We start from the raw sequence: 72,089 nt of genomic DNA, 5'->3' as shown, positions 1-72,089 counted from the left end.
CTCACATGAAAAAGCAAGAAAACCAGCTAATCTCCCAAATTAACAGTCAGTAAAAAATTGAAAGAGTACTGACTGTCAAAGAATCACAAATACAAAATAATCTTGGAAATTCCAATGTTAAGCAGTATCCTTTTCTCAGAAGTCTAGTTGTTGCAAGATTGACATTGTACAACGCACATCGTGAGCAAAAAGCAAGATGAATGTTCCTTTTCCGATGGTGGATTGACCATGTGGCCAACATGGAGCACGTGTTCAGTCACAGGTGGTGGAGGCATATCTCAGTGAACATGTGACTGAACTAATCCTCTGCTATCACCTTATGGCTGATATTGCACAGGACCGAACAATGAAGTTTTGACTTGTAATACACAATACTGCACAAAACAGCTAGAGTTAGGCACACATGACTGCACTTATCGTCTACCATCTCCTTATGGCCGATATTGCACAGGACCGAACATGAAGTGTTGACTTGTTATTTAGAATACTGCCCAAAACATGTAGAACAAGTAAGTTCGTTGAATTGATATCCCCCGCCAATATGCTTCTGGACACTAATACCAAGTTTCAATGCAATCAGCCAAAGAAATTCCAAGATATGGCATGGGACACACAAACAAGCATTTTGTCAAGATACAAAGAGCCATAACTCTGATATTAACAGATGGTGTTAAATGCCATTTGGCATGCATCATCCTATTATCCATATATATACTCATACCAAGTTTTAATGAAATCCGCCAAAGCACTTCTAAGATATGGCTCCGGACAAACGGACAGAAGGAAAGATGGACCGACAACGCCAAAACAATATCCCTCCGCCTATGGCACAGGATAATTAGGCACACATGACTGCACTAATCCTCTACCATCTCCTTATGGCCGATATTGCACAGGACTTAACAATGAAGTTTCCACTTCTAATACACAATACTGCCCCAAACAGCTAGAATTAGACACACATGACTGCACTAATCCTCTGCTATCACGGTATGGCTGATATTGCACAGAACCTAACAATAAAGTTTTGACTTGTAACCCACAATAACGCCCCAAAACAGGCAGAAATAGGGACACATTTTTTTAATTTAAATACAATAACTGCCCCTAATTTAAACTGCAATTTTAACTGCTTTTACAGATACTGTTGACTGAGACAAAGGTAGATCTGAGACATATTCAGCGTTTAACTAAACTACAGTTCACAAGCATCAGCAACTCCAGCAATGTAAAAACAGTTTTCATGCAAAATAAATGTTGCTTTTCAGATGGAGGATGGACCATGTGGCCAACATGGAGCACGTGTTCAGTCACATGTGGTGGAGGCATATATCAGTGAACATGTTACTGCACTAATCCTCTGCTATCACCTTATGGCTGATATTGCACAGGACCGAACAATGAAGTTTTGACTTGTAATACACAATACTGCCCAAAACAGCCAGAGTTAGGCACACATGACTGCACTTATCGCAGGGGACAAAAATATCACTCGTCCGCTCGTATTGACGAGTGAAATCTTGACAGGACGAGTGGATTTTCCTGAAGCTCTCGTCCTACAGGACGAGTGAAAATTAGCTGATAATAAAATATGTATTTACTGACAAGTAAGACTCGTTTTCATTAAATAAAATCATTGTCTTAAAGCATATCTATTCCGAAAGTAGAACGCGAATGAACCGGAAATTGCAATTGTAAATTTCATACAGCAGGTGCTCGTTGTTATGCAAAACTGTGTCCCGAGTAAATATTGACTTTTTGGTGTAAACTTTGCGCGTCCATGTTGACAGGGAACCATGCGACTGCATTCACTGTAAGTATTGATTTTTAAAGAATTATTTAACCCCGAAGAACGGCTTTAAACCAGTCTGAATATCGTCAGAAAAGGACTGACAAACGAGCGTTCTTTAAAGTTGGCGGGAGCGATGTTCAAACGTCCGAAACGGAAAGCACACGAGCATTAGAAAAAAGGAAAACACAAAATTTTCTTCATTTATTAATTAGTGTTTCTCATAAATAAAGTAACTTATTTCACTGCTTTTGCGATCAGCTGGCATGAATAACTGAGTAAGCAGCATTTTAGCAGTGATATAAGAAACTTTATTAGTCATATCAGCCTTTGCAATCTTTATTTCACACATATTTGAAGGACAAGATCATGTGTTTGCAGGACGAGTGAAAATTTTAATGCACTTGTCCTGCAGGACGAGTGCAGTTTAGAAATATTTTTGTCCCCTGTATCGTCTACCATCTCCTTATGGCCGATATTGCACAGGACCAAACAATGAAGTTTCGACTTGTAACGCACAATTTAATGCCCAAAACACGCAAAATTAGGGACACATTTTTTGTATTTCTCTCAAAACAATAATACCGGTTATCGTTAATCGATAACCGATCGTTATTAGAGTCTGTCCTGTTCTGTTTTGCTCTGTAAGAAAATAGTGATATTTTGATTGCAGTTGTTTAACACTACCTTATAGATAGTAGGGATAAATTGATCGGGATGATATTGGGTTTACACTTGGCACTTCCTCTTTTTTGGATCAGGCGAAAATTGAAAGGTTCGTAAAAAATTTCTTTAACAATTTTGGAAAAAAACAAAATCATTGTTTAATAAGTTCAGAGTTTAAGCATAATTACTTAAGGAGTGCTGTAGGTGATGTATTTAATTTGATGACATTTATTTAAGCTCTATTTTATTGTTTAAAAAGGTTGTTATTGTAGTTGTCATGGGTGTCATCTCGTATTATGTTATTGGTGTGAGCAGTGTCAAAAGAAAAAATGATTATGCACCAGCAAGTTGCAGTGTTAAATGGAATTTTCATTTATTTATTTATTTTATTGTTCATGTTTCTTAACGATCAAGTCCAAGTCACAAGGCCGAAGGCTAAAGCAAAAAGTAAGCGGGCCACGGATTCCAAGATGGAACTTACAGAAACCATATCAAAGCATAGGGGACAGGGGAAATCGGTCACTGACCTTCGGTCATCTGGTGCAGGGCCTGGCCCTTGGCCATCAAGCACAGAGGCAGTCCCTGGTACAAGTACGCATGCTACAGAGTCAGCCCCTGGGTCATGTATGAGTTGATCCCCGACTCAACATCTCCAAAGGTGCCAGTTGGCTTGAAGGCATGTGGTGGAGGGATACATCAAAGAACACGTTTCTGCACTAATCCTCTTCCATCTCCTTATGGCCGATATTGCACAGGACTGAACAATGAAGTGTTGACTAGTAATGCACAATACTGCCCAAAAACAGCTACAGTTAGGCACACATGACTGCATTAATCCTCTGCCATCTCCTTGTGGCCGAGATTGCACAGGACTGAACAATGAAGTTTATTTGTAATACAAAATACTGCCAAAGAAAACAGGTAGAATTAGGCACACATGACTGCACTAATTCTCTTCTATCTCCTTTTGGCCGATATTGCACAGGACCGAACAACGACGTTTCTACTTGTAATGGACAATACTGCCCAAAAACAGGTAGAATTAGGCACACATGACTGCACTAATCCGGGCAGAAAGCGGCAACAGCAGCTATTTGTTCTTAGAAGCAGACACCAGAAGATGACCACTGAGAATATTATTTCAATTACATCATTTTGTACAATTGTATACCGTATTTTACCATGCATAGCGCGCAGTTTTTTACCTTCAAATTTCAAAATAAAAATTCAGTGCGCGTAATACATTGACACAACGCTTTCCTGGTTGCTAAATTGCAAAAAATCCATTTCGTAATCGTAAATCTTCACAATTGCCGCCATTTTTGTTATTGCAAAAAAACTACACCCTATAATGTTATAGACTGAAGGGGCCGTTGTCGAAACAACAAATAGCGGGAAAGGTTAGGAATGAACGGGGTAGTAATAGTTTTGACAAAAATTAAAAGATGAAAAAAATGTCTTTGTTGGTGTTTTCACACTTCTTCATTGATTGTTCATTAAAAAAAAATCGAGGTATATCGATCCCCGTGCGCCGCGGTATTGTTTGTTAAAGTTTTCGTTGTCATGAAAACTCGTTGATTTACAACCCAAAACGTCTTATTTGAACTGAGGCTAATTATTTCAATAAGTATTTCTCAACTTCGCTTTTGCTTTATTTTGATAATTTAATCCAAAGTTTAATGTTAGCATTTCCGAAAATTTGCACTCTATGTGAATTGACAGTTTGACGTCATCAAAGGAAAGCCGCTTCCTGTCTGAAGCAATAAAGCGACAAGTTTCTCGCCAACAAAATTGGCTTCCTTTGTCTAGCAATCAACATGCCGAACCAATCGTGTGTTTGTTCCTCAATGGCAATCGTCCAATTCAAGAGAATAATCTTAAAAATTGTCAAAAATATAGTGCTTTGCAACCCATGCTCCTGATCATATAAACGCTCCCTACTTAAAACAAAAAATTAAGCGCCCGAAAAACTCAGATTAAATGATTGCGCAATATAAGAATGGCGGCCATTTTCGGCCAAATTTTCAGGTTTTTGGTCTTGAATTCTTTTTTTTCTCCATTTTGGCTTTAAAAAATCGCATGCGCGTTATACATGGTAGCGCGCTATACATGGTAAAATACGGTAATTTAAAATTTAAAACATTTTTTTTTAACTTTCTGAGGATGGAAACGAAAGGGTTTATCTTGTAAAAACCGTGAACTAGGAGATTAGTCCGATTATACTTGTTCGAGTTGGGACACCTCTAGAAAGTGCCGGGAGCGGTGGACAAACAGCTATCCCAGGAAAGCCAGCTCGGGTCAACACCAGGTCAGATTTGTTTATTCTCATTCTCATTGGGTTTCTGACTTGATTTCAAACAAACATTTGTATTAAAACATGACTACCAGTCAACAACAGTCAACACCTTTTTATGTATTGGCTGAAATTTGATTAACTAACCAGATACTCTGTAAAAAATACAGCATTGGCACAATTACCTAGTTTTTTCAGGATAATCATCAGCATTCCATGACTGGACTTTGGAATTAACAGATTTTTCATTATACATAATTGCGACGAATCTAGAAAAAATAAAACGGTGTTTTAATGGGCTGCTGGTTCTTTGTGAATTTGTAAAGAGTTTTTTAACTACAAATCCTGATGTAAAATACAATGAATAAAAATCTGAACCTTAAATGCGTTATGCTGAGATAACATACCCCCATTATTTTTTGAAATTATTATAAAATGTAGAGCAACATCCAGAGGAAAATGTTGCGAACTATGGAGAATGTCTGTTAATGTTGGCTCGTGAGGCATGTGAGGGTGAACCTGACGAAAGGGACCCCATGCAACCATTTTGGTAGGACAATTTATTGAGGGATTACATGATGTCGCCATTAGTATGAAATTGATAAGTAATCCAACTAACTTCACAGAATCCAATGAACAAACCAAGATTAAATAACAGTTGTGTACGTCAGACACGGTGATTCCTTTTTTAAACAGCATGCATGATATTGCATTAACATTAAAAGAAAACGACTGTATTAGATTAGGTATTAAAACGATTTGGGACCACCATTGATTTCAGGCAAAATAGAAAGCATGTGATGTGGAACAACATTCTTATAAACAATTTCAAGGGACGTCGATGTCAAGCTATTCACAATCGAAGGTGTAAATACTCAAGAGCATATGGAGAAAGAGGCAAAGATTGGTTCTTTTAAAGGAATTTAATGCTAGATTGCACTTAAATAAGGTTAATAACTCAAAGAACAACAGTAGAAGAAGTGTTGAACTCTTCAAAAGCTGATAAACAAGCCTTTTCAAGGACAAATAATGTTAAGAAATCGGAAGCAAGCTGACACTTGCTGAGAAAGTAGCTGATATGATCCAATCCCAGTGTGACAACTAGTTAGATGAGCTAAATCATAGTGCATTACAGTCTTCATCTACTGGTGTTAACACTCCTTACAAATCTAAGTTCCAAACAGGAAGGAAGGGGACTTCCCTACAGTAAAGGTCAGTAAGGGACTTCATGTCATTCCCTAAAGTGAAACTCAGGGACATCCAGAGCTTCTAACTGCACAGTAGCAACAGGGCGGAAGATGCTGAGAAAATGCAATGCTTAGGACAATGCATATTGTTCCGCTCACTGACCCATCCTTAGTGATTGTTGCTTTGCTTCACACTCTAAATCCAAAATGGCGTCCACTGATGCTGAAGCATCTGATACTCTTGTAAATATTTCTGACAATATTTCAGTTAAATTCCAACCCAATTATGAGATACTAGCAAATAGAATTTTAAATAGAGGTCTTAATTATTACACACAAGGATACATTCATGATATAAAGATTTCTAATGAAGAAAACAGTGTGCGTGTCCTCACTGAGTTATACAAGTTTAACCAAGGTTAAAGTTTTGTGACACACACATACAATGACTGACTGACACAATGACAGACAGGCCAAAAACAATATACCCCCGATCTTTTGATCCGAGGGCATAAACACTAATTGAAAACTAATTATTAAACAAGAGATGTGTTTGTTTATTGCTATGTTTGTTGTTCTAATAGTTTCATCTTTCATCCAGTTTTTTAGACAAGGTAAATACCATGTCAGGATTGCTTTCTTGTACATTGTTGTATTTTAAAGCAAACAAAGTATCATGTCAAGAGTGATATGCTATAAGTATATTTCTGTCAGTATTTTATATGTCACTATGTGAAAGATACTTTTTTACCTTGCCTTTTTTTTAACAAATATCATTCAACCTCTTTATTTCAAATTGTTAGACATTAAAGGTCATTGATTTTATAGTTAAATTTAAGTCAACTTCTTTTTCTTTCTCACATTTTATACTTTGCAATATCATTATTTTCATAACCAAATTTAATAAGGAAAGATTGATGAACAGAAGACTACAGGATACCCAAACAAAGTGTGCAGCTGGAATATTGGGCTATCTTTTTGCAAATAATGTTATAGATGGAAATTTCAGGAAAATGCATCTGTAGAGATATGCACTGCGATGAATTCTCTTGGCTATGGGCCTAACATCAGACAGGCACGGAAAGAAGCCTACAGGAAGAATGATAGGCTGTTTACTGCACAACATCGACATATGCTTCAACCAAATGTTTTTCAAAAGAGCCTTTGTTACTTCGGTAGGATTTAAATGGAGTGAATATAAACCCCAGTAGGATTTAAAGGCAGTGAATACAGGCATAAAGAGTGGAGTATTTGCTTTAATACGGGAGAATATGAGCTAATGAGCATTCTTTATAACAACCATTGTGATTGAGAAAGTGGAGCATGCGTACAGGGAAATAACCACTACTTGTAGGGTCATCAGTATAGTTTTTAAAAAAAGATCGAGAAGGATGTATTAAAACCATCAAAAAAAGAATTTGTATAATACATTGTGAAAAACATAGTCATATGGCTTGCGGAAATCAATATGCAAACATTGTTCAATGAAAAGACTTTGATATATGAAGAACTTGGATAACTGCTATACATAAGGATCAACTTCCCTATTATATGATTCCAGAGAGAAACCCAAGGGGAGCATGTTGACTGGATGAGTAACCACAGCCCACTTGAGCGTCTTCAATTACAGATATGATGAAGGAAGGTCCAAAGGTACTACTAAGATAACCCAAAGTTACATTAAATATCTACACCTCAAGGTAGTCAAGTGTTATAGTGGCAAAGATTGCACAACACTACAAGCACATAACTGACTGTCAACGCACGTATCCTCCAGTCAACAGTATCATTGTTTGAAATGCTGTTTCTTCTCATACAATCAATCCCAAGCAAAATCACATGGCCGGACACAGGGAGATTTCCATGTCTGTACAACTGTGGAGGTTATCAATGCATAATATCGATATCCCTTGGCTAAAACCATCTTAAATTCCTTAAATGTTGTATATAATTGGTGCTTTAATTCTAGGATGTTCCAAATCAATTCTATTTTACTGTTATGTAAAAAAACACTGTTACATGGTAAAATATTTTTATCATAGAACAGTTCTCAAGTCCATTTCTTGTTTATGTTATGTTTTTTAGACAGACAAAGTACCATTGGGAGAATATCAGAGTTGATGGCCGATACCATCTGGAAATTGAACATTTCTCAATTCAACTAATGATTTTCCTGGTGTTTTTAGACAGAGGAAGTTCCATGTGACTTAGTGCTCCAGCTGTACCTGATACAGATGGTAGGTCAATTACAAATGCACATGCCGGAAAGTCTCTTATTTATGTGACCACTACGTGTCAAGGTCAAGTTAAAAGAATTCACTCATTGCTGTTAGACGGGAACATACATTGACAGCATCAAGTCTAAGTTAGTCTCTGACAATAGGATGACAAAATCAAGTAAAGGTACTTTACTGACAGATGCTGATAGCAAAAAGCCAAGGTAAGTTTAAATGGCTCTAAATAAAAGAATGGAAGTTAACCGACTCTAGATGAAAACATTGAATGTAGGAAAGTTTGAGAAGGTGTGTTTAAACACTATGAGCGTAATACCTTAATAAAAAGTAAAACTTATAACACAAGAAGAGTTTGAATTTCAAGATATTCATATGTTTTTAAAAAAGGTGAAACAAAGTAGAAACATTTCAGCCAAAATGACTGGTCAGTTTTAAAAAGCGGCTATCAATGGACAAAACAGGATCACAAAAGCTCAACATTAACATGTTGTGCACATGTAAGGAACAATCACACAATGAACCTTAATATCCCTGGGAATATTTGTAAGAAAAAGCAATTAAGATAGTGACTCACAAAATTCCCTTAGTATCATTCCTAGATCTGCCAATCAAAAACAAGAGGGCCATGATGACGCTGAATCGCTCACCTGAGTTTTCATAAAGATAAACATTCTGACCAAATTTCATAAAGATTGGATGAAAACTGTGACCTCTATTGTCTACACAAGGTTTTTCTAATATTTGACCTATTGACCTAGTTTTTGACCACAAGTGACCCAAATACAATCCAAACCCAGATTTGATCAAGACAAACATTCTGACCAAATTTTATGAAGATTGGATGAAAACTGTGACCTCTATTGTCTACACAAGGTTTTTCTATTATTTGACCTAGTGACCTTGTTTTTGACCCAAGATTACCCAAATACAATCCCAACCCAGATTTCATCAAGATAAATATTCTGATCAAATTTTATAAAGATTGGATAAAAACTGCGACCTCTTTTGTCTATACAAGGTTTTTCTATTATTTCACCTAGTGACCTAGTTTTTGACCCCAGATGACCCAAATACAATCCCAACCCAGATTTCATCAAGATAAACATTCTGACTAAATTTCATAAAGATTGGATGAAAACTGTGACCTCTACTGTCTACACAAACAAATTGTTGACGATTTTCTATTATTTGACCTAGTGACCTAGTTTTTGACCTCAGATGACCCAAATACAATCCCAACCCAGATTTCATCAAGATAAACATTCTGACTAAATTTCATAAAGATTGGATGAAAACTGCAACCTCTATTGTCTACTCAAGGTTTTTCTATTATTTGACCAAGTTTTGACCTAGTGACCAAGTTTTTTACCCCAGATGACCCAAATACATTCCCAAGCCAGATTTCATCAAGATAAACATTCTGACTAAATTTCATAAAGATTGGATGAAAACTGCGACCTCTATTGTCTACACAAGGTTTTTCTATTATTTGACCTAGTTTTTGACCTAGTGACCTAGTTTTTGACCCCAGATGACACAAATACAATCCCAACCCAGATTTCATCAAAATAAACATTCTGACAAAATTTCATAAACATTGGGTGAAACATATGACCTCTACTGTCTACACAAACAAATTGTTGATGATTTTTCAATTCTTTGACCTAGTGACCTAGTTTTTTACCCCAGATGACCCAAATACAATCCCAACCCAGATTTCATCAAGATAAACATTCTGACCAAATTTCATAAAGATTGGATGAAAACTGCGACCTCTATTGTCTACATAGGTTTTTCTATTATTTGACCTATTATGTGACCTAGTTTTTGACCTAGTGACCTAGTTTTTGACCCCAGATGACCCAAAAACAATCCCAACCTAGATTTCATCAAGATAAACATTCTGACCAAATTTCATAAAGATTGGATGAAAACTGTGACCTCTACTGTCTACACAAACAAATTGTTGACGGATGCACGCACACACGCACGCACGCAGACACAACAGACGCCGGACATCACACGGTCACATAAGCTCACCATGTCACTTCGTAACAGGTGAGCTAAAAATGATTCGTTGACAAAAAAGTAATATTTGTTTCAATCGTCATTTAAAAAGCATTAACATTTGAAATTCTGTTTGTACTTACAAACATAACACATTTCTTATTTCTCGACAAGTACTTGTAAACAAAATTTATTACTTTGGACAATGCCAATTTAAAATCTGAATAAATAAATTATCAAAAATACTTTATGACCAATTGATGTATTAAAAACATACAGATCAACAACATAAAATTTAAATTCAGATGGTTGATCAAATTTGACTCCATAAACAATATCAACCTTTAACAATTAGCTGGAAAGTAAGAAAACATCCTATAGATCCTCGGACAACTTGATGTTTGTGAAGAACGCATGGCCTGGTCCCTATCCATTCATGTGAAAGATAAGCCATTCAATATGCAGGCACACACTTACAGATGATGAAGGAGATGCAGAAAGAGCAATCAAACATCAAGTTGCCGGTTTTGTTGGAGTGTTTTTCTTTTACAAAGAGCATTGTGAAGTAGAACCACCACAATAGTGTCCATCATTATTATCTGCATCAGATGAAAATGGGTATTTAATGTTTATTACTTGTGTTTATTCCTTGCAAAATGTGGGTAAACAATGTATAAGACTGCATGTATAATTCAGATAACAAATAAGTGCAATTAAGTCAAAATCATGCAAATCCATTCCATACAGCAGCTGTTCCTTCCTAGCCTAGCACACAGGAACTCCACAACCAACCCTCATTGTTTCTGAAGCTTCCTCATCGTCATGATAACTGAGTGGCTCACAGGACAAAACAGCCCCCAGTCTTCACTGGGCACTCACTGTCCAGCCACAAATAGGGGCACATTAATGATACCTAATGTAAAGTGGGCTTCAAAACACCCCATTTTTAAGAAAATGTCAGAAGGACAGGGTCCAAACAGTGTCCAATCATGATTGACAATGCATGCCCTGACATACTCCCATTTTAGTCAAGGCAATCCTTGGTGCAGGCTTGTCCACAAGCACCATTTATTTATATTTGAACATAAGACCTGAAGCCCATTTAAAGCTGACTATGGACATTGTGGCATTATATTTAAAAAGAACAAAATATGAAAATCAACAAGGAGAGCAAAAGATAATTTAGACAAGAGGTGTCTTAAGAGAGTGCATCAACTATTTGTCCACTTTGATAATATAATGTATATTTTCTTCGAATCCCATAATATAATGACCACAAGTTCGATATCTAAAGTTTCATTTGGGTATCTGTAGAAGTCACACAAGATATGTACTTGTTGCATTCAAACTTCATCCTGAATTTCAAAATGCGTGAACAAAAGGGCCAGAATTCTGCTAATTTGCATGCCAGATTTATGGAACTTGATTATTGTCCTCACACAAAGACCCTGACCTAACAAAGTTTTTAAGTTTCAATAATATTAAGTTTTAGAAATTGTGAGACAGAGAATTTGCAGAAATTGCTTTATCAAAGCATTACACACAAGCTGACAAAGGGGTGAGTAGCTTGAACCTATTTAATGAATAGTCGAGCTAAAATGACAATGTAAAAAGCATGCTTTACAAAAAATTTCAAAGAAGGTTTACTGTTGTATAAACAACACTAAGTTGTTGTCTTTATGATGCTTTTCACATAAACATATGGTGTAAGCAAAACTTTCAAGCTATAATATAATTGAAATAACATTAACAATGAAATAAGTTCATTTATAAAAATAATTGTTTATTTTTGGAATGCCAATTTAACTTTTTCAGTATCAGTGCACAAAAATTAGCATATGCTTTTACTGAGCATAAATATGAATGAAAAGAGAATGTAAAATCATATATAGATTATGTAAACCAGTTAATTTCTTTCAAAAAGTATCCAGAATATTAAAAATATCTGAATGCTGAGTCACTTTCATATATGCAAATATTTGAATGTTGTTTTTTTTCCTAACAAAATATTCTTAACACAAGGCGCTCACCTGAGACATAAAGGAACAAAACTTGTCTCAGCAGGTAGGGTTCCCATGCATTATCTTTCACTGTTTTAAAGAAAACTACATCATCCCCAAATGAATTTTGCAAGATACAAAAATGTAAAAGTCCACCAGTTATTTTAGATTTTGCCTGGGCTGTTGCTTGAAAGTATAATGTTTCCTCAAATCACACACAACTTGAGGTTCTTTTCTATAAGACAAACAATAATTTCAAACTCAACCTGAAAGAAGAATGTGCAGAATGAATATGGAACGTCCTTTGGATAGAGACCGCAAAATCCAAATTCGTAAAGATTAGAAAGAACATCCCTATTCCAAGGCCCAAAGAAGGGATCAAGAACGTCCTTATCCCAAGGAGGTCACCAAAATTGGAAAGGGCACGTCCATTAACCAGGGATCGGGCACCGGATAGGACCTCAGAAAGGTCCATTACAGCTAGCCATTCTCTGAAAAGGGACATTACGTCCCTACTCCATTCCCAGTAAGTCAACTGAGGAAAACGATTATCCAGCGAGACCAATTATAACAGGAAGAAGGTTGCCACCTCTGAGTGTAACTGTTAGGGAAGACGAAGAGTTACAACCTCCTCTAAAGGGACGGAAGCTCGATACTCACGTGCTTACTAGGAACCAGAGAAGAAAGGTCGTCAAATGTAATGTTCCTGGATGTTCTGTAGAAATCAAGAAACATGTGTATAATAACCATATTCCTGGGATCTTAACGAAGTCTTCCAGAAGGTGATACTGATATAATTCGATGCCGTATCAAGGGGTTGGAAATGGTATTCTCCTGGCCTCAACGTCATCAGAATGCGAAGAGAACTCAATGGCTTTCAAATTAATATTTAGTTTGGTATATTAATTTGTGTATTCTGGCGCTAAACAAAGGGCTTATATACTAAATTCAAACAAGCAAATTCGTTGAATTAATTCGATATCCCCCGCCAATATACTTCTGGACACAAAAGTTTTCTGGACAGATGGACAACGCCAACATGCATCATCCTCTTATCCATATATATACTCATACCAAGTTTCAATGAACTCCGTCAAAGCACTTCCAAGATATGGCTCCGGACACACAAAAAAGCATTTTTTCAAGATACAAAGGGATATAACTCCGTTATTATCAGATGGTGTACAATGCCATTTGGCATGCATCATCCTCTTATCCATATATATACTTATACCAAGTTTCATTGAAATCAGTCAAAGCACTTCCAAGATATGGCTCCGGACACAAAAAAGCATTTTTTCAAGATACAAAGGGCCATAACTCCGTTATTAACAGATGGTGTACAATGCCATTTAGGGTGCATCATCCTCTAATCCATATATATACTCATACCAAGTTTCAATGAAATCCGCCAAAGCACTTCCAAGATATGGCTCCTGAAACAAAAAAGCATTTTTTCAAGATACAAACGGCCATAACTCCGTTATTATCAGATGGTGTACAATGCCATTTAGGTTGCATCATCCTTTTATCCATATATATACTCATACCAAGTTTCAATGAAATCCGCCAAAGCACTTCCAAGATATGGCTCCGGACACAAAAGTGCCGGACGTACGGACAACGCCAAAACAATATCACTCCGCCTATGGCGGGGGATAACAAGATCTGTGTATGTGAAACACAATGCCCCCTACTGCGCAGCTTTGAAGCCATATATTTGACCTTTGACCTTGAAGGATGACCTTGACCTTTCACCACCATTCATGCAAATTATCAAGTTGCTATCTTCAATATTGCAAAAGTTATGAACAAGGTTAAGTTTTTAGACAGACACAAACATACAATAACTGACAGACAGGCCAAATACAATATACCCCCAATCATTCGATCCGGGGGGCATAAAAATGGTGTATTCATTTGGCAAACTCTCACACACATCACCAGAAAGCTATTACATTTATAACAGATTCTATGAATTGAACAAAAACAAATCTTCTTATCCAGAACTAGCTAAATATCTGACAAAGTGGAGGTGTATGCTATCTCCCTCATTTAAATTTCACTCTCGCCATTATATAGCATTATGCCTGTGTTAAATATCATTGACAATATATACAGTTCTACTTAAAAATGTCAACTGTAATTATGTTTGAAGCGGAAGGTTGAGTCAAAATCTGAATGCACGTTTTACATGGATTAAATCTTATTTTAAACAACTTCTCACGACAACATTCAATAGCATATTGTTGGTGCTACAGACATCTACATGAAGTGCATGCTATGGTGCAGCTATAATTGAAATCTTTACAACTTCATAAGTTTTCTTTTGTTGTTTCAGCTGAACTGTTGACACAGTCACACTTACTGACAAATAAACAGTTAACGTTTAAAATTTACCAGGTAAGTCTGAAGTCATTCTGTAAGGAACTTGCAGACATTATTGCAAAGTGTGTGTAACAGGAAGTTCGATAGATCCTCCAGTTGCAAAGTAGTGAGATGCTACGTAGAATATTTTCTCTAGGGTATGATAATAAATATATGTGTTTTTGTTTTCGTTTTTTATTATTGCATCATTTAATTGTTTTATGTGCAAGGAAAATCAATCTGATGATAATCCTATATTGAAAGAACTAATGGGATTCGAGAGAGAATTTGTTCATTTTTTAAATATAGCGCAGGCGCAATTGAGGTTTTTATTTGTTGAATGGGTTTATATGTTATGTTTTTCTTAAACATTAAAGGGATCTTTTCACGCTTTGGTAAATTGACAAAATTGAAAAAAGTTGTTTCAGATTCGCAAATTTTCGTTTTAGTTATGATATTTGTGAGGAAACAGTAATACTGAACATTTACCATGGTTTAATATAGCCATTATATGCATCTTTTGACGATTTTAAAACCTAAAAATTATAAAGCGTTGCAACGCGAAACGATTGAATAATTTGGAGAGTTCTGTTTTTGTCGTTAAATTTTGTGAAACTACGAAGATTGCTTATATAACGTATAAAATACTTCTAGAATATGTAATCGGCGGAATAGCTCAGTAGGCTATAGCGTTTTTACTTCAGGACTCTGGCAGGACTCCAGGGGTCACTAGTTCGAAACCTGGTCCGGGCAATGTTCTTTTCCTTTTTTTAATTTTATTCTTGATTTTTTACTGGAGCTTTTACGATCCAATGTTTACATTTATCGATATAAAGCATTTAATGAATAATTTAAAAAATGCCAAAATCTGTGAAAAGGCCCCTTTAATTCACCAATCACTTTAAGATCGATCTTTTAACATTGTGTGATTTAAAAACAAGTGTGTTGATGCTAGCTGCTTTTCTTGCGACCAATTTTTTTTTAGTAAGGGGTGTGATGGATCAAAATCTGATGAGCAAGATCTCATATATTACTATAAGACACTAATTACATGTGACACATAACCTTTACAAACACACCCCCAACACATATCAGATGTGATTTATTATACTTGCTGTATATAGTCGTTATAGTGCAGCTATAGTAAGAATCTAAACAACTTCATGGGTTTCCTTTTGTTGTTTCAGCAGAACTGATGACACAGTCACACTAACTGACACATGGACAGTAACCGTTTTAAATTTACCAGGTAAGTCTGATAAGTCATTCTGTAAGAAACTTGCAGACATTATTGCAAAGCGTGTGCAACAGGAAGATAATAGATCGTCCAGTTGTGAAGAAGTGACATATTATGTAGAATATTTCTTCTATATATATATATATAGGTTATGATAATTAATAGGTGTAATTGTTTTCAGTTTCAAATATTTTTCAATTGTTTTTTTGTGCAAGGAAACTTGATCTGATGATAACCCAATATATTGAAAGGACTGTTAATGTTGTCTCCCTTGTTTACCCGGTATATGGTTGTTTTTAAACTTTGTCTCTTTCTTGTATAAATCGGTTTGAGTTAAATGTTGGTTATCTGCCTTTGGATTAAGTTTGCCACCTTACTCAGTTGGCAGCAGGATTTCCTCATGACAAGATGTCGGTTATGACACTGACAGTTTATTGAATTGTGTGGGTTCATTTATAAGGTTTGTATTATTGTATTATCAGTAGCAATAACCACTGATTTTGAAAATTGACATAAACCCAGTAAAATTATACATTTTCTGATAGGTATTAGTAAACCATTTCCAAATATGTATGGTTTGTCCATCTTACATTGTCTAAAGTAATGTTAGTGAATGTGGAAACATTGAAAAATCCCTTGTGTAAAAGTTGCCATTTTTCATTTTTTCAAAATAGTCAACCTGGGTGTATAATTTGTTTAAAATAATGATTAAAGAACACTTTTTTTATCCAAACTTTTAATAATTCATTACAGATACATTTCAGCTATGTTAGATGTCCTTGCAATTGGATGGTCCAGCAGGATTCTGGTCTGAAACACATTACCCCCCACCAACGCAGGACCCCAAAATTCCTGAAATAGACAATAAAAAGTTGATTTTTCTAAATTGCAAATTTGCATGTGATTTAATATCACAGTTGAAATAATGTACAACAAAACAAGAATAAATGTTGTAAAAACAAACACTTATTTGGTTAGTATTTAAAAAAAAAAAACATTATCCAAAACATGTACAACTGCCCCACCCACCCAATACAAATGTGATACAACCTGGTATTTAAGAAAATTGTGAAAGTAATATAATTTCTCTTAAACAAAATTTTATTTATGAACTAGCAGTTAAATTGAACAGGAAAAACACTTACGGTTGAATATGCAGCCAGTAATCTGAATTCTTATCCAGAATTCTGATATGTCGATTGATTAGGAATGGCAGCACCAGGAATTCTGAAAGATCGAGAATGCATTGCTATATTAAATCTTATATTCTTTTGTAAGATGAAACAGAAACACTATTTGTTAGAATAGTTTAACACACACCTATTCAAAAAAAGATAAACATATAATAAATAATTAAAAAAATATTATAATAATTACTGTAAGAAGTTTCGAACTCATAATATGCGAATGTATGTAACAGCTCAATATCTTTAAACAACTTCTTGGATTAAGTAAATAATTGTCGAAACATTAATTAAGAGCTTGTTTTCTTCATGAAAGGAACTCCCAAGATGCTGAAATATAACAGTGCACTGCATGCAAATATTAATTAAGTGATACTGACAAACTGAAAGAACAGAACATTTAACCGAAAATGTTTTCTACAAGCTTTTACTGATTCAATGTTTCTTTTTTTCAAAGTTTGCTAAAAAATCATGCTGAGATCAAAATTAGCCAATTGTAAGGGCATTTAATATTTCATCCATTTAAGTAATCTTTTTAATGTAGCGCCATATGATGAAATAACTGGAATTCCTTTGCCAAATGAAGTAACTTTCAATTTAATTTTAATAGTAATATTAAAATTAATAATAAGATGCAGTCACACATACTGTTTGTAAAAAAGGCTATTGAACAACTGATCTTTCACTGGAATATTCCTGTCAACCAAAAGGTGAAGGTGGTCGTGTCTCGTCAGAGTCCGATATCTATGCAAATGAACAGACATAAACATATTTTTGTCATCATACTTACAAATTACATTTCCCACAATAATATTATTTCTTACAGTAGGGGCATATGTGTATATTCTGTATTAATAAATAAGTAAGTTTAAATTCAGGATATAATTATTAACCATCAAATTCAATGTCTTCAACATGCAACTGCTTAAAATGTTACTTACCACAATGTAACTGTGCTCATGTATTTGTGAAATCCCATCATAATCACTGTCAAATAGATCTTTGTCAGTCATGTTCTCTATAAAATAAAAAGTAAATAATAAAAAAAAATCAATACCGGTATGCACAAAACCTGCGACACAATAACCGAGTCTAAGCATTGCATTCTCAATTTTGCAAAGGTTAATTCTAGAACATAACATTAATATATAATAATATCCATTTATTTTTTGTATATTAATCACGTCAATGAAATAAGAACTGAAATTAATTATAGCAGTTTTAAGACGTTAACAAAACTAATAATGAGATGGTGTGTGAATTATAATGCTCCCTAAATGTATAATCAACTTAAAACTAATAACGTAACGTAGCTTTTAAGTTTATGATTATGATCAATCACAGAAGTTTCATTTTACATTTGTTACAAATGAAGACAAGTCCGGTACGACATGGCGCGGGTACGATCTGGAACAGATTTTCTTTGACATAATTAACACAGTAATTTAGGTGATTTAAGTGAATTTATACCTGCATCGATACCTGATGAGACGATTTCTCTTCCTGCCAAACAAATACTGTGTTTATCGTACCGATATCCGTAAAACTGCTCAAAAGATCGCTCCCGCATTCACCGTAACAACAATGTAATAATTCCGCGGAAAGGGGAGTAACTCTACTGCACAGGTATAGTGGTGTTGGAAATAAATAAATAAATATTATTTCACGTGCATATACATGATCCAAATGGTTAGGATTTATTAAAAAACACAATAATTGATTTATTATAAGCTAAATTTCAAGTGAATCTGCCTTCTTTCTGCAAAATATTGGCCTTCGAATTTTTCACTTTCACTTTTGAGCAATGATTTTTTCTTTTCCGGTCATGGCAAGGTCAGATACCGCTTATTTGGACATATCTCCTCCCACATATGCAAATTTTTCATTTGGATTACTTCTTTGATGCTCGTAGTGAAGCGTTAAAAACACCCCACATTTTTCGGTCAACTTTTTGCCTGAACACCGATTGCGCAATAATTTGCATAGCAGGTGCGTGGTTATTGCTATTATCAGAATGCATTGTTCAAATGAGTCCTGTGTATTTATTTGCCATTGTTGTGCATGTGAAATTTGGATTGTTTTGAGATTCTTTAAAGTAAATAATTTACTTTGGAAATGGCCAGGCAGACATATTTAAACACATGCACTTAATTTGCAATCCTAACCGTCACAACAGGAGAGAGTGATTGAGAGGATGTATTAAAGCATAAAAGATACATACATATGTATTATTGTTGTGGCATTGTTTTGTGTTTTATATTATTTTAAACATTTGTTTAGGCTTCATTCATATGATGTTAAACCACTGGATGATGTCTAAATATTCTAATTTTGATATAAATTCAATAATGTATGTTAATATGTCTTATATTCATATACTATGTCTTTTCATGTATTCATCAATAGCAACATAGTCTATATTTCATATAATGTGGTAATTTAATATTTGTGTTGTTTATTTATCTTTTAGGTTGTATCCTTGATATCTATTCTTGATATCTTGTGATATTTTTGCACAACCTACAGAATAAATTACTCCTAGAACAGTTATCTACTTCGTTTTACTTCTACGAACCCCAACCTACCTTTTTAACATTATTATTATTAACAAAAAGTGAAGGGTTACATGCTTACCTCTATGGGTACTGCATTCTGTTTTGTAAATAAATAGTATTATTCTATCTGGCTTTGCAGGTAAGACACTGATTAAACTACATTATATTTGATAAAAAAAATAATTGTTGGCTTGTATATTTGACACGCACCGACAGACTTGCATATTTCGCTGACACTTTATTGACGACTTTATATATCTGACACGCAATTTACGACTTGTATCTTTCTTATTATTTTTATTATAACATTACATCATGACTTTAATTATGTTGATGATAATGTTGTGGATGAGTGTTACAAACAGTTCTTGCTATGAACTTCGAGACGTGTGTGTTGTTGAGGGGGAAACACATTTGGACTGCCCATACGAGGGCAATGGTATCTACACTTCAAACAGAGTCGAATGAGTAGAAAGAATAAGCTGTAACAGATGGACTGATGATGCTACAATAGATGTAACAAAAATGAAGTATTTGACAACAATAGACGCCGCAGAGGGGGACATTAGGTGTAATCAACTGGTCATGTCTATATCGGTTATCTTGAGGAGTCAATTTAGAAGAATTGTCTGTTATGCTAGTAACACCACCATCACCGCCACAACTATGATTGAGGAAGAGTTGTATGCTACAACGACACAACAAGTTCTTACAGATATTCTACAGATCGTGAAATTGGTAATTTTTGGCTTCATTTTTTGGCTTCTTCCATCTTTTTCGATTCAACAATTAATTACTATTCATCACAATTTAGTAAGATTTTTTAGAAGATTTCAACAACAGCAACAACAACATCTCCACCCTATGAGAAGAAGACAAAGACCAGATAGACTGATGTACTATTAATTCTACAAATGCTGATGTATTACAAATAAGTAACTAACCTTATGCTGTCTGTAGGTTAACTTATAGAAAGCAGAACAACTATGAAGGCATAATTTTATCATTCTTACTTGATACAGATTAATGGTTGTTATAGTTTTGTCTTTTAGCTATTGTCAGGGTATTGGTACAACATTCCTTGCCAATCAACAAACAGTTGGATTATGGCATATTTATTACTTGTCAAGCAAAATGCTAGTATTATTGGTTTTATGTCGCCATCAAAGGTTTGCTATATTTCTTGATTTACCTGCATAGTAACGCCACTTATCCTAGGTAACACCTAACTGGTATAAAAACGAAATGCTTACCTCTGTGGGTATTGCATTCTGTTTTGTGAATAAATAGTGTTATTCTATTTGGCGTTGCAGGTAAGAAGTGTTTATGATTGAAGGTAACTATGTCTACCATTTTCTATTTTCTGTATTTATTTTAAATCTGGAGGAGTGCAGCTTTAATATACATATTAATATATAAATTTAACTTTCCAATAATTGTCTTGCAGGCTACACAGATCACCAAAGGATAGTTGGGTTGCATCAGGATGAAGTAAAAATTAAGAGTGACCTTGTTTATGATAGACATACTGGTGAACTTGTATGTGAATCTTGGCTTAATCAATAACAATTTGAACGAACTACAAAATTAATGTGACAGTTAAGCGAAAGATGTGTTGGACGTGATGATATGTGGTATTTCATCAAATTTGAAATTTCCACTTGCTCATTTTTCAACTAACGGAGTAACTACCAATAAGTTATTTTGCATGCTATGGGAAGCAGTTGAGGTATGTGAAGTGCATGTTGGTCTGAATGTGCTCTTTATGACAAGTGATGGGGCATCACCAAACAGGCGTTTTATTCATCTTCGTGAAGGCAGAAATGGCACTGAGTACAAAAGCAATAATGTATTTTCTCATGACCCTACAGATATATTCTTTATCGGTGATGTACCCCACCTCAATAAAAATACCAGAAATTACTTTTCAAATTCGTATTCTCATCGCAATAGTCGTAAAATAAGGAAAGACAATCATGAATTGATTGTATCATGGATGCATATTGTAAACCTATATAAGGACCATTGTTGTGGCCTTTACAGACTTTTTCCAAAACTCACAAAAGAACATATCAATACGACTTCATTTGGTGCAATGAAAGTGAAACTAGCTACTCAAGTCCTTTCATCTACTGTTTGTTGCCCATGCTTTTGAGCTGATTAATGATGATTGTATGACAGAAACTGTCAAATTCATTTGACATATGGATAGATTTTTTGATTGTCTGAATACCAGGCATCTTGGTGAAGCCATTCGGAATGGAAATGAAAATTTGAAAGAGTACAGATGTGAATGATATTAGATTTCTATATTTAAAACAAGAGTTCCTAGGACACTTTGCAGAATGAAAAAAAAGTATGGAAAATAGACGGGGTACATTTACTAAAGGCCAGATAAATGGAATGATGCTAAGCTACCAAACATTAGACAGGTTTTACATCACTGTAAATTCTGTGATAGATTGTTTCAAGTTTTGTTTAAACCAAGGAATGGAAATTGTTTTGACTGAAAAATTTAACCAAGACCCAATCGAACAACACTTTGGAATCCATCGAGCTAGTTTGGGAAGCAATACGAATCCGCAGTTGTATGACTTAAAAAATTCCATGGTTAAAATCCGTACTGCAAGTAGCCAAGTAATAGCACCTTTCATGAAATACAAAGAATAGAACTTGCCCCATTAGATGACTCGCGACTACGCGCTACAATCAATTACTGATGACAGTTTTTTGATAATCAAATGTGTTGCATACCTAGATAACTTGGGCAATTGTGTCTTTGTTAGATGTAGTTTGGTGGGTTCAACAGCATTTTAAAAACTGTTGAAAGTGGGTTAAATTAACATTTGTAAGAAATATTTAGCAAGAAACTGCCAATTTTCTGACAAACTATGTCAATATTTCAATAAAACACATAAAAAAGAATAGCAAATTAGGAACTCAACATTAATATCAATAAACTTCTGACTAGAAGATTGTGTTGACTACACAAAAATACAATAAATAAATAAATAATAATAAGGCTGGCGACTTGAGTAGTTGCACTGGTGCTACCTTCTGCTAAATCAACGTTATGTTTGCGTTTGACATGTTGCATTAGATTAGTGGTTGAGCCGGACTTAGGGTACGCCACGTCCGTGAAGCACAGTATACACGTAGCTTTATTGGGAGGGCTACCATCCCGAAACCCAAAATACTGTCACACTTTTGATTTTAGCTTATACGCGTAGCTTTATCGGGAGGGCTACCATCCTGAAACCCAAAATACTGCCACACTGTTGATGTTAGTTTTTAGGTGCATCTGATAATTTCAATTTGTCGGCCCCAACTTTTTCAGCCATTTTGACACTTTTTCTGAAAGTAGACTGCAACGCGCTTATTGATTGGATTACTTAAGTAATAAGTAACCAATCGCGCACGTAGATATAACAGGTAAAGAGTACAGCGCGCTTTACGTATCTATGTCTATATGTTAAAGAATCAAATTGAATTTGGTAGGGTTGGTATCGTAATTGAATCGACGCATTTAAAACCGATTTTAGATGCATCAGATCGAATCGATGCAGCTCTATGTATGACATCACCAATGGGCAGAATGTTGGACGGATTCCACTTGGTCTTAATAGAGTCATACGTAATGCCATCACAGAAAGAAGATTGGCACTTTCATCTGTTTTTAGCATGGGAACCTTGTTTTTCGATAAGTTTTTAAAATATCATATTATTTACCAATCATGAGTCTTGATACTGTTTATTGTCCAGCATTCTAGATAAACTGCGTATCAGCGTAATATACGCATTAGAAATATCAAGATACACTCAATTTATCATATCCGTGCGTACGTTTAAGCAAGCCAATCTGGACTTACGCAAAGGATGTAAATTCTCTGCGTACAACGTAAACAAAAAATATAAACAGCCGATTGTCTTTCGCCAAAATGAGACTGGTTATCATAAAAATAAGAGCTAATTTGTGCGCTGGATTGTAGAAATAGTTTGCCAGTCGGTATGTATACTCTGTATTCAGGGCTTTCCACAGGCCATTTAACAATCTCGCTGGGGGCTTGAATTTCGAAATCAGGGTCCCCGGGGCATGTGAAATTTTTCGCTCAGTGTATTTTTCAGTAAAAGAAAGTTGAGATTGTCAAAAAAAATCAAGGTTTCTCTATCAGTGTATCAATATTCCCTGTATCAGTGTATCAATATTCCCCTGTTTTAAAAGAGCACTCGGTACATACTTTCACAAGTAATCGCCATAAACACCACATGGGGTTAATGGATAATCCACTGACAAGAGAATAGCATGATGCGCGTATCGATTATTCTAGCCACATTACACAGTCATTTAAATGCTGACAAGGATGTATCAGGTAACTTTCCAGTCGTCAAACTGTGTTGTTCATCGTCCAATCGGTTAAGCGAATGCTTATGAGGGCGGGGTTGTCTATCGACAATTATTTTTGATTGAAGTCGGGCATGAAGTAAGAGTTTATCGCAGCTTGATTGGCAAGAAGTAGTACCATTTACGTAATATAAAACCAGTAACTAGAACAGTACATTAAAGACGGTTTCGGGCATCATCATCACACCTTTTTACTGTAAACAACTGTTACCTATGACTCATAATTATTATGAGAAATTAATTGCAAGTGGTAAACAATTAATTACTTATAGCGAGACCGTTGTGCAAAAAACACCCGGTTACAATTATGCGATAACAATATAATTCCAGTACATGTATATTTCATCATGTCCATTTATAGAACTGATTCACCTCGTTTTTCTGACATTTATTCGACACGTAATGTGCTTTAACAAATTTTCGTTCAATTAATTACGCACACTTGTAAATGTTTCGTCCGATAATCGATACTTAGAAGACTGATAATGGCAACCAGCCGTAATCCTCATGGACAACGTGAATTTCATGCATAATTCCATCAAAATATTTTTTTCGACTCGTAAAGTGTTTAAACAAATAATTGTTGAATTCTTAACGCAAATGTTAATATTTGTTGAAATCTCAAATGGGAATTATTCAATTTGTAATCCGAAACCCATTCCCGTAAGTCGATGTTAACGCGTTTTTTATCCGAAACACACTTCTGAATGTAAATGTTACCGCAACGTTAAAATATTCTTGCTTCAAGTTAGCAGTGCAAATTTATTTTGTGTCAAATCTTTTTCTCAATTAAAAAGAGGGCAAAAATTATGCATAATGTACAACGTCGCGTCATTTGCATAGAAAGCATGTGTGTATCGTTTTAACAAGCACACAATACGCCAGGGGATTGACGCATGTTCAGAGGCAATATTTCATCAAATCTATAAATAGTGACTTAAAATTTATTTGATCTATAAAAAAAATGGCAAGCTTTGGGTTAAAGAAATAATTGAGAGCTTTTATCGTAAATGTTTACCAGAAAGTGATTTATAAAAAGGAATAAACAGGATTATCAGGTAATAAATAGAAATTTGAATAGTAGTAAGTATACAGTAATAGAGTCGAGTTGAAAAGGATGTATTGGGGAATCGTTCGAGTCGGGATTTTACTATCTGTACAGGAAAGTTTTAAAACAATTAAACAAAAAAAAATTATGTATATTTTTAATGACTGGGGGATTTTCTTGAAGAGTCATAGCGCACCAAATTACGTCTTTTGACGCTGTTTTTCTTTGAGTTATAGCGAACCACCGAATGTGAATCAACACGTTAAATTAAAAAGAAAAATCAACGTTGGGAGGGGACACCACTCCCGAATCACCCCTATCAGCCCCGGGGCATTTGACAAAAATCCTGTGGAAAGCAGTGCTGTATCATCTAGACACATGGTAAATTTAGTATTGATTTTTATGTGTTTATTTACATGAAGAGGTAAGCATGGCTTCTTTGAAGTCAAATCAAATTACTTCTCAAAGTAAAATTGATTCTTTTAATACGGCAAAAGTTGTATCGAGTAAACATATTGTACTGCCAATACTGAATTATTTAATTTCCTCTGTTTTCAAATCAAAAAGGACACACTTAGACGCTCATAAAACAACTGTTGAAAATTGGCAAAAAAGTTTTCCGTGGCTCACGGGCCTATAAACCAAGGACAGTTAAAAAAACAAAAAAACACTTTAAGAAACCTACTATGAAGGAATACACATATTTAATGGTTTATTGTGTTTAACATGATTAAAGTAGTGTGTCTGTACCCCGGCTATATTCTTGTTTTACTTTTCGCAAATTACCTTCACGCAAGGCAAAATTTGACCATTGACCCAATGCTTTGAAAAATGAGGGTATTTAACCCCATGGGTCAAAAATTATCTATAACGTTGATTGTCTCTATTACAAAAAAAATCAACACGAAACAAAGCTAATCAATACTCAGTATGTGCACTACAAGCAGCTGTTAAAGAAGTACAAAAAGGGAAAATGCTGGTCCAAATATGCAAGTAATGAAAATCCAGTTTATTGCTTTTACACTACCAGGCAAATTACAACCAGGTTCTATTTAAACACTTAAACACATGCAATCCTAGAACAAAATATACTCCCCCACAGATTCAGAACGAGTTGATATCCATCTGCATAAAATCATAACTGATGACCTGGTTGCTGAGCGCTATGATGCAGGTGTGTTTGGATTTATGGCTGACGAAGCTACAGACACCGTGGCCATGGAACAGATGTCGCTGTGTGTTCCCTTCGTGGACAAGACAACGTCAGCTTTCTGGAGGAAATTTTTGGGTTTTCCAGCATGAATATGTTTCTCTCTAAGGTTCAATTTGTGTATAATTATTTGCATGGGGTTATTTCTATTTGGACAACACACCAATTGCATACAAAGAAAATATTGGTGAATGATGATTATGTGTAAAGGGTTTTCTATAGGGTCATATTCCCAATGCAAAAAAAGTTCTAGTATCTATTTTCCCACATAAAGTCCAATATTTCAACGATTGCTTCAGCTTCAAATGTTTAAACAAGGGACAAAATTGTCACAAAACCAGGTTTTCATTGTGAAAAAAAATCTGATAAAGGGAGAAAACTCAAACTGAACTTTTGAAATGAACAAACAAAATTAACCCCCTTTGTAAGTTTGTTTTTAAAAAAAATCTTTTTTTAGTCGTGGCGACCTTGACATTGGAGATATTGACGTGATTCTTTCGTGCGACACACCGTCCCAATGATGGTGAACAAATGTGCCAAATGATTTTAAAATCTCACAATGAATGACATAGTTATGGCCAGGACAAGCTCATTTATGGCCATTTTTGACCTTTGAACTCAAAGTGTGACCTTGACCTTGGAGATATCGACAAAATTATTTCGCGCGACACACCGTCCAATGATGGTGAACAAATGTGCCAAATGTTTTTAAAAATCTGACAATGAACGGCATAGTTATGGCCCGGACAAGCTTGTTCCGCCCGCCTGCCAGCCCGCCCGCATTCGCCAATCTAATAACCAGTTTTTTCCTTCGGAAAACCTGGTTAAAAAGGCACAGTTTAACTGTAGAAACATTAACCTATTATATCCTTTTAACAAACAAGTATCATGTTAAGGAAAAAGTTTCTAGAAAACTGTTATTTAAAAAAGAGTTATTTATCAGAAAAACAATGCCCCATATTGCGCCGCTTTGAAATAACATTTCAATAAATAATTTGCAGGTTTAGAAATTATCACCCTTTTAAAGCTTATTACTTCCCTAGGATTGTATTTTTTTATTTTTGACCTTGAAGGGTGACCTTGACCTTTCACCACTCAAAATGTTCAGCTCCATGAGATAAACATGCACGCCAAATATCAAGTTGCTATCTTCAATATTGCAAAAGATATGGCCAATGTTAAGGCCTAAAAAAAATAGGTTTGTTTCTGGTTACATGCCCCAAACAATGTGGATCGGTAGGCAGGCTTTTTTTTTACCAAAACACTTATTTGTTCAATTTTATAACTGCATTGCTAGTTGTTGATTCGTACTCGTTCGTATATTGTTGTGATTTGCTTCTTGAGAAGATGACTCACCTGGCCCTGCGGGAATATACAGTCATAATGCTGTCAGAGCAACAGGATGTGTTGGAGAAATTCGTACAAGCCACCATGACATTGACCAGAATTTTCGTTGACGAGAGGCATTTATGCAGCCAGCCACTCTGGGGGCAGATTGTGGAACTGTGTAGATCTGCGGCAGCCATTGAATCCCGTGCTGAGAAAAAATTTGGCTCTGTGAATAGACTAGATGATGGGATAGAATCCCGCAGGGCAGAAATGCACTTCACCCCTGGACCATTAATTCTGATGAACAAGAGTGGAGCTGGGGCTGCCATGTTTGCACCTGACGTTGATGATGAGGCGTCAACCCCGCCAGGAAGTTCCACCACACAAGGAGAGCGAATTGTCCTGGAGCCCCACCAGACCCTCAGACGTTCGCCCAGGATTAGCTTGCAAGGGCCACCCGTGTACCGTGGACTAGACTGGCCTGCTCCCAAGAGAAAAAGAACAAGCAAAAGAAAATCTAGAGACGAGGAAAGTATGTATACAATAACAATATGTAATATTCACATTGTTTAGATTCACACAAAACAACGAGTTAAGTTCTCATGATGATGAAGTTATGAACTCCCCGCCAGGAGCCCCACCCATCAGTTCCCCAGTCAGGGCAACCCCTGCCAGCCCACTAACTACCCAGACGGTGGACCAACGATTTGGGGACAAAATGGAGGCCTTCAGGTGGAAGGAACGTGCTCATCACATGGAGCAGCTGCTACATGTTACGCTGCAGGAGCTGGGGACATGTGTCGCCCAATTAAGAGGGGGGATGGCGGAGGAGGAGGCAGCAGAACAACTCCACCTCCTTTGGCAAAATATGCACAGTAAACTCAACATACCTATGGATAACTAATACTGCCCCTAACTACTGCCACTGCTACACCCAACCAAGAGATATCCACCGCTACACCCAACCACCAGAGCCACCATGCCAGTCATTAATAGCCTCCACACCACCATAGTTTATAAGTATTATATAAAAATTGAGAAACTGTTATATGTTATTTAGCCTCTACACTCAAATATTATGACACTGAGTTATAGCGAACCACAGAATGTGAATAGACACGTTAAATTTAAAAAAAAAATCAACGTTGGGAGGGGGCACCACTCCCGAACCACCCCTATCAGCCCCGGGGCGTTTGACAAAAATCCTGTGGAAAGCAGTGCTGTATCATCTAGACGCATGGTAAATTTAGTATTGATTTTTATGTGTTTATTTACATGAAGAGGTAAGCATGGCTTCTTTGAAGTCAAATCAAATTACTTCTCAAAGTAAAATTGATTCTTTTAATATGGCAAAAGTTGTATCAAGAAAACATATTGTACTGCCAATACTGAATTATTTAATTTCCTTCTGTTTTTAAATCAAAAAGGACACACTTAAACGCTCATAAAACAACTGTTGAAAATTGGCAAAAAAGTTTTCCGTGGCTCACGGGCCTATAAACCAAGGACAGTTAAAAAAAAAAAAAAAACACTTTAAGAATCCTACTATGAAGGAATACACATATTTAATGGTTTATTGTGTTTAACATGATTAAAGTAGTGTGTCTGTACCCCGGCTATATTCTTGTTTTACTTTTCGCAAATTACCTTCACGCAAGGCAAAATTTGACCATTTACCCAATGCTTTGAAAAATGGGGGTATTTAACCCCATGGGTCAAAAATTATCTATAACGCTGATTGTCTCTATTACAAAAAAAAAACACGAAACAAAGCTAATCAATACTCAGTATGTGCACTACAAGCAGCTGTTAAAGAAGTACAAAAAGGGAAAATGCTGGTCCAAATATGCAAGTAATGAAAATCCAGCTTATTGCTTTTACACTACCAGGCAAATTACAACCAGGTTCTATTTAAACACTTAAACACATGCAATCCTAGAACAAAATATACTCCCCCACAGATTCAGAACGAGTTGATATCCATCTGCATAAAATCATAACTGATGACCTGGTTGCTGAGCGCTATGATGCAGGTGTGTTTGGATTTATGGCTGACGAAGCTACAGACACCGTGGCCATGGAACAGATGTCGCTGTGTGTTCCCTTCCTGGACAAGACAACGTCTACCGTTCTGGAGGAAATTTTTGAGTTTTCCAGCATGAATATAATGTTTTTCTCTAAGGTTCAATTTGTGTATAATTATTTGCGTGGGGTTATTTCTATTGGGACAACACACCAATTGCATACAAAGAAAATATTGGTGAATGATGATTATGTGTAAAGGGTTTTCTATAGGGTCATATTCCCAATGCAAAAAAGTTCTAGTATTTATTTTCCAACATAAAGTCCAATATTTCAACAATTGCTTCAGCTTCAAATGTTATAAAAAGGCACAGTTTAACTGTAGAAACATCATCCTATTATATCCTTTTAACAAACAAGTTCATGTTAAGGAAAAAGTTTCCAGAAAACTGTTATTTAAAAAAAAAATATTTATCAGAAACACAATGCCCTTTATTGCACCGCTTAGAAATAACATTTCAATAAATGATTTGGCAGGTTTAGAAATTATCACCCTTTTAAAGCTTATTACTTCCCTAGGATTGTATTTTTTTATTTTTGACCTTGAAGGGTGACCTTGACCTTTCACCACTCAAAATGTTCAGCTCCATGAGATACACATGCATGCCAAATATCAAGTTGCTATCTTCAATATTGCAAAAGATATGGCCAATGTTAAGGCCTAAAAAAAATAGGTTTGTTTCTGGTTACATGCCCCAAACAATGTGGGTCGGAAGGTAGGCTTTTTTTTTACCAAAACACTTATTTGTTCAAATTCATAACTGCATTGCTAGTTGTTGATTCGTACTCGTTCGTCTATTGTTGTGATTTGCTTCTTGAGAAGATGACTCACGTGGGAAGGTCTCCCCTGGGGGAAGATACAGTCATAATGCTGTCAGAGCAACAGGATGTGTTGGAGAAATTCGTACAAGCCACCATGACATTGACCAGAATTTTCGTCGACGAGAGGCATCTGTGCAGCCAGCCACTCTGGGGGCAGATTGTGGAACTGTGTAGATCTGCAGCAGCAATTGAATCTCGTGCTGAGAAAAAATTTGGCTCTGTGAATAGACTAGATGATGGGATAGAATCCAACAGGGCAGAAGTGCACTTCACCCCTGGACCATTGATTCTGATGAACAAGAGTGGAGCTGAGGCTGCCACGTTTGCACCTGACGTTGATGATGATTGAGGCGTCAACCCCGCCAGGAAGTTCCGTCCCCCAAGGAGAGCAAATTGTCCTAGAGCCCCCCCAGCCCCTCTGACATTCGCCCAGGATTAGCCCGCAAGGGCCACCTGTGTACCGTGGGCTAGACGGGCCTGCTCCCAAGAGAAAAAGAACAAGCAAAAGAAAATCTAGAGACAAGGAAAGTTCTCATGATGATGTAGTTATGAACTCCCCACCAGGAGCCCCACCCATCAGTTCCCCAGTCAGGGCAACCCCCGCCAGCCCACTAACTACCCAGACGGTGGACCGACGATTTGGGGACAAAATGGAGGCCTTCAGGTGGAAGGAACGTGCTCATCACATGAAGCAGCTGCTGCATGTTACGCTGCAGGAGCTGGGGACATGTGTCGCCCAATTAAGAGGGGGGATGGCGGAGGAGGAGGCAGCAGAACAACTCCACCTTCTTTGGCAAAATATGCACAATAAACTCAACATACCTATGGATTACTAATACTGCCCCTAACTACTGACACTACTACAACCAAGAGATATCCACCGCTACACCCAACCACCAGAGCCACCATGCCAGTCATTAATAGCCTGCACACCACCATAGTTCATAAGTATTATATAAAAATTGAGAAACTGTTATATGTTATTTTGCCTCTACACTCAAATATTATGACACTGATAAATTTATTTAAACAGACCCTCGAATCTCAATGAACTATCAAGGAATAAGCTTGCTATCGTGTGTTAGTAAATTGTATACGTCGTTTATGAACATGAGACTGACATCATACCTTGAACTAAATGACATGCTTGCTGATGAGCAAAACAGCTTCCGTAAAAAACGGTCGTGTGAAGATCATGTGTTTACGTTGAACAGTATAATATAGAACAATAAACAAGTGTTCACAGCCTATATAGATCTCCGCCGTTGTTTTGATTACATAGATCGGGATATGTTACTTTATAAACTTCTTTTGAATAAAATCGACGGAAAGCTATACAACTCTATAAAGAATATATACTCAAGCACCGTATCAACCGTATCAACTATACGCATCAACAATAAACTTACTGACTGGTTTGATTGTGCAACTGGCGTAAAACAAGGCTGCAACCTGTCGCCGACCTTGTTTGCAATTTTCCCGACCGACCTTGTGAAAGAGGTAAATGATCTTGACATTGGTATGAATATTGAAGAACTTAAACTGTCAATTCTGATGTATGCAGATGATATAGTGCTGATTAGCGACTCATAAGAAAAACTTCAAACTATGCTTGACGCAGTGCATAATTGGTGTAAGCGTTGGAGAGTGTTATTTAATAAACAGCAACAAATCCAAATGCATGCATTTTCGTCAAGGTAGAACACAAAGAACTACGTTTACCTTCAAAATATAAGACACTATTCTTGAAACAGTCGACAAATACAGATACCTTGGTATACTGTTTCACAAGAAAAATGAATATACCCATAATTGTGACACCCTAGGTAAAGCAGCTGGACACGCATTAGGTGGCATTATTAATAAAGTGCACCATCTAAAGGACTTGGGTTTCAAAACATTTGATAAACTATACAGCTCTTGTGTCATACCGATTATTGATTACTGCTCTTCAGTTTGGGGATATAAACAGTATCAACCAATTGACAACGTCCAACACAGAGCCATGCGGTATTTTCTCGGCGTTCACCGGTTCACGCCAGTTCTCGGAATGATCGGAGACACCGGATGGATTCCAAGTGTATACCGACGCTGGCTTTCCATGCTACGGTACTGGAACAAGCTCATACAGATGGACGATCACAGAATCACCAAGAAAGTGTTTATTGCTGACTATAATAGTCACACAGAAAAAAACAACTGGACACAAGATTTGAAAAAGATCCTCGGTACGATCGATCTGGCAAACAATTTTGAAAATAAAACAGTGGTAAATCTTTCACAAGCCAAAGATCAGATTCATCTTTATTATGCCAATAAATGGAGCCAGGATATTCAGCATGTTCCTAAATTAAGGACTTACCGACTTTTTAAGAGTACATTCAAGACAGAGGAATACATTGAACTTAACCTAAAAAAGAATGAACGATCAATGTTGTGCCAATTAAGAATGGGTATACTGCCATTACGAGTTGAAACTGGGCGATTTGTAGGAGAACCTTAAGAACAGAGGACGTGTAGATTGTGCCATGCTGATAGTATAGAAGATGAAGTACACTTTATGTTTGAATGTGATACTTACAATGATTTACGGCACATACACTTGGCGGATATATCACCTGAGCTGACAAACCACAATTCTATTAGTAAACTTAATATACTTATGTCTTTATGTCCGCAAAAACTGGCTAAACTTATTGTAAAAGCATATTTAAAACGACGAACTGTTATCTATGCATAGTCCTTAATGAGTATACCATGGACATTAATTCCTGTACACAATTTTTCGTTTATATTCATATTCGTTAAATATTATCCATATGCACCAGTGTATGTGGTGCTATTGTACATATTTTGAAATATTCTTACTTACTATTCTGTTTTCTGATAACTTCTGTTTTGGTGACTTATAGACCCATCAGGTCGGATGCAAAGCATATTTGTATATATATTAATATGATGTTTTGTTACATTGCACATGTCACGATAATAAACAACTTACTTACTTTATTTGAATATTTAACTCAATGAGAATGTCATTATTTTCAGGTATCAGCAGTGTGAAATGCATGTCGACATAGTCAGGGGTTTTTTTTACTAAGAAAGTGACACCGATATCCGGCGTCTTCCCCTTCCAGAATTTTTCCCCTAAAAATACATTTTCCCCTCCAAAAATATAATTTTTCACCAAAATATAATATTTTACCCTCAAAGAATGGGTTTTTTTTATCTTTTGGGAAGTCGACACTTATCCGATTTGTAACATGTACAACGATCTCGCTCTCTCTCTCTCTCCCGACGAACACTCAAATCTGGGAATACCAGTGATTCTAAATATAGCTCTTAAATTGCGTCATGAAAACCTGGCAACTAATCGTATTAATTAGGGGACTATTTTACTGGATTCCGGTCTTGCGTGAGAATGGCGTTTCGTCAATAAATACCGGAAACCAGTCGAATTTTCATCCGGGTTATGTGAAAGCCAAGATATAAACGTTAAAACAGAAAAAAGTCTCACAATTGGCGTTCATACACGAACAAAATAAAACGTTCGGTATCGGAAAATATTAGTTGCGTCGACGCATTTTTTAAGAATGAATCATCAAAAACCGCTGAAACCCAGCAGAATTTGGAGGTACATGTAATAAACATCGAACATTGTGAAAGTGAAAGTACACAATCGGCAGCTGCCGCACCTTTCCCTTCCAATACTGTAGCAGATCTAAATCATCTACCCATTCATCATGAAATTGAAATCATAATATTGACATCGTCCCCAGGCCCCAGTTGAAAATATTTCCCATTATTAGATCTATCCCTGCAACTTTATTTAGGACTTTGACTTTAATATCATACTTTTTTATGTGTTTGAGAACAAAAAGGTCAGAGACATGCCTCTTGTTCTAAAAAAAAACCCTGAAGTCTGAAGATGAGTTATAGACATTGAAATGAACAGTTTTTATTTTTTCCCCAAATATTTCTCTTTCGCGCTCTATTTTCCCCTTTTACCCAGCGTCCAGCGTCTTCCCCTTTTTCTAAAAAAAAACCCTGATAGTACTAAGTTTCACATATCTTAACCAGAAGATGTTTGTGTAGCGTAATTATGTATTGTTCGTGGAGAACACACAGTAACAATCAAAGTTCATTTCTGATTTCATCGAGATTTATTTGTGTTGAATCTATACTAACACAACGCTTGCCAATGTTCACGAAATACAATTTTACTGCGCGGCAGCCAACATGGCCGTCACGTCAAGAAAACGTGACAACTCTTACCGCAGACCTCACTACTAACTAAAACACTGCATTTTATCCCCAGGTTAATTTAAATAAAATTTCAAATTTTGCTGTGATATTAGACACTTTGGTGGAATGAATATTATTGTTTCATGGGCGATTTCTTGCAAATGTTCAACCACGGTCTCGTATACTTGTTGGCATAAAGCATGTTTATCAAGCACTTAATGTAGCAGCTTACATTCAGTATTTCTAGGAAAGGCCAATTACTGACTCATTAATACAACAATTGTTTTTTGAGCTGTGACCACTAACATGCCATCAACACTGTACTACTGCACTTACCTTGTGTATACCATGTAGTAGCATCATTTTGCCAAAGCACTGCATAGCTTTGATATGTTGACCTCGTTGTTGTGGCACTTTAGAACTTACCTTAAATCTTGTAGCGCAGTTATGATAAATACCAATGCCAGTATCGCCTTGTTATAGAAAAGCGCCAACGAACAGTATACTTCATGGCACGCAATCATGTCTGAAATTAACAAAGAATTGTGAAAATTATTATCAGTTTATTTGAATTTTCATCCATTCTCAAAAATGTGTGTTCTAAACAATGTTTTAGGGTTGAGTTTGTATTAGATCTTTAATAGTGAACATAATACTTGTCTGGGGCCTGGTTCTTGCAATCAACCTCCATTCTAATCATTCTTATCATGTCTGCCAAACTATTTGAAAATCCATCCAAAGTTACACTAATGATATAGCTGATCTTTTAGCCTCCCTGTCTGACCACTGTTGGGCCCAAGAAAACGCAAACATGTCACTGGGTGGTCTATCTTGCATACTCAGAACTATAGAGAAAATGCATGGCAGCTTTTTATTTTGAAAATGTAAATGGTGGAAATCTAAAAGACTGAAGTAAAATATGAATTTGTGAAGCTTTTTCATAAGTGTGTAAATTAAAATATATTTTTTACATCATCAATGCTCATAACCTTGTGATATTTTTTTTATTTCTGTGATTACTTACTTTAAACAGAAAATTGTGTTTGTCATGAAATTAATCTAGAGCTATGTAACAAATGAGACTCAGACCAACATATCTTGGTTACAGGCATGGATAGTTTGAGCCGATAATAATTCAGGAATAAATTGATACCTGTGAGGGTCAATGAGGTGTTGCAAATGTACACTTCATGCTAATGAAATATTTAAAGATTCCATTTAATCAGTAGAGAATTGTGCAAGTTGTTTGCTCTACAATCTTTCAACACTTTGTAAAATGCATGCCAATCACTAAGTGCATGGGAACTTCTCTCACAAATAAGTTGATCCCTGCGCAAGAAAATCTACCTAATTAGCTCCACAAACTTTCCTTTAATATTTTATGCAGAAAGACAGACCAGTACGCTTACAGACCAGGGTTCGCCAAAACTTGAAAAATCTGTCAGTCATTCGGACTGACAGACTTGAAATTTTTGTCAGTCCGAAACAGTTTCTGTCAGTCCCACTGTCCGACTAAACTATAACAGCAAATCACAACAAAAGAAGTAACTTTTAGATGTTTATTGGTTCTGATCACATTAAAATACAATTAAAACATGTCCAATGTCGATATAATTAAACAATTATTATATTAATAATAAACCACATATAAACCAAAGGCATACTTTTTAGACTTCTTTTTGTCAAACTGTTTTTTAGCCTCCACAGCTCTACAAATCCGTGTTCTTGAAAAGTTAGGGTGACATCCAATCAATCAAGTTTGACTTAAATGCACACACCCATTCACTATACTTTGGATCACTTAAATTTCTGTTTATTTGCCAATTCACAAGGTCTAAAACAACACCTATTGTTAAAATATTTTCTCTTAGCTGAGGTGGTTGATTTCCAGGTTCAATTAAATGAATGTATTTCACACCTATTTCTTGATAGAAAGGCCCATGATAATTACCACCATTCATTCTTGTTGTATGAAATAACACAAAACATATTGCTACAAACTATCAACAACAAATCAACACATAAATATCCCTATGTCCGAATTTTAAAATATCCGAAATATAGTACATCGGGTGAAAAATCTAATTTTGATTTCAGAAATTGTTGGTATGTAAATTGAAATATATCCTTCCCAGAACAATATAATAATGAAACTATTTAACAATAATGCTCACAAATGCCTGTTGAAACAAGTTTTCATGCGGTTTTTGTTGTGGAGAAAATAAATGGAACAAACAAAATGGCGGACGCACTCGGTTGCTTTTTTTAACAAAGACCATTGATTTTGAACTCGGATGTGATAGTCAATTCTAATTCAACTTTAAACATCAAAATGAAGGTAAGAAAAAAAGGATTTTGACAGTAGTTGTACAAAAAGCATTTACCTTCTATTAATTTAATAGCACATTATTATTATTATACAATTTGAGAGATCTTTTTGAAACCATTTTTCATGCGATTGTGTCGGTCAGTCGGACCGATTATCTTAAATCACTTGTCGGTCCTGAGAAAAATTTGCCGGTCAGGACCGGCGGACCGACGGTTTTGGCGAACCCTGACAGACTAACTCTATTATACCCTTTCTCAAACGTTGTTAGGCGTTTCTTTACGAACTAGCGCTTTACAAATTGCTATAAAAACATGTTCCCCAGTGTAGCTTTGTCAGACATATTCATGGGCACAGAACTCTGGAATTACTGAATCTTATAACTAGAATACAGTTACTTTAACTGTCATGTTGTACTCCTGAACTAAAATGTTGGCATTTCATAGCAATTCTGCAGATTATAAACAGTGGCTTACATTGAAAAATACATTTTTAGCACAGGAAAAGGTAACAAAAAAACTCAGTTTACCTAAATACCATCGGCACCAACAGGAAAAGCATGAAGTGCTAGTGACTATCCTGCAGACAGCATGAAGTGCTAGTGACTATCCTGCAGACAGCATGAAGTGCTAGTGACTATCCTGCAAACAGCCCAAAGGAAGTACTCTTAGACAGACTGCTACAACAAACAGGCCGTCATGTATCACTATTGTCAGTAGAATTTCTTGAGACCTGAAAAAACAAGAGCTGTCTCATTGGAAGACATATGCCCCCAAAAAACGCTTTTTCGAAACCTAAATCATGCAGATTTTGAAACCTAAACGCGGGCCCTAAGTTCAAGGTCAAGGTCAAAGGGGTCAAAATTTGAGTGCTCAATGAAAGGCCTTGTCCATATACACATGCATACCAAATATGTAAGTTACATCTGAAGCGACATAGAAGTTATGAGCATTTTTCGAGCGGAAACTCAATTTTTTTATGATTCAAGAGCCATAACTCAGAAATGCCTCGGTAAATTTAGCTGATTATCGAACTTAACCAAGATTGTATTGTCTTACACATTTTTATGAAGTTTGGTGAAGATCCGATAACAATTGCGTCAAGAGAGGCGTCAAGCAAATGTGCAAAAGATCCTCAATAGTAGTCACACCTATACGGTTCACGTTATTGATTCCAACTAAGAAGAACCCACTTAATCTTTTCTACACATAATTCAACGTTACGAAACGTCAGTGGTACGAAACCTCCATAATTCCATTGGAATTTGGAACATGACCTTATTTGCAAGTTTGTTGATATGTGAAAAAGTTACTAACAACTAGACAGTTTCAACATAATTGAAAGATCAATGCTTATCATTATATCTTAAAAAGTCTCTTTAAAGCACCCACGCTTACTTAATTTATTAAGACACGTGTTTCATGTTCAACGGCCTACCGAAACTGAACAAAGGGTAAATAACCGGGTAGCAGGCTCTTTCGGACCCAAGCTCTTTCGGCCCAGACCGAAATTTCACGCTCTTTCGGCCCCAAGCTCATTCGGCCCCAAATCGACCAGGCTCATTCGGCCCTATATTTTATTATTCGGCCCTATATTTGATTACACCTATTTACAGCGGGTGTATGATTGAATAAAGTTGTTTAAAATTATATATTGTGCTGTCGGTTTGTTCTTTGTATTGCTTTTATTTATTGATGATTAAATGCAATTAATTGTAAACCATTATCGTTGTACAAACTGTTACCAATGTATGTAATTGTTTTAATTGTTCAATTGTGTCGGCTTTTAATTGCATCGATTGTCGGTTTGTTTGTTAAATATTGCGTTTGATTAAAGGTAAATGATGAGTATTTGTTTGATATGGTCCATTGTTCTTTTTTGTCGGTTATTAAGCAGTTATTAACGGAATTATTGCAAAAACGTATAAAAGTGCTATTATTGTGTTCATTGGTATCATAAATCATGTTGCTGTCTATGTTATACTTAGGTTACTAGTTCTATAATTGTGCTGTGAAATTTGGTATGATATTGGATGTTACTTGTGTTCATCTTATATAAATTATAACAAACTGTGTAAGTGTTAATGATTGTGAATTTGTGATGGAGGAGGACGCGTGTGTATTTTGTAAGAAGGCCGTTCGCTCGCTGCAGCATGACATCACATGTGACGTTTGCGACAAATGGCAGCATCGCACCTGCAATACAGGCAAGTGTCTATTCAAACTCTATTTATTAAATATAATGTCTCAAGTATGTATGTAAAGATTTTCGACAGTAAATTAATTGTCCAATATACGCGATTTTGTATTTATGTCCAAGTAATAATTAAGATTCTCCACTCGGCCCTCCGCTCACAAGTTTTTATTTCAGAGTATATTTCTCATTTATACTCTACATGTGGTTCGCTTATACAATATTTAATCTACAAAAGTTTCGTTTATACAAATACCAATATTCCACTATTAGAAAGTTGTATATGGATATCGACATAATCTATTATAGCCGTCCTAGTATTCATACATTTATACATTTATACTTTTGGACACAAACACAAAATTGGAAACAATAAAATTCTAAATTCTCTCGCGAAATATTGTAAAAAAAGCGTTTAAATGACAACTGAGACATTTAATACAAACATGAATAAATCTAATTGCCTTATTTTCTGAAAAGCCTACTTGAAGTCTACGATTCAAGACGAAGCGACTTCATTAGTGATTCCGACGAAGATTAAATCCGTATCATACGGGGTGCGAAGTTTCATGTACGCTGCTCCCAAACTCCGGAACTCCCTTCCATCAAACATTCGAGATTCTTTAACACTGAATTCATTCAAAAAGGCACTGAAAACTCACCTCTTCCTCCAATCTTATGCAATATAAGCAGTGGTTTATTCAATTCATTATATAAAATCTCATGAACTTGAATTAACCCTTTTAAAGGAAGCATAATTAACCCTTTTAAAGGAAGCATAATTAACCCTTTTAAAGCAGGCATAATTAACCCTTTTAAAGCAAGCATAATTCCTTTGAGTGTTTGTGGACTCGTGGTAATGGTATCCTGACGTTACCCTTGTCTCAATCAGCATGAATTTGAATATTCTTTTAGAGGAAGCATAATTATTCCTTTGGGGGTTTGTAGACTCGTGGTAATGGTATCCTGACGTTACCCTTGTCTTTGTCTCTGTTTTGTCGCTGGTTTGTCTTGCCGATCTTTCAAATCTATGGTTACTGTGCATGTTTTTTGTTGTTTTACGTAGAACTTTGAAGTTTAGATTTTATTGTTTCATTAATTGTCTTATAGCTATACACATAGGGTAGTTGTATATTGTCTTCTTGATCTTTCTAATCTAGGGTTTTTGTGCATGTTTTTACGTAGTACTTATAGTATAATAGAGTAGTTTTATAGTATAATTGAGTAGTATTGATCGATTTCTTTTGAAACAGTGTTGCAAAATGTATTCGTACCTGCGATATGTCAAATGTTCTTATGCAAAGCGCCTTTGAACGCGCACTCTTGCATGAAAAGGGCGCTGTATAAATCCGGTATAATAATAATAATTATTATTACAATTTGTTAATCTGGTCACACATGTATTTTACAACCTGATAAAGGTCATAAAACCGGGTATAGGTGCGGGTGCTATTCAATGGCTCCACTCGATGATGAAAGAAGATGTCGTAGTAATTAGTGAATTATGAGTTTATTATTATAGTCTCATCATATATTTACATTTTTCATAATTTTGATTATAGAAAACATTATGATGCGTATCGGTTCTACACCTCTAGCAACTGCCTGCGGTTTTGACACATCACTGCGTTTGGAAGTCCTTTTCTTCCTTGACCTGTTCTTTTTGTCGAATTTATGATCACTATAAAGAAACTAATATGTGCCAAATGTTATAGAATAAAGTTTGGATGGGGTTTAAAACCACTTCAGCAGGGATACTTTATTTCTGAAAAATTCACGATCATAAAAAAACATTAAGCAAAGGACCTTCTCAGCAGACGACATGTTTCTCAACATGAATAGTACCAAAAAATGCATATACTCATATATATGCAACGAGATCAGGATGCCTTTTCTTACATGACATAAGATGAAATATTGAATGCATATTTGTGATGATAAGTGCAATATCATTATTATTAAAGTAGACATACATATAAAAAAGCAGAACATTTAAAAGGATCTTTTCACGTTTTGGTAAATTGACAAAATTGAAAAAAGTTGTTTTTGATTCGCAAATTTTCGTTCTGGCTATGATATTTGTGAGGAAACAGTAATACTGAACATTTACCATGGTCATATATAGCCATTATATGCATCTTTTGAGGATTTAAAAACCTGAAAATTATAAAGCGTTGCAACCCGAAACGATTGACTAATTTGGAGAGTTCTGTTGTTTTCGTTTAATTTTGTGAAACTACGAAGATTACTTATATAAAGAATAAAATACGACTCTTATACATACCTGGCAGAATGGTCGAGCGGGCTAATTGGCTTTTACTCCAGGACTCCGGGGGTCACTGGTTCGAGTCCTGCTGCGGGCTACTTTTTTTTCCTTTTTTAAATTTTATTCTTGATTTTTTACTGGAGCTATTTAGATCCAATATTTACATTTATCAATATAATGCATTTCATGGAAAACTTCAAACATGTCAAAATCTGTGAAAAGGCCCCTTTAATATAAAAAAAATGTTTATGTATAGATAGTGGTGTGCTGGCTGGGTAGTCCCAGAGTCAACTCGTCCTGTGGTCAATTTGTACCCATTTTCGTCAACTCGTCCCACTCTGGATCAGCAGACGATTTATTTCATAAATATCATATCTTACGGAGGAATCCGAGATAGCCGATGTATCACGATTGCAACTCGTCCCTGTTTTTTGGTCAACTCGTCCCTACCCGACTCGTGACTGTAAACCTTTGTGGCTTAGTCTTCGCTGATTATTGTTAAGGCTTAGCTTTTCGAAATAACCAAAACAGATATAGTATTTATTGTAATTATGCTTTTAATTTATAAATCTAACCAAAACATTGATTTATTCACAGCCAGAATAACACTAAGCCTTGAATCCTACATAAAATTAATTCAACTATTGGGTACGAATCACTTCTCAGTACGAAAAGAGAAACAAAATGGCCGCGCCCTTGCCTGTCATAACATTTTCAAGAATTTTAAATAAAAATGTTCTTGGTAATCACATATTAAATTTATTTAGCAACAATGCTTATAAACAATCTTAAACACGATTTGCAAATTTTCATTTTTTGTATGATTGTTGAAGGTTTTGATGATTTGATAAAAATCCCGATCGTCCCGATAACATTTCGAACCCAATATTTACAGGTTTACGTAATTTTCGTGCCATTACCAGTTTGTGCCACTGATATTTGTGTTAAAAAGGGTAGTCGTTTCATCCCACTGATAATACATAGCCGGATTAGTTTGAATTATACCGTTTAGGTGTTTATCATAACGGGAAACTTTCGCGCCTTTGATTATCACCTCTGAGCAATGTAAATATTAAAAGTATTGTGATTTTTGTTTAATCTTGTAAAATGGAATCAAGACAAGACAAACATTTTATTCGAGATCAGTACAGAGTACATAATTTAGAAAATAATGTGATTAAATACAATAAATCAGTGGTCAGTTTGTTTAGGTAATTTTTTAACAAAAAAGCAAATATTGATTCAAATACAGTGTATGGTTGTTACTGGTTGAGTCGCAGTCTTCGAAATTAGCACACGCCCGATCGCCCGAGGCGAGTAAAATAACTGCCTGGCACATACAAAAATTCACGTTTGTGGCCCGCCGGGCATGTAAATTATTGAAGCCAATTGACAGTTAAAAAAAAAAAATCGTAAGCGGTTCTTGATATTTGCAGATCTATTTTTCAATTTTGCGAACAAACACCTTGCCGCAAGTTGTAAAACAATGAAATTCGATTGGTTTAACAACACGCACCTGCTTGCCCACATCATCGTTATTGTTTTTGACCGATGCAGTTCGGTCACATTCGGTTCTTATCGACGGTTTCTCTAGAAATTAATCGAGAAGATGCTTTTTGAATTGATCATTTCAATCAAGTAATACGCTTCCATTTTTGTCAATGTAAACAAATGTCATTGTCGACATAGACGCATCATCTTAGGTGTGTTGATGGGGCTAAGCCCAATAAAGCACTTCCAAAATAGAAAATTGACAATGATTTAGAGAAAAAGGAAGCCAAGAAATGGTACGAGGACACCAGAGAACGCTCTTTTCAAGAGCACTGGTGTAACGATCAACCGTCTTAATTCTAGTGATTGATAAGATGTTATTGTATTCACTACTATTGAAACAAATGTTCTGCTTTACTATGTGTAGCATTTAAGTGTTAAAATGTTGTGATTTGTTATAATTATGGTTATAAAAGTTTGGGCATGTAAAAAATATGTTGGGCATGTAAAAATTCTTAAGTAACTGGCCCGACTGGCATGTAACTTTTCAAAGCTAATTTCGAAGACTGGAGTCGTGGGTTCTGTTTGATTCGTGGGTATAGAAATTGCGTGAAATCTCGCGATAGAACGTTCGCACATGATGCAGTTCGTTACGGAAAATGTTTTGACACGGTCACCATTTTTTTCCGATCAAAAATGCGTCAAAAACAAGTCAATAGTGTAATTCATCATAACTTGATAGGTCCTTATGAAGTATTTCCTCATTTATGTATTGTTCATATAGTGTTTCAAATTAACACAAAATTGTTTATTTATGAGTATTTACCATGCTACATCGTCTGTTGACATTTTTTCACAAGAAATTAACCTGTCCTGCAATTGTTGTTGTTTTTGTTTTTTATCGAGTGCACCAGGGATTGTCTCCCATATGGCCATCGCCCCCAGAAAGACGTGTTAGTTGGTTACGGGGGATAGTGCAAGATACAGGAGACACCCCGTTCCAGAGGTGACCCTGGGTCTTTTAGTGCCCGGTGTATAGCACCTAGTACACTGCACCTCGGTTTAACGTCTCATGCGAAAGACGAATTAGTAGGTTAGGTGCAGCGGGGGATCGAACCAGCGATCTCTGGATTGTGAAGCCAGTGTGTTACCACTAGACCACGGATCCGCTACTGTCCTGCAATGTCAATTTAAAGGCTATTTATAGTATGCAAATCTTGAAATTCTGGCAGCCAATCAGAACCCACGAATCAACAGGAAGCTTATTTTCATGATGGTAGTTTGACACTTTCAACACAGTCGATTATTTTGATGTTTAAAGACGATAAACATTTGGAAAAAAGCAACAAATCTTAAAGAAGAAAGGTTAATAATTATTTTCATTATGATTCATGGTCATATATTTATAAAATATTTGAGATGTAACAACTTTATGAAAATTACCCACGACTCAACCAGACTATAGCATACAGACTACGTAACATACACATGGAGAGTGATGTACATGTATTACACGGTAACAGATTGTCTGATATCTAGTGCATATTTGATATAGTTTGCAACATTTTTAAGAACAGATGCGTTAACAGATCCCATTAACGAATTTATTTTATATAGTATATACTGAAGGTCTAACGTAAAATTTTCTATCAAGGAATCTTCTTACAGTAATGTATCATGGACAAATACATATAAAATGGTACACGTCTTCTAGATCGCGACTACCACAATACAAACAATATCTTTCGTTTCTTGGTATATTACTAGAGCCATAACGGCCCTTATGAATTCTTAATGAGTGTGCACAAACTTAAAGCCTGTAACAAATTTCCTCCTTTTAACAGGCAATATATCAAGGTTTTTTTTTCATAGGCAAAGTAATAGGTTTTGTAATGAGCGTAATCTGTTAAAACTGGACTACGCAGTAATAACCCTTGCCATTCTTGAATAAAATTACTTATAACCCGCTCCTTAAATATGAAAGGAAAAGAACTACATACATTTTGTAGGTTTAAAAATAAGCCAGAAAACCCAAAATTATCTAGAAGTTTCTTAAAGGGACTGTCAACCATGATTAACGAAAAAAAGGAAAGTTCTAAATTACCGCAATTTTTTACAATTATTTGTTTATATTGATTAAATTATCACGAATGGTATATTACATTATTTGAAAAAGTTCATATTTTCAGTATATTTGGTAATAAAATGTTGCACTGTGAAATTGTAAGTTCATCGCGAAAATATGTTACATAACGATATACACACTTTAAATAACGCAAGTAGATTGATCATTTTATGTTTATTATATAAACAATTCACTACGCATGCACAATTTGCATTCCTTGGTTTACCACGTGACGATGATGATCAATCTACTGGCGTTATGTATAGTTAACTGGTGGTTACCTGGTAGACATACCCAGTAAAATTTATTACCAAGAAATATACTGAAAATATGAAAACTTAACAACTTTTTTCAAGTAATGCAATATACCAGTCATGATATTTAAATCAATATAAACTAATAATTGTAAATAAAAAAGGTATTTTACAACTTTTCTTTTCCTCGTCGTCGTGGTTGACAGTCCCTTTAACACAGGACACCCAGTTAGAGTGACCTAGTTTACAATCTTCTAAAGCTCTATGATACAAAGATGAAATAATAATATTATCGCTCTGCAAAATCTTACACCAATACGATATGATCCTCGTATACCTGGATATATATAAAGGGTATCGCCCCAAGTCGCCGTATACTCCTACAGATGCAGTTGATTTCCTTACATTTAGTATTGCTTTACAAAATTTTTAATGCACACGTTCAATATCTTTTGACTTGGTAAAACCCCAAACTTTGGACGCATAATTAAGTGTAGAACCTACAAAAGTATCGAACAATTCACAACATGACTATGGACTGAAAGGATATTTTTTAGATTATGTAACAAAATATTACAATCTTTTAAAGATTTACCAATTAAAAACTCATTATTTGTAGCAAAATAAAGTAAATTATACATTTTTTTATAATAATAAACTCAAATATGTATATCTCTTCAGCCTGCAACTTCAACAGTCAACTGTCCATGGCAGGAACGATGTGCTCGCACAGCACATACAGCAAAGGACATCATTTTCCTCAAGAAGAGGAACTTGTCGCCCTTTGCCACATATGCCATTATGAGGCCCTCATTTACCACCTTCTGGTAAACACACTGGTTCTAGTGGTGGAAAAAACACAAATTATTACATCACTTGAATATTTTTTGATTGACTAAATGATTTCAGTTGTGATTTCAAACTATTAGTTAAGTGATATACTATTAAATCAATAAGCTACTTCAAAATCCAACATGAACCGCTCGACCAGTGTTTTTTCCAGGCTTTGATGGATGGTTGTCACTTACACTCATGGCACTTGCGTCGTGTTGTTGCCCTTTTTCAAGGTGTGGAAAGTGAACAGCTGGTAAAAGGGGTGTTTTGCCAGCTTGAACTTCCTGTCGATGAACAATCTCCAAGCTTCCTTCAATTGATTTGCTAATTAATTGTTTGCAAGTCGCTTATTAAGCATTGAAATGCTATTCAAGGTACATGCCTCTAAAAAATAAGCTTTCTAAAAATAAATGTCCAACAACATTTTATTATTTCTTTAGTGAATAATTTGTATTATTTGTGTGTCCCCGGTAGGGTGGCATATAGCATTTGAACTGTCTGTTAGACTGTCAGTCTGTCTGAAACTGTAACATTGCCCATAACTTTTGCAAAATTGCAATATTGAGGATAGCAACTTGACATTTGGCATGCATGTGTATCTCATGGAGTTGCACATTTTGAGTGATGAAAGGTCAAGGTCAAAGGTAAAAAATAATTCAAAGCGGCGCAGTAGGGGACATTGTGTTTCTGACAAACACATCTCTTGTTCATTCATGCTTTGAAATTATTTTTAAATGTATTACATACTGGTGATGCATTAAATAAACTAAAAAACTTCATGTATTATATATATTGAACATAATGCACAATGCACACATTATTATTATAACAAGAAATAATTGTGTTTTTTCATTATATAATTAAATATAATATATAATTTTCATTGTTAACACTGTTGTACTTTAAAACTTAAATATACATTCCGTTATGATTCACACCCGACACCTATATGGTTTTATTCACATCTACCGGTATCTGGCTGTATATAAGCAGTGGGACGAAACAGCCAATCCCTCCCTACACAAATATCAGGAAAACAAACTGGCAGTGGCACAAAACAATATTCACCATATTTTCAACACAAACACATGTTCATGATTTATGCATTTGTGGTTTTTGTTTATTAGAAAATGCCATATTTTCTTTCATATTAAGCATGTTTTTTTTTACAAACTTTCGTGGTAATTCTGTTATTTACCCAAAATAATAACTGAGGCATAAATAAGTATATAAATGTTTCTTTCTTAATGCCAAGAGGCTTTAATTCATAATTTTAACCTGATAATGAATCACTCAAAGCAAATACTAGTATCCTGCAGGGTTCCTTCGCTGTGGATGCCGCCATGCCAGTGCGAGTGCAGTATCCAGTAACAAAAAGTGGCAGCTTCACAGTGCTGTTTGCCTCCAGCGGTACCCGAGAGTCATCAAGCCTCCAACAGACCTAGAGCAGAAATACAAGGAGATCATGGGCAGGATTGAGCTCCGCAAGAGTTTGCTTTCAGACTATGAGCTGGATCTAGTGGCAGAAAAGTAGGAAGTATTATGGGCTCAGTATTCATATGTATGCCTTAATTTTTAATACCTAGAGAGAGCTCCCAAAAATATGAAAGTATCAGGATATTGTTCTCCAATCCTCCATTACATGCTTCTTGTTAGAGAAAAGTTGTTAGAATAAATTTGCTCAACGTCTTTAAAGTTTTAAGTACAAGCTGCATTAAATATATAGTCAAATGCTGATAGAAGCCATCACCTGATACTGCATATTGTAATGTTGTGAAAACGCTAGTATGTTACTGGTGATTTTCTTGTAGATTTTGAAAAATTTAACCAGTAATATTCCTACAAAGCGATATTATTGCATTTTTGGGAATAATAACTCATGATTTATTTATGACTTTTGCTAAAAGAATATAGGGGTATGAATAAGACTGCATATTTCTGCTGATATTGTGGAATTATATGGATTTCCAAATAGTATCCAGATATCAGATTTGTATAGTAGTTGCTACTGCTGCTGCTCTGCTGCTGCTACTGCTACTACTACTACTACTACTACTGCTACTACTACTACTACTACTACTACTACTACTACTACTACTGCTACTACTACTTCTGCTACTACTACTTCTGCTACTACTACTTCTACTACTACTTCATTATGTTGCTGTTTTCTTGTCCTTCGGAAGATTTCATATTTGATTATTTAATGACGATGTTACACATATATATATATATCAGGGATCATATTTTCCCGCAACATCAATCGGTCCGGATATAAATGGGGAAAAGTATCCAAAAATGTATATCCGAAATCATGACAAATTACGTTAAAATATATACCATTGATTTTGCCATTCATGAAGGTGGTATAATACATGTACAAGTAAAATTTCCTTAGGCATTTTTTTAAACGGAACGTGTTTTCTCAACTGGTTTTATCATTTTGTATTTCATTGTTGTTTCGTGTGCTGTTTTATAATAAATCAGACTATTTTCATCGTTGTCAATATTATTAATCTGTGTAAGTCTATACCGATGTTTTTAATTGTTGTCGACTCGATAATAGCTTACAAACATGCACTGTCACTGAACCAAACAAATGTCTGTGCGTAGGTTGGCTACTGACAACAACCAAATATTTAATAAATAATTTGTTGTCAAATAACCCACGGCCGATAGTTTAGATGCGTAGTGATTTAATCACGAGAGCGAAGCATTTGAAACCACGCATCTAATTTTCCGGTCGTGAGTTATTCAACAACAAAGTATAAAGTACGCGAATTATTCCGATTTTAAATCGGTTTTACTAAAGATTTATTCAATGTATATTATTTTTCTTGTGTACTATTTTATGTGAAGTTCCGCCCATAAAAATAACTTTCGGCTGTTCTGTCGATCAGATCCGCGACTTTCATTCATATTAATTACCGGATTATTACGCTGGTGGAAAATGTATCGGCATGTTTTGTTTAGTTACAGCGCGTGCATTCAGACGCGTCTTTTCGGATGCGTTTTTAATCCGCTGTTCACAAGCTTTTGATTCCTGGTCTGACACGCAATAAACCGGTCTTGACCGGTTTAGAGACTTCAGCGAATGGTTATCACACCTAATCGAGATAAGAATGTCATTAGGATGTGTTAGCATGTACACTGTGTAATCGATTTCATGACATGGGAATTTAAATAGCAAACAGAATCGGACCGAATGTTTGGGATTTTCAATCGGTCTTTCATGACCCCAATCGGTCTAGGACCGACAAAACCGAAAAAATATGATCCCTGATATATATATATATATATATATATATATATATATATATATATATATATATATATATATATATATATATATATATATATGTGACTAGAATTAGTTCTTTCCAATTATAAATGTATTAGCATAAATTCTCCCTCTCCTTTATTATTTAACCTATCATCTTCCGTTTTCTTTAAATCTTAATAAAGTTAAAGTTGCATTGTCTCAAAAATATATTTTCTGGTTACTGTATTACATCACATATGCCAGAACAACTACTGAAATAATTATTAGTATGTATAAAATGATATTTATGACTAAATTCAATATCTTATACATATGTACTTTCATATATATACATTATATTATCATGTTTTAATTAAGATTTATGTTGGAAATGAGTATAAAAAAATGGAATATTACATAAATCATCCATTTGTGATTTTTATCGTTTAGCACACCCTATGCTGCTTGAGATAACTGTTGTCCACAGCATAATAACAGTATCTCTTAAGAAACATAGACTATCAAGTCTATCATGTATAAAAAATATAATAGATAAAACTAGCAATATCAACCAATACCAGAATCTGTTTGCTTATATTCGTATGTGATATCAGGATATTTTTTGGATAATCTTATAGATCGGCAATATGGGAAGAAGTATGCAGGTTTATTTGTATATTCTTTTAGCAAAAGTCATTAATAAATGATAATTTATAATAACCGTGTATGCAAAAGTATCACATTAAAATTATTACCAATTCTATCAGCATATCCTATAATTTCAATGCAGTTTGTTTTAAAAACTTAAAAAGTGTTGAGCATGTCCTAAATGTTATATTTTTAGGCATTTTTTTTACAGCTTTTCTATAACTAGCATCATGTAATGGAGGGTTTGAGAATAATATCCGAATACTTTCATATTTTTTGGAGCACCCTAGACCGTAGACGCTAATTAGCAACTATTTTCCAGAGCTCCAGATAAGGGCTGTACAGTCGTAAATACGGCTTTATGAAGGTTTACGCATTAATTTTTATAAACTGGACGTTCAATTACGACTTTAATATCCCTTTTACGCATTTACGAAAAAAATCTGGCCGCACTGATAGGTTGGTGTCAGCGCAGCATAATTTGTTGGTATCTAACCTAATGGCGCTTTTCATTAATTTAAATTACCAAAAAGTTGTAGACTGGGTTCCAGTATTATTTATTCTGTGGCGTGATTTCCAGTCACTCCTAAGCCCGTCAAAAACAATATGTCTGCACGCATGGAAGGCAGGCTAAACCGAAGAGGTCCAAATAAACACTTTGTTGTCATATAATGGCTAGATACGGTCGTCTAACCATTCTGACGTTCAATCTGTAAGCTTAGTTGCAATAATTCAACTCTAAGCTTTATAGCCCAATGGGTTGCTTCGAGTTGCAATGCGCTCTCTATTGTCCATGAGTGCAAAATGTTATCAAAAATGCAAAGGTTAAGGAACACTGAAACTGCAAGAACTGATTAAAGTTTACCTATCTAAACCACAAACTCATCCAAATGATACCATTAAAGCAAGAAATAATAGATTTTATTGACTTAGGTTTTGTTTTGTACGCTGTATCCGCCATATTGGAAAATTGACCCAATATTGGTTAGGTCGCAGTACACCAATATTTTGCACGTTGGGTTATGTGCTCCAGCCTATAAATTCGATAACGATGTGGAATTCGATACAGAATACACTGTTTCAAATTTAAACATAAACATGTCAGCGAGAAAATTGTGTTGAAACATCGTCGTGTTTTTATTGGGTGCATGCGAAGGATAACATCCGTAGGTTGCCATTCAGGTAAATTTAACATGTTTATGAAGTTTATTCATTATTTTCCTCAATTTGTCTCGAACGACGTCTGTTTAGTGAAGCGCACGGATTCGCTGAGCTGAACTGCACCCATGTTTATGAAGGGGTGCATATGGACTGCCAGAGCCGCCATAGCAAAAATTATCAAAAGCTGTGGGAGTACTTTTATATGGACTATCTGTAAGCCCAGTTGAAGTGTTTGCTTAAGCTTTTAACTGTCATAGTGGGCATAGTCTCTGCAAACTTTGACAGTTGACTGCTAAGCCTAAAGCAATGATTCTTTGAGATGAGACAGTGACATTGGTGTTCATTTAGCTTGCAAGTTGGCTTGTGTTTTCTTGTCAAGCAAAATGAAGAAATAGTATTTAGTCATGAGTTGTAATGTGTTGTTGTATTTGCATCAAAATTCAGAATGGAAAACCTAATTAAGTAACTTTTGAAGAAGCTAAATATATTTATTATAATTGCTGCAAATGTTTCTGTATAGTCAGGTATACACCTATCAATATCCAAGAACACGGGTAGAACAGTACTACCTGTATTTTTGGATATGGTAGTACAGGTCCTTATTGATTTTCAGCGTTACTCCTTTTCTTTATGTCAGTGGCAGTATCGTTACTAATTTCACAAATCCTTATCTGGAGCTCTCAATTAAAAAAATTTGCAAAAGTTTCAAGTTGTAACATTATATGTCAGGTTATTTTGAAAGAGAAGCTGATAAAACAGAACAAAAATATTGCACACCTTTTAACATATAAAACTCTTTAGTAACCATTTCATAATCCAAAAAGTGAGCTCATTTAACTTATACAAACAGTACTTCTTTTGCTAATTTCTTCCAGTGCCTTATTTACTTACAGGAAAAGCATTTGCACTACAATCCATTGTTAAGGTTGTTGTTTTCTGTGCAGGCATATGTTTGAGAAAATGAAGACTATGACTGATGATGAGAAAAAGAAACTTTTGGCAGAACGCAGTCTTCTTACCATGGCAGAGCAACTGGATGTCTGGACGAAAGAGCTTGACAACTTCAAGCTGGCTGACAAACTCACAGGTGTGATATTGTTCACACAGTGACAAGTCATGGCACTCCTTAAAAAATTCTTCATTGAGGGAAATATTAGCTTTTCTTTTTTGAAAATCACTTGCTTATACATAAAATATATACAAAGAGAAAGAATTGTTTATTCTTAACCACAGTTTAACAATTTGTACAAATTAAAATCTCTTTGAACTAGCTAAAGAAAACATGCACTTTGCATGGGTTTAAAACTTAAAAATTTGACTTTTAAAGTTGTATAAGTTGTACAAAGGTGATTTCTTCAAAAGATTACTGTATGTTTCAAATACATGTAACAGTGTAAGGCTAGAATATGTGATTTTAATGTCAATATTTTGCTTTATCCCATCATCAGACATGCATTGTCGAAATATACCACTGTGGAATATATTTTCCTATATTTCGGCAATTCTGAAATATATCTGTCACGCGCGGCGGACTCTTATATCAGTCATGTGTTGTGGATAGTCATATTACTCGGAATCAACTATAAAGTAATCATTTCAAGTAAAATCGAATAAAAAAATATCAAGGCTATTGCTTTTAAACTTCAAATACTTTCATGCTATCATGAGGGTACTGTACCTGGCGATTTGAATTTTACCTTGACCTTTGAATGACCTTGACTCTCAAGGTCAAATTATTAAATTTTGCTAAAATTGCCATAATTTCTTTATTTATGATTAGATTCGATTGATACTTTGACAAAACAACTCTTACCTGACATACTACAATAGACTCCACCCAAACCATCAGCCCACACCCCCCCCCCAAAATCCCCCCTCAATCCCCCCCATTATTTTTTTTTAAATTAAATATCATCTAATAAATGACCACCACACCCTCACACTATACCCCACCCCCCACCCCAAAAAAATAATTTGTATGCCCCAGTAGGGTGGCATATAGCAGCTGAACTGTACTTCAGTATATCAGTCAGTCTTTCCGTCCGAAAAAAACTTTAACATTGGCCATAACTTTTTCACTTTTAAAGATAGCAACCTGATATTTGGCATGCATGCGTATCTAATGGAGCTGCACATTTTGAGTGGTGAAAGGTCATGGTCAAGGTCATCCTTCAAGGTCAAATGTCAAATTTATGGTATCTGTCCGTCCGAAAACTTTAACATTGGCCATAACTTTTTCAATATTGAAGATAGCAACTTGACATTTGGCATGCATGCGTATCTCATGGAGCTGAACATTTTGAGTGGTGAATGGTGAAGGTCAAGGTCATCCTTCAAGGTCAAATGTCAAATATATGGCATCTGTCCGTCCGAAAACTTTAACATTGGCCATAACTTTTTTAATATTGAAGATAGCAACTTGATATTTGGCATGCATGTGTATATCATGAAGCTGCACATTTTGAGTGGTGGAAGTTCAAGGTCAAGGTCATCCTTCAAGGTCAAAAACAATAAAATAAAATTTCAAAGCGGTGTTCTCATAAAGCTGCACATTTTGAGTGTGGGAAGTTCAAGGTCAAGGTCATCCTTCAAGGTCAAGGTTATCCTTCAAGGTCAAAGGTCAAATAAAAAAAAATCAAAGCGGCGTTCTCATGAAGCTGCACATTTTTGAGTGGTGGAAGTTCAAGGTCATTCTTCAAGGTCAAGGTCATCCTTCAAGGTCAAAGGTAAAAAAAATAAATTCAAAGCGGCGTTATCATGAAGCTGCACATTTTGAGTTGTGGAAGTTCAAGGTCAAGGTCATCTTTCAAGGTCAAGGTCATCCTTCAAGGTCAAAGGTAAAAAAAATATTAAAAATTCAATGTAGCTTTCTCATGAAGCTGCACATTTTGAGTGGTGGAAGGTCAAGGTCATTCTTCAAGGTCAAGGTCATCCTTAAAGGTCAAACGTAAAAAAAAATAATTTATAAGTGGCCTTATCATGAAGCTGCACATTTTTAGTGATGGAAGTTCAAGGTCAAGGTAATCCGTCAAGGTCATTTTCAAGGTCAAAGGTCAAAAAAAAATATTTCAAAGCGGCGTTCTCATAAAGCTGCACATTTGAGTGGTGTAAGTTCAAGGTCATCCTTCAAGGTCAAAGGTTAATTAAAAAAAACATTTTTTTTTCAAATCGGCGTAATAGGGGGCATTGTGTTTCTGACAAACACATCTCTTGTTTTTTTCAAACATAGTTAAAAAACACAAATATTTATTTTTATTATTTAATTTTTGAAATACCGTCCAACCATCCCACCCAAGAATCCCCCCCCCCCCAAAAAAAAAAAATTTGTTTGCATGTTTTTTTTTTGCATTTTTGGAAGATAATGTAATAAATGACCACACCCCCACACTATACACCCCTCTCCACTCCACCCCTCCCTCCTTTGTGATTGAAATTGAGATAGGTCCCTACACCTTTAAAAAGAAAAATAGATGAGCGGTCTGCACCCGCAAGACGGTGCTCTTGTTCAAAACTGCACCCGCAGCCGAGCGTTGGCACCCGTTATGCAGTGCTCTTGTTTTTAGCTCACCTGAGCACAATGTGCTCATGGTGAGCTTTTGTGATCGCCTTTTGTCTGTCGTCCGTTGTGCGGTGTCAACATTTGCCTTGTTAACTATCTAAAGGTCACATTTATTGTCCAATCTTCATGAAATTTGGTCAGAAGATTGGTCTCAATGATACTTTTGATGAGTTCGAAAATGGTTACGTTTGCATGAAAAACATGGCTGCCAAGGGGGGTGGGGCATTTTTCCTTATATGGTTATATTTGGCTATAGTAAAATCTTGTTAACACTCTAGAGGCCACATTTATTGTCCAATCTTCATGAAACTTGGTCCGAAGATTCATCCAAATAATATCTTGGACGAGTTAAAAAATGATGCCCTTTGGTTGAAAAACATTTTTCCTTATATGGCTATAGTAAAACCTTGTTAACACTCTAGAGGCCACATTTATTTTCCGATCATCATGAAACTTGGTCAGAAGATTTGTCCCAATGATATCTTGGATGAGTTCGAAAAAGGTTATGGTTGCTTTAAAAACATGGCCACCAGGGGAGGGCATTTTTCCTTATATGGCTATAGTAAAACCTTGTTAACACTCAGACTCTAGAGGCCACATTTATTGTCCAAGATTGGTCTCAATCATATCTTGGAGGAGTTTGAAAATAAATTTGTTTGCTTAAAAAACATGGCTTCCAAGGGGCGGGGCATTTTTCCTTATATGGCTATAGTAAAATCTTGTTAACACTAGAGGCCACATTTACTGTCGGATCTTCATAAAACTTGGTCAGAAGATTCATCCCGATAATATCTTGGATGAGTTCAAAAATGATGCTGGTTGGTTGAAAAACATGGCTGTCAGGGGGGCGGGGCATATTTCCTTAGATGGCTATAGTAAAACTTGTTAACACTCTAGAGGCCAGATTTATTTTCCGATCTTCATGAAACTTGGTCAAGAGATTTGTCCCAATAATATCTTGTTATCTCAGGTGAGCGACTTTGGGCCTTTCAGGCCCTCTTGTTTTATCGAAGTTTTATCTGGTTTTAAAAATAAATCATTGTGTACTGGGTATACTAATTTCAAATAAATTGGCAATTTTATTTAAAATCTAATAATGAGAGACACTCGGTAAGTAGCATAAATTTGGAAACAAATGATCCCATATGTAAGTTTATTGTCATAGATTAAGGTGTGAACTAGTTTTCTTAAATGCTTATTTATTGAAGACCTCTGAAATTAATTGTTGTAATTGTCTGTGTCCATGAACAGCCCTTGAATAGTTTTTGTTTACTTTTATGTTTTGATGAAGATGCTGACAAAACGGGGGATGAAACCACGGTGAACCAGAAGTTAGACGAGAAGCTGGTGTTGATTGTTCGACAGAATTGGCCTGGCAGTGAGACCAAGTGCTGGACGTTTCCACAGGGCTGTAGGAGAGAAGGCGAGTCAATGAGAGAGGTTGGGAGCTGTTGATTTTAAAAAACTTGAAGTTTAAGTCTATTCATGGGAGCTTGATTGCATTGAATGTCAAAGGTTTACAAGGATTGGATTCTAAGTTGGGTAGTACCAGAACTTGGTGTCTCAGGTTATGATCATGAGAATGCTTTGAGAGTAGGGTCACATCTGGAACCTTTCATAGGAACATGCATTAATATTATTCTTTAAGAATTACAACTGTTTTTTATGCTTGTGGCTCCTATTGATGCGTGAAGCATAAAAATAATCGAACTGCCTGTTCTTTGTCCATGTATATGACGTAAACCCACATTGGCTTACTTCAAATAATATCAATACTGGATGTCTTTGTGTCAGACTAAAAAAATGGCTTAAAAGGATCTTGTAGAAAACATCTTTCGTGCAAAATCGTCAGATGGAACACTTTGTAAATTCTTTGTGACTTATTTGTGCTGTTTTCTCTTTAGTACTGATATCAGCCTTTAAGCAAAATTCCTTGTGGAATATTCTCTATTTAACATACAATTTTATAAGTTTATATAAATATTTAGTAAAACTGTATGTTTCGCATTAAAATGGTAAATATCTGATTAAAAAACATTTCGGGTGTCTGTATTTATGAGACCGTTGACAAATAAAAAGGTACAGAGTAGGTTTGAGCATAATTTAAAACTGTGTGGCATAAAAATGGAAGACACCTCCCTTTCCATTCTAAATTCACTTTTATTCCCAAACTAAAGATGTAATAGTGGTCTTTTTTAAGCTTCCGCTTGTTTGCCATTACACTATTGCCCAATGCCTACTTTTGATATGTTCAGCATAGATTGATTTTTATGCTCCCGGATCGAATGATCGGGGCATATTGTTTTTGGCCTGTCTGTCTGTCACTCTGTCATCTGTCCCAAAACTTTAACCTTGGTTAAAGTTTTGCGATAATTTTTGCAATATTGAAAATAGCAACTTGATATTTGGCATGCATGTGTATCTCATGGAGCTGCACATTTTGAGTGGTGAAAGGTCAAGGTCATCCTTCAAGGTCAAAGGTCAAATATATGGCTTCAAAGCGGCGCAATAGGGGGCATTGTGTCTCTGACAAACATTTTTCTTGTTAAAATAATTTGCAGAAGCCAAAAGACTAGAGAGAATGGGTCTCCCATAGAAAAGATCCCTTGCCATAAGGTCTGTGTCACGTATAAGTAAGGGAAATCAATTCATAAATTGTCATGTGCATAACTTTGCCCAGCATAAAATAATTTGCAGATACCTTGGCAGTAGTGGCAGATATTGTTCGATTGATGTCATCCACATGACACATGACAAGAGCTAGTTGTTTAGGTCAAGGTTTCAATTTAAGGACAAAGCTTGCAATCATAGTCCTGAGCATAACTAGGATTTTCAAATAACTAGCAATACGTTTCAAGTATACTGAGACAGAGTGATACTCACTGCATCTGGGTCCCTTATTCAAATGTCATTCTCACAATTCAATGTATAGGGTGAAGTATGAGAAATGAATGGAGACTTAATTAAATTTACCTCCACAGTACTGTTGACAGACAGGTCCTTGTTCTTGTCGCTCTTTTGTTGATGATGTTAAGACCATAAAAATTAAAAGAACATCTTGGCATTTTGAGGGCTTATTATTTGATTATTTACATTTTTATTTCACCTTAGCACAACGTGCTCATGGTGAGCTTTTGTGATTGCCATTTGTCCGCTGTACGTTGTCTGTTGTACGTTGTGCGGCGACAACATTTGCCTTGTTAACTCTGCAGAGGCCACATTTATTGTCCAATCTTCATGAAATTTATGGTAGTCAGAAGGTTGGTCTCAATAATATCTTGGATGAGTTCCAACATGGGTACATTTGCTTGAAAAACATGGCTGCCAAGGGGCTGGGCATTTTTCCTGACTATATATGGCTAAAGTAAAATCTTGTTAACACTCTAGAGGCCACATGTATTGTCCAATATTCATGAAACTTGGTCAGAAGATTCATCCCAATAATATCTTAGACGAGTTAGACAAATGATGCCTGTTGGTTGAAAAACATGGCAGCCAGGGGGTGGGGAATTTTTCCTTATATGGCTATAGTAAAACCTTGTTAACACTCTAGAGGCCACATTTATTTTCCGATCTTCATGAAACTTGGTCAAAAGATTTGTCTTATTGATATCATGGATGAGTTTGAAAATGGTAACCTTTGCTTGAAAAACATGGCTGCCAAGGGGCGGGGCATTTTTCCGTATATGGCTATAGTAAAATCTTGTTAACACAAAAGAGGCCACATTTATTGTCCAATCTTCATGAAACTTGGTCAGAAGATTCATCCCAATAATATCTTGGACAAGTTCAAAAATGATGCCCTTTGATTGAAAAACATGGTCGCCAGGGGGCGGGGCATTTTTCCTTATATGGCTATAGTAAAACCTTGTTAACACTCTAGAGGCCACATTTATTGTCCAATCTTCATGAAATATGGTCAGAAGATTTTACTTATTTATATCATGGATGAGTTCGAAAATGGTTACGTTTGCTTGAAAAACATGGCCGCCAAGGGGCAGGGCATTTTTCCTTATATGGCTATAGTAAAATCTTGTTAACACTCTAGAGGCCAAATTTATAGTCCGATCTTCATGAAACTCGGTCAGAAAATTCATCCCAATAATACCATGGACGAGTTTAAAAATGATGCCGGTTGGTTGAAAAACATGGCCACCTTGGGGGCAGGGCATTTTTTCTTATATGGCTATAGTAAAACTGTGTTAACACTCTAGAGGTTACATTTATTTTCCGATCATCATGAAACATCTTGTTATCTCAGGTGAGCGACTTTGGGCCTTTCAGACCCTCTTGTTATAAAAAGCCCTTCAGTAGAAAGGCAGCCATTAAAGGGGCACTATATATTCTGTTGTTAAGTCAGTTTAATGAACTGCGCTCTTAGAACACTGGTCATAATGCATGTGCATAAAATGATGTCTCAGATTATCCTGTGCAGAATTTTTCGTTTAAAATAGACATAAATCCAGTTTAGGTGGAAAGTGTTGTCCCTGATTAGCCTATGCGGACTGCACAGACTAATCTGGAACTACACTTTACGCATATGCATTTAGCAAAGTTTGCTAGCGCGAAACTCTACTGCATTGCAGGCAGCAGAGCGTACGTTGATGACCTGCTGTGGTGAAGATGTGGATGCAATGTTTGTGGGCAACGCCCCATGCGGGTACTACCAGTACCAACTGCCCTTTCGGTGTAAGCCAGACTATGGGGTGAAGGTAGGGGGTTTGCTTAACACATCTGGGTGTTGTGGAAAAACTGGGCTTTAATTATTTGTACATTAAATGTTGTCCCCAATCATACTATTACTGCTATCAGGAATTGAGAGGATTCTGGTTGTCATGCTTTTAATATAATCATGTTCATATATAAAAAAGAGACCCAACAAATTGTCCAGGTTAGAGAGGATTCCAGTTATAAGAGTTTCCTCTATTTTTATATGTAACTGCTCTACGACAGTTATTTTGTTAAAACTATGCAACTGTGCAAAATTTGCTAAATCCAGGGCTTTATGAAGACATTATAGCTTAATTATTTATTTAAAAAATCTCTGTTACTGAACGGTTCATGGTGTTCAATGTTAGACATCAAATCGTGCCCCTGGGATCAAAGCTAGCCACACACCCAAGGGGCATATAATGTATATAAACTTGTATAGAAATTTCGTCTTCCCTGAAACCACAAGTCTCAGAGCTTTGATTTTTGGTATGTAACATCAGTTTATTGGTTTGGTACAAGGTTTGTTAAAATCATGTCCCCAGGGCGAAAAAACCTGCTTTGCCCTACAGAATGACTTTGTTAATCTTGTTCTGTGCAACTACAAGGCCCAGGGCTTATGTATTTGATATGTAACTTTTACTTAAATCATGTCTGTGGGGTAAAAACAGACTGCATCCCAGGGGCATGTGGTAAATAAAGACTTTATAAACAAAATTACTTTGCTAAATTAATTTTTCGCTGGACTATTCACTGATTACCGCTCACCTAATATATTTGTCCGCCTCAGCGTTATAACCTGGTTAAGGTAAATGTGCAAACATCTGTATATACTGATAACTGTTTCTACTTCTGGTAGTCAATAGGAAGTTCACACATGTGGTCGGGGTCATTGAGTGAGGTCACTGACCAAGTTCCATAACTCTCACCTGCAAGTTATTACCTTATGCCCCCTTTTGTAATTTGACATTTGGTTATGGTAAATGGGCAACTTCTTCATATCACGTTATTTACTACAGATATTGAGAATAAAGGGTCCTTTTCACACTGTGGTAATTTGACAAAATTTTAAAAAATGTTTCATATTCGCAAATGTTTATTGTTGTTATGATATTTGTGAGGAAACAGTAATATTAAACATTTACCATGCTCTAAAATATCCATTATATGCATCTTTTGACGATTTAAAAACCTGAAAATAATATATTTTGTGACACTACGAGGATTGCTTATATGAAGTATAAAATACAACAATCATAGTATGAGCAGGGATGGCTGAGTAGTCTAAGCGATAAACTTTTACTCCAGGGGTCCGTGCTTAAGCCCAGTTAAGGGTTACTTTTATTTTCTTTCTTTAATTTTATTCTTGTTTTTTACTAGAGCCTTTTAGATCCAATGTTTACATTTATCAATATAAAGCATTTTATGACAAACTTCAATACATGCCAAAATCAATGAAAAGGCCCCTTAAAATGTTTCACATGTCAAAGATCTGTAGATTTTATGCAGACCTTGGGTAGGATTGCATTTGGGGCCCATTGGGTCAAGGTTATTTTAACTTAAGATTCTATATGCAGACCTTGTTTTGAAAGTAAAATGAATTCAACTGAATTAATGGTAAAGAAAATATGAAAATCTAGTTTCCGGGAATGTTCACATTTCTGGTTTCAATTAATAATTATTTTCAATTTTTGGTTTTCATAAACTATGTGACTGCTACAGATATTTAACATCAGATCTGTCATTACAGCAGGTGAATGATAAAAAAATGTTAATTATACAATCTTGTCTTGGAACAGTTCTTGTTCATTTAAATTGTACACAGATAGGCAATCTGAAGCCATTTGACACCCTTGTTTCATTTTTTTAACTATTATATGTTTTGTTCATTTCTATAATTTTCTTATGTTCTTCAGCATAGTATGAAAATGTTATGGTGCCTATATAATACCTCTCATTTTTTACCAGGTTTTCCGAAGGAAAAAACTGGTTATTAGATTAGCGAATGTCGGCTGGCTGGCAGGCGGAACAAGCTTGTCCGGGCCATAACTTTGTTGTTCATTGTGAGATTTTAAAATCATTTGGCACATTTGTTCACCATCATTAGATGGTGTGTCGCAGGAAAGAATTATGTTGATATCTCGAATGTTAAGGTCACAATTTGAGTTCAAAGGTCAAAAATGGCTATAAATGAGCTTGTCCGGGCCATTAAGAATTATGTTGATATCTCCAAGGTCAAGGTCACACATTGAGTTCAAAGGTCAAAAATGGCCATTAATGAGCTTGTTCGGGCCATATCTATGTCATTCATTGTGAGATTTTAAAATCATTTGGCACATTTGTTCACCATCATGGGACGGTGTGTGGCACGAAAGAATTACGTCAATAATTCCAAGGTCAAGTTCACCACGACTAAAAATATATTTATTTTGATACAAATGGGGTTAATTATAAACAATTATCAAATTAAATCAGTTCAGTTTTAGTTGTCTCCCTTTATCTGACTTTTTTTCACATTGAAAACCTGGTTTTGTGACAATTTTGTCCCTTGTCTAAAGATAAAATATGCTTTTTTAAATTCATTTCAGACATTTTTCTTCAAAGCAAATTACACGGCAGGGGAAGTAATGCCTACTGATCTCATTTCTGAATGGAAGTGGGTCAGATATGATGAGCTACCTTCATACTTTCAATCAACTTACCTTAGACGTGTGCGACAGTTCCTGATCCCATCTTGATATGTTGAAGTACATATTTATAGGAGGGTACTATAGGATAACCACCAGCCTGTCTGTACGAATTTAGATCCTGTTAAGAACTTTAGCTTGGTTAATGAAATTGTGTATGTTGACAGATGGTTATATGGGGAAGAGGGCATGTATTTTATTTTAGTTGTTGTTTTTGTCACACAAATACCTGTAATTACAGTTGTTTTTGTTGCCAAAACTATTGAAAACTAGAATCTGGATCCTGCGATAAAATGCATTTCACAAATTTGTTTAGCCAAGTTGATGAAACTTGTTATCTAGATAGAAGCCTTATGGGGACTTAGCACATTAAGTCTGTGTTTTTTGGTCAGACATTGTTTTTTCTATGGTTACAGATGCTATGGTGACAGAAATAATTGAAAACTAAAATCTGGATTCTGAGATAACTTTAACAGTTCCTAAGGAAGATTGATATAACTCGGTATGTTGATAGAGGGCCAAATGGGTAATCTCATATCAGTTTTGTCCATCTGTCTGTCCTTCAAAAAAATCTGGATTCTGTGATAACTCAGTAAGTACTTAAACTAAGTTATAAAGCTCAGTATGTAGATAGAGGGCCATATGGGAAATATGCACTGTATTTGAATTTGTCCATCTGTTGATCTGTGCGTCAGAAAAGTCTGGATCCAGTGATAACTAAAGGACCATAAGTTTGCTTGATGAAATTTTATGTGGATAGATGGCCATAACATGCATGTTCTCTCAGTTTTTTAGACTTTAATAGTGGTTGCTGTATTTACAGAATTTTTATGCCCCGGATCGAATGATCGGGGGTATATTGTTTTTGGCCTGTCTGTCTGTCATTGTATGTGTCACAAAACTTTAACCTTGGTCATAACTTTTGCAATATTGATTATAGCAACTTGATATTTGGCATGCATGTGTATCTCATGGAGCTGCACATTTTAAGTTGTGAAAGGTCAAGGTCATCCTTCAAGGTCAAAGGTAAAATTAACAAATTCAAAGGGGCACATTAGGGGGCATTGTGTTTCTGACAAACACATCTCTTGTTTTAAAATTAAATCTGATTCAAGGCATAAATTACAAGTACTTAAACCTGGTAAATAAAACTTAGCGAAATCCTATGATTACTTGGACAACATTAGGGATTGCTGTTTGTCATAAAGCTTTTGTTATGTATAATAATAAAATGTTGAAAACTGTATGCTACTTGTTCGTTGTGCATGTAGTGTTTATTGTATGGTACATTGTTCATATGCCAGATTATCTCCAAATGTCTGATACCAATAGATGTATTATATATACCCGGGTTTGAGTGAAATTGTTGTGTCCTCATGAGACAATCAGTAACTCAGATTGAGACTAAAGTACTAGAAACATGACAATGTAGCATAAATTCCAGTTTTCATAAGCGTCTGAATAGTGCGCAATATGTGTTTAAATGTTATTTATTAAATTATGAAACCATTGGGCTAAACTTGTTTAACTGTGAATTGTGAAATATTGGTTTGGGGCAGTCCACTGGTATATGGGTTTTCTATAAGGTTTCATGGGGGGTGTTAGTTGACCATTATATGTATGAGTTAAAGTAAAGAAAACAAATGTTAAATTTTTACTGAGTGAAAGAGCATAAAAATGTTGGTGGGTTGCAAAACAAAATAATGGTCCGTAAAAATCGAAATTGTATTTACATTTAGTCCACACTGGTGCCTGGAGAATTGGGCAGTATAGACACCATGGTTCTAGCATTGAGTAGGCTAATTATTGCATGTGCGTAAAATGTCGTTCCAGATCAACTTGTGATGTCCGCAAAGGCTTATCAGGAACGAATCTCTGCTTAACTTAAATTTCTATTACAACAGACTTCCTTAAACGATAAATTCCATAAACGCGGCAAGCTAAGAAACGTATTAGCCTGTGCGGACTGCACATGCCAATCTGGGATGACACTGCACGCACATATATTGTATCCAGTTTTTCGATAACGTTATGCAAAAGATCTAAATGATTCATCTATTAACAATGTCGCGGCATGCCAAATGTAGGACGCATCGATTTATACACGATACGTCGCGACTGAGATTTCCTTCATAAGAAAAATCAATATGCACTGCGATTTTTCAATATCTTGGAATTATGCCAATATATCAAAACTTTGAATACAAATGTTTGCATCAAATTGGCAATGAAGTATCGAGTTTTAAAAGGGACTTTGCCTTATTTCATGTTATAAATACATGATAGATTCGTTTACTTACACTGAATAAACCAGATTATGAACACAAACATAATGCGAGCACGTTCTGCGATAATCACTCAACACTAAGGCGGGAAAAGAGTCCCATGTCCCCGAGACTGGATTTCGCCCCCCTCCCTCCTCCCAAGTCTAAGACGGTAACGAGGAAAGGGAAAGGTACGGGGCCGAACCTGGGTATTTAAATGCCCGTCGTGAAGAACCTAGTACACTAAATCTCATCTCAGTACAAACGTTTGGCGGGGATTTAACCTTTGAAGAGATCTGGAGCCAGTGTTACCAGTAGACCACGTGGTCGCTCTTTACCTACCATTAATCGTTTTACAAGCGAGCAACCAATATAGTGCTCTCTGCAATTTTGTTGGTTTACAGTCTTCAACTCTCGCGAGTCTTCGTGTGCGCAGTGGAGAAAAATATGTTGGTTTTACCATCTAATAAGCGTGAGTCGAAAAAGCGATCCGACTTTACACATAATTTAAATAATTCCTTACATAGTCTGCACGCAGGTTAACTTCTAAATATCTATAACGAGATATTTGTGGTCATGACCGCCAAGTATTTATTCGATTATCAATAATTGAATGCATTAATAATGATAGGAATTTATGGTTTTATGATCTGTATATTGATTTATATTTAAGTACATGCGTCAGTATACTTTATTGTGCTAATAGTTAATCTGCCAAAACTATACTAAGTCGGTATTCATTTTTTAATCGTCTTTGTGGTATAATGACTGGGAAATCGCCTTCTAGTTTCGCGCATGCTGCTGCTTGTTTACAAAGGATCTAGTCTCGCAAAGGACTCGCCGGTTGCCTTTTCTGGAGCCGCCATTAGGTGTAAACAAGTTGTTCTCACCCTGCCCTAGTGTGTATGCCGACCCTACACTTTTAGTTTAAACCTATTTATTTTAGCTCGATTGCATCGAAAGCCTTAGGCTTATATAAACGCTCTCCACAATCCATTTGGACACGTTGGGACCTTTATAAATTGTGCAAATGTGGAGTTTTTGAAAGCGAATAGATGTTTTTTTGCCCGTGTGACGAGAATTGTTATACTTTTAGATCGACTAGTGGCTAATGTTTTATGCATGCAACAATTAACTTGTATATGTTCAATGAAATGGTTTGATGTCATTGGCGTTTTCATTGGATGAAAATGCTCTAGTCACACAGGCCAAAAACATTGATATGCTTTCAAACCCACTACCATGACACAAATCATAAAGATCCTCTAGGCCAAAAACATTGATATGCTTTCAAACCCACCACCATGACACAAATCATAAAGATCCTCTAACCCCACCCCCACCCCCCCACCCCCCCCCCCCACCCCCCACCATGCCTCACTCGATCGTTGTCGTTGTCCCTTACCCAAGATCCTCACGTTTGCAAATGGGTTGTACTTGATGTTTGTTTTCTGAACATGTGTGGATGAATTAATCTTCGCTGAATCGAACTACATTGCCCGGTTTTTTAAATAATACGAAATATCAAATTGTTGAAAAACATATCAAACTTATGCCCCCTTAGTATAATCCGTGAATTTTCAAAACATTTGGTCGTTAACGCCACCTCGGACGTAGCATTGTCTCATTTATTAAGGTAGCGCAGCCCTAAGTGATTTCCCGCGATTTATTTTACGATCATTGCCGATCTTCAATGATAGGTTATTTCCGAGAGATGCATTTTATTTTTTTCAAACTTCGAATTTTGGATATATGTTTACGTAATTCCTTTAGAATACATTACTTTCACACTAAATATTGACTTTGATCCAAATATCATTTGAAAAATACGATTTCGCGATTTCTTCAAAGATCGAAGCGCCTTTTTACCTGTTACTTATTGATATCTAATTTAAGCTTAAAATAATGTGAAATTGTCGTGGCTGAGTGGTGAAGGTGATGCACTTAACATCTAATGAGAACTTCCCGTGCAGGGTCGAATCTTGCTGACATCGCATTCTTTTTGCGACGAGTTTTATTTCTTTTCTAACGTAATTTGATTTAATATAGCATATAAGCTATGTTTATTGTTGAATATGTTGAAATTTTTATGCACATCCTTCAATTTTTAAAATTAAAACAACGTTATGGCTAAATTGGGTGATTTACTGCTGAAAATACGAATGATGCATGTTGCATTTTTATTTTTATTTCAAAAAGTAAATGGTAAATCTGTCTATTTCTTGGTATTTTTGCTGTATATATTGTTTCTTTAAAAACTTAGTTTAAAATATAACTTAAATGATACTATTTTGAATTTTATGACACTTTGTTTTTTACCGACCCAATTTTTACTTTGCTGAAATCACTTACATTTCATGGCGCTCTTCCATAGATAACAATTTGTAAAAAATAAATGTCTGTAAACGAATACATATTTCATCTTGTTTAAACTTTAAACAGCTTAACTGCATATGTACACACCAAGTGCATGCCCATATTTGGAAATTTGAATGAATTATGGAACTTTTATATACCCCAGGGGTGAAAATAAACTGGACAAAAGCCGAGCGTGGGGTGGTTTTGAAAAAATCGGTATATTTTTTAAAAAAGCATGGAAAGCCTACCTACAAATTTGCATGTAGTTCAGTGAAATGATGCTGATTAAGAAAATAATATATTTGGATATGTGCCCATTAGGGGTGCGCTACCATAATGCATCGCAATAGGTGTTGCCCGTGATTAACGGCCATGGAATTGCGACCGGACGGAAGAACGAACGAGTGAAAGTTTCTTTGACATTATTTTCACTGCCCTTCTCCCACCCATTGTGTCACACCGGTCTTACTGACAATAACGTAGTGACGTCACCATCTATGTATAGAATGTTCTCCCACCCCGACAGCCCGCCCGACAGTCATGTTTGGACCATGCACCGGTAATCACATGTTTATTGATCGATTATTTTTATTGATTCAGTTGGTTTATCTTTGTAAATGCATACAGCTGTATGATTTTCCATTAATTCACACATGAATAACAGTGTCAACTATTGCTTGCCATCGTCGGAACAGTTTGTTTGTTTTTAATCGCTAAGGAACATATGACACACATTCTTAATATTTGAATCTTAATTGATCACCCCCGAGTGTTTAAAACCGGTTGGAACCGTATACGCAAACACGCGCAAATTTACACTGGTTCTCGAAGTTTCATCTGGTTTTATTTACTAATTGAAGCGTAGTGCTGGAACCAGCGCGCATTAGAACCAATTCAAACTGGTTGGTTGTATCAAGATCAGTTGTGGTTACTGATACACATACTTAACGGCGGTATTTAAGTGCGGGAAGAACACATCTAGGAGCGAAACCGTTCAGACATAAAACATGCGTGAAATTGTCCATCTTCAAGCGGGTCAGTGTGGAAACCAGATTGGTGCTAAGGTGAGTGTTTCTGCCTACTTGAATTTATATTTTATGCCATGAAATAAATAAAAACACGTGGGAAATGAAATCACAATGAATGGCCGCCGTCCCGTTCGCTTCTTGAATTCATCTGTATTCAATAGATGTTAAAGCACACTTGTTGATTTGAAAATGTTAAATGAAAGTTGTATTCATGACATTTTGCCATCAACATGTATGTATATGGACAATATTGTTGCTGTTCCAGCTTGATTAATCTTACCAACGGAAATATCCATTCATTGTTTGTTACAGCGCTGCTCTTTGATTGGTTGCTAAGGTGTGCTAGGCGCGAACGATGCATGTTCAATAGTGTTCTTATGCAAAATAAAAACACACGTTTATTTATGTTGTTTCTTAATCATTTAAAAATAAAAATAGTCGACATCTAAAACATATTTAAATCCTGCTTATTGACAAGAAATAAAGAGTGGTGAAAATATCCTTAAGGTTAATTAGGGCAAATTAATATAAATTTTCATGTTTCTCCCCCCCCCCCAACAAGAAGCAAAATTTACACCCTCATTCTGTAAAAAAAGGATAATTGTGAGAACTTATTTAGATTGTTATAATTTTTGTTGCGACTTAGAAAGATGATATATTGTCTTTTTTTATAAAGGAAAACCCCCAATTTTGATATAAAAACAACATCTTTCCCAATCCAAAGTGCCCCATCCCCATAATTGTTGAAAAACGACACTGCATGTTTTCAATACTTTGTGTTAATGATCAATAAATCAGCTGATTTTGTGTTAGGCATGTAAATATCAGATTCTGCAAAGATCTTCTAGAAATGCACTTGAACATACTTATATTTATTGAAAATAAACATTAACTAGACACAAAACTTTGGTTAGCATTCCCTTGTGAGGTATTTTGTTGAGGTTTACCATGTATATCCATATTGTTAGTAATAATACTAAATTACATTTCCAGTTCTGGGAGGTGATCTCTGACGAGCATGGTATTGACCCCACAGGAACCTACCATGGTGACTCGGACCTCCAGCTGGAGAGAATCAATGTCTACTACAATGAGGCCACCGGTATGAACATTTCTTGTAGTGGCTACTGTGGTGGAGTTTAACTTTGAATTTATGCATTTTCTGTTCAAATGTTGTGATCTACCAATATTTAATATAGTTTGCGTGCTCGGCATTGTTTCAAATTTGTTACAGAGTTTTTGTTAAGCAACAAATTTCAGGTAGTACATTTGCTTTTAAATTTGTCACAGAGTTTTTGTTAAGCAACAAATTTCAGGTAGTACATTTGCTTTTAGGTGGAAAGTATGTTCCCCGTGCAGTGCTTGTTGATCTTGAGCCTGGAACAATGGACTCTGTCAGATCCGGACCATTCGGACAGGTCTTCAGGCCTGACAACTTTGTGTTCGGACAGAGTGGTGCAGGCAACAACTGGGCTAAGGGTCACTACACAGAGGGCGCTGAGCTCGTAGACTCTGTGCTAGATGTTGTTCGCAAGGAGGCAGAGTCATGCGACTGTCTACAGGGTTTCCAACTGACACACTCGCTGGGTGGTGGTACCGGAAGTGGCATGGGGACGCTGTTGATCAGCAAGATCCGGGAGGAATACCCCGACAGAATCATGCTCACATTCTCTGTTGTTCCTTCTCCAAAGGTGAGATAAAGTTATTGAGCTTGGTAATACCAATGTATGTTTTGTGTTATCATTCTATTTTTATGCCCCCGAAGAAGGGCATATAGTATAGAGATCGGACTTTCAGTCACACTGCATTAAGATTTCGAAAAATGCTCATAACTTATGTCCCTTCAGATAGCAACTTGATATTTGGCATGCATGTGTATCTCATGGAGTTGCACATTTTGAGTGGTCAAAGGTCATGGTCATCCTTCAAGATTAAAGGTAGAAAAAATAAAATCCAAGGGAAGTAGTAAGCTTCAAAGAGAGATAATTAACTGTACCTGCCAAATGATAAAAAAAAAATCATAAATTAAAGCGCCACAGTACGGGGCGTTGTGTTTCTGACAAACACGTCTCTTGTTAATTAAACAATTTAATATATTCAGAAGCTCTTAATGTGCTTACGCAAAATTTTAAACTAGTGGTCCAAATCATCTCTGGTTTCAGGTATCAGACACAGTTGTTGAGCCTTACAACGCCACCCTCTCAGTTCACCAGCTAGTTGAGAATACCGACGAGACCTACTGTATCGACAACGAGGCTCTCTACGACATCTGCTTCAGGACCCTGAAACTCACCACCCCCACATACGGAGACTTGAACCATCTGGTATCCGCCACTATGTCCGGTGTGACCACTTGTCTCCGATTTCCGGGTCAATTGAACGCTGATCTCCGCAAACTCGCAGTGAACATGGTGCCCTTCCCACGTCTGCATTTCTTCATGCCTGGGTTCGCTCCACTTACATCCCGTGGTAGCCAGCAGTACAGGGCCCTCACTGTCCCTGAGCTCACACAGCAGATGTTTGATGCCAAGAACATGATGGCCGCCTGTGACCCACGTCATGGTAGGTACTTGACGGTCGCTGCCATCTTCCGAGGCCGCATGTCCATGAAGGAAGTTGATGAGCAGTTGCTGAACGTACAGAACAAGAACAGCAGCTACTTCGTGGAATGGATTCCCAACAATGTGAAGACCGCTGTCTGCGATATTCCTCCGCGTGGTCTCAAGATGTCCGCCACTTTTATTGGCAATAGTACCGCCATCCAGGAGCTATTCAAGCGCATCTCTGAGCAGTTCACCGCTATGTTCCGTCGCAAGGCTTTCCTCCACTGGTACACCGGCGAGGGCATGGATGAGATGGAATTCACTGAGGCAGAGTCTAACATGAACGACCTTGTTTCCGAGTATCAGCAGTACCAGGACGCCACCGCGGAGGAGGAGGGAGAGTTGGATGAGGAGGAGGGTGAAGCTGAGGGCAACTAGAACGGGGGACATTGTTCATCCATCCCCATATAGACTCTTTATTAAAACTATTTAATGCAACGTAAACACATGCTGCACATTGCTAGCACATGAATACGGGTAACATTTTTGTAAAGTTGCCTGAAGTTGTGCAATATTACTTGCGATCATGTTCTGCTGATACTGTCTCACTGTCAGCTCATAAATTGTCTTCATGTTGTTGTTGAGTTACTACCTTTAATAAATTTGGTAAAAAAATGTTTTGTGCTTTGGTTAACAGTAACGAGTAAGAGTATTACTTTTAAGTATGTTCTTACATGAAAATATATTAAAGCGAGATTATACGATTGTGTAAAATATTAAAATGTTTCAATATAAATTAAAATGAAAGTTAAGAAGAATTGTCGAAAAATGCGAAAATAAGCAAGATATTTAATTCTGAAATAGAAAATGTCTGTCTGTACAGTCGAATTTGCCAGCATGTACGATGTGCATCTAAATTTAGTTCAACGGTTCATTTTAAATTCCTGCAACGATATGTTTTCACACAACACCTGAACACTAAACTAAAAAGGCGAAGGCTTTGGTTGTTGTAGGAAAATTTGTACAAAATATCAGAATCGGCTCGGGGCGCTAATTTGTCTTTGCTGCATTTTATGAAATTCATCTTAAATGTTTAATTTTCTTGCCTATTGTTGTTTATTAGTCCCCTACCGGTTTTACTGGAGCTTATGGTTTCCGCTCTGTGTGTCCGTTGGTCTGTGAGTCTGTCACGCTTTTCTGGATCCTGCGATAACTTAAAGTTCTTAATATTTTTTCATGAAACATTGATTGATGGCAATATGGACATTATGCACGTCATTTCGTTTTGTTCCTACGTCAAAAATTCTGGTTGCTATGGCAAAAAATAGACTAGAAATACTGCTGAAAATGGTTTTCTGGATCCTGCGATAACTTTGAAAGTTCTTCATATTTTTTCATAAAACTTGAAGCATGGATAGATGGCAATATGGACATTATACACGTCATTTCATTTTGTTCCTACGTCAAAAATTCTGGTTGCTATGGTAACAAATAGACCAGAAATAGTGCTGAAAATGATGGTTTTCTGGATCCTGCGATAACTTAAAAGTTCTTCATATTTTTTCATGAAACTTGAAACATGGAAAGATGGACATAATGCATATGCACATCATTTTGTTCCTACGTCAACAATTCTGGTTGCTATAGCAACAAATGACTAGAAATACTGCTGAAAATGATGGTTTTCTGGATCCTGCGATAACTTAAGTTATTCATATTTTTT

At 35.9% G+C, this 72,089-nt stretch overlaps 3 protein-coding genes and 2 long non-coding RNA genes across 7 annotated transcripts; 2 read left to right on the top strand and 3 right to left on the bottom strand.

Annotated features, from left to right (window-relative positions):
- Positions 1-15,858: 15,858 nt before the first annotated feature.
- LOC127876142 (uncharacterized) lies at positions 15,859-19,269 on the bottom strand. The gene is made up of 5 exons (XR_008047679.1): positions 18,435-19,269; positions 17,906-17,982; positions 17,613-17,708; positions 16,926-17,007; positions 15,859-16,632 (listed from the first exon to the last, which is right to left on the bottom strand). It is a non-coding gene; the product is annotated as an uncharacterized LOC127876142 (long non-coding RNA).
- A 6,457-nt stretch (positions 19,270-25,726) lies between these two features.
- On the bottom strand, positions 25,727-28,277 carry LOC127876127 (uncharacterized). The gene is made up of 2 exons (XM_052421122.1): positions 27,536-28,277; positions 25,727-26,240 (listed from the first exon to the last, which is right to left on the bottom strand). The coding sequence occupies exons 1-2, from the start codon at positions 27,835-27,837 to the stop codon at positions 26,171-26,173; spliced, it is 372 nt and encodes a 123-aa protein (XP_052277082.1). The 5' UTR covers positions 27,838-28,277; the 3' UTR covers positions 25,727-26,170.
- Positions 28,278-33,506: 5,229 nt separating this feature from the next.
- On the bottom strand, positions 33,507-38,414 carry LOC127876144 (uncharacterized). The gene is made up of 3 exons (XR_008047681.1): positions 38,381-38,414; positions 37,513-37,624; positions 33,507-35,183 (listed from the first exon to the last, which is right to left on the bottom strand). It is a non-coding gene; the product is annotated as an uncharacterized LOC127876144 (long non-coding RNA).
- A 654-nt stretch (positions 38,415-39,068) lies between these two features.
- Positions 39,069-63,419, top strand: LOC127876109 (39S ribosomal protein L46, mitochondrial-like). Of its 3 annotated transcripts, none has more exons than XM_052421044.1 (6): positions 39,069-39,189; positions 47,466-47,676; positions 52,162-52,304; positions 56,068-56,216; positions 59,363-59,465; positions 62,075-63,419. In XM_052421044.1, the coding sequence occupies exons 1-6, from the start codon at positions 39,084-39,086 to the stop codon at positions 62,122-62,124; spliced, it is 762 nt and encodes a 253-aa protein (XP_052277004.1). In that variant the 5' UTR covers positions 39,069-39,083; the 3' UTR covers positions 62,125-63,419. The 3 variants fall into 3 exon arrangements, with proteins under 3 accessions (XP_052277004.1, XP_052277002.1, XP_052277003.1); XM_052421042.1 differs by having other exon boundaries at positions 59,363-59,488; XM_052421043.1 differs by lacking the exon at positions 39,069-39,189 and adding an exon at positions 42,039-42,184 and having other exon boundaries at positions 59,363-59,488.
- A 4,271-nt stretch (positions 63,420-67,690) lies between these two features.
- Positions 67,691-71,043, top strand: LOC127876097 (tubulin beta-4B chain-like). Its single transcript, XM_052421018.1, has 4 exons — positions 67,691-67,859; positions 68,817-68,925; positions 69,159-69,514; positions 69,986-71,043. The coding sequence occupies exons 1-4, from the start codon at positions 67,803-67,805 to the stop codon at positions 70,802-70,804; spliced, it is 1,341 nt and encodes a 446-aa protein (XP_052276978.1). The 5' UTR covers positions 67,691-67,802; the 3' UTR covers positions 70,805-71,043.
- Positions 71,044-72,089: the final 1,046 nt, after the last annotated feature.

Source organism: Dreissena polymorpha, chromosome 4, assembly GCF_020536995.1.
Source record: "Dreissena polymorpha isolate Duluth1 chromosome 4, UMN_Dpol_1.0, whole genome shotgun sequence".
NCBI lineage: Eukaryota > Metazoa > Mollusca > Bivalvia > Myida > Dreissenidae > Dreissena > Dreissena polymorpha.
Note: the sequence above shows the minus strand (reverse complement) of the source record. Positions and strands in the feature narration are given on the sequence as shown.

Bases quoted from the DNA above. Each gene is read 5' to 3' on its own strand.
- LOC127876127 (XM_052421122.1), bottom strand. From the start codon at position 27,837: ATGGCAGCCCCAGCTCCACTCTTGTTCATCAGAATTAATGGTCCAGGG. The intron at 26,241-27,535 runs GTGAGTCATCTT...AATTTCCTCCAG, and splicing joins GTATATTCCCGCAGGGCCAG to AAAGCTGACGTTGTCTTGTC.
- LOC127876109 (XM_052421042.1), top strand. From the start codon at position 39,084: ATGGAGGAGGACGCGTGTGTATTTTGTAAGAAGGCCGTTCGCTCGCTG. The intron at 39,190-47,465 runs GCAAGTGTCTAT...AGTATCCTGCAG, and splicing joins GCATCGCACCTGCAATACAG to GGTTCCTTCGCTGTGGATGC. The intron at 59,489-62,074 runs GTAGGGGGTTTG...AATTCATTTCAG, and splicing joins AGCCAGACTATGGGGTGAAG to ACATTTTTCTTCAAAGCAAA.
- LOC127876097 (XM_052421018.1), top strand. From the start codon at position 67,803: ATGCGTGAAATTGTCCATCTTCAAGCGGGTCAGTGTGGAAACCAGATT. The intron at 68,926-69,158 runs GTATGAACATTT...ATTTGCTTTTAG, and splicing joins CTACTACAATGAGGCCACCG to GTGGAAAGTATGTTCCCCGT. The intron at 69,515-69,985 runs GTGAGATAAAGT...CTCTGGTTTCAG, and splicing joins CTGTTGTTCCTTCTCCAAAG to GTATCAGACACAGTTGTTGA.